Here is a 64,693-nt window from a genome sequence, read left to right as displayed (position 1 = left end):
GTCAAAGGTATGGATGTGATGGTTCCTTATTTGATTTATTTTATTGATCATAGTTAGACAAAATACTTACATTCTATTGTTTCCAGTAAACGCCAAGTAGATGTTATCATACAAACTAATAACTGCTATGCTAAGTCACTCCATCTGTCTTATTAAATGCACGAAGTAAATTGAATAACAATATTCGTTGTTAAAAGGATCAGTACCTGAACAGAAATGTATATGGCGTATCTCCCAATTTATGAATTTACATCGTTTTGATAATCTTGAATATGGCATTGAGATGAAATTAGAAATATTATACTAATTAATATAGACTTCCAGATGATAAGGTTTAGGGTTTTATTAACAAAACTTGACATTTATTACACGAAAAAATGTATAACGTGATTTAAAGCCATATAAATTTAAGATTGTTATCCTATAATAATCATCCATTTCCCTCTAAAAAACGTTTTGTATTCCAATATAACGATTGCATTGCCTACATCATATATATTATTGTTTCCTGCTACAGCCTGTATCTACAACACATTCGGACCAGACTGTTCCCAGACCTGTCATTGTGCTAACTCTGACTGTGACAGGAGGACGGGGTTTATGTAAGAGTACACGGATGTACTGAAGGATGGGAATGGCCAGACATGTAGGTCAGGTATCAATGCTGGTTCTTTATCTTATTTCATTAAGTTTGGGGTAGCTATTTACACTAATTGATTTCCAGTACAAAAACTTAATGTATACGGAAAGAGACGGACGGAAACAAACGTGTAGTTAAGACACTTCATAGAGCTTTTATAAAAAAAAAATAATTCTTGATTCGATCATTTGCAATGATGTATTAACGGTTTGCTAAAATGAAATGAAATTCCATTTTTTTGTTTGTTTATATTTATTTTTGCAAATAGATATGTTCAAACGCTATTAAATAGTTTCTTTTTTCATTGATATGATATTTATGTGTTATTTCATGCTATTTTTGCAGTGATTCATGGTAACATGTTGCACTAAAAATGCTATACGCTCTTGCTAGATTCATTACGATATAACGATATATTTACAGTTCGCGGCCTAAACAACAGAACCAGCTGCTTCATGTTAACTCTCAAATGATATAGGACTTATGATTGAAATCAGGATACATGTCTACCACATCTGTTGTTCGTACAATAAATTTACTATACAGTGATATCGGAAAAGCTAAACATGCGCTTTACTGCACTAGGACCACTATCATCCTTATCAGAAACAAATTCGTAAGCAGCATCTGACAGCACTGATTGTTCTGATTAATTGACTGAAGATTAACGGTATATCAATCGAACACTTACTTCCACCACTCGACAGATGCTTAGACAAATATAGTTTCATCACTGTAAGACAGACAATACAAGAAAATGTACAAGACGAATGACGATTAAAAGGGTTGTCTAGACTTAGAGCATTTCAATGGATATACGAATCTCCGGGCGCGGCGCCCCCCTATTCGCATATTGAGTCATATCCACGCGATGTCAACCCGTATCACCAATAACGTGCTAACTTTTCTTATAGTCAATCATTTTAGCCAACTCCGTAAGTGCTATAACTAATCGTGGTCCATCTTTCCTTAATTCTGACTGAATATCAAGAGTCGCCAAGTCATTTCACATGCTCCAGAATCAAACTGGAAATTCGTTTAATGCTGATGCAATACTTTGCCATTGCTCATCTGGGTCCTTTCCTCACTAGATCCCTTACACATTGTTCAGCATCCGTTCCGTGATCCTATACCTGCACTGGCAATACTCTTGATAGGCGATCGGCTCTACAGGAGGCTTCTGTCATCTGATCCTGTCATACTCGTGCAGCACTGCCATCGATCACCAGTTACCTTGCATACGGTCAGTCTGATGCAGTACTCCTTGTATGTCTCGTCCCGATTCCTTCACCGTATGCCTTAACCAAATCAATAAAAGTGGTGAGTATACAGATGAAATAAAAATTATCAGGAGTGACTATAGATATTTATAAGATTATAACTTTCATATTCGAGAGAACACTTTTCGGTGGTTTCAAGTAATTGTGTACTCATACAAATAAGATTATAGCAAAACCAACGAATAACGACAAAAAACTATGTTATAGTTTACATGTTGCACAACGAATAAAATGTCTTAATATTAAAAAAAGCATTCTTAACTGAAGTTTGGATCTGATACTCTAGTTTTCGCTCACAAATTATAAGACGCCGAGATATTACGCGATAATCTGGTAATATTGTTTAGATGGCATGTACGTCATGTGTATCAATTAGCAGTTTGAATATCAATATTGTGACTAGACATGATGAAAAGCCGTAATACTGGCATTGATTCAGAAGGACTTAAATAATAACTGCAGTTGCTGAATTATATATGAAAGATTCAAAATGGATAAGAAGCATCGAACTTATTAGACTAGATTTAGATCTTCATACTTAATTGATTTTATGATATTTTACCTTTGGATTCTTTATACTTAACAGAGGATCATTACGTTCTATTATCGATAAAGCACCGACAATCACAGGCTGTTAATTTTCCATCGTAACATTACTTGACAGATCATATACGTGACTTCAAAATATCAGACCCTTGCGTATTGATTTTGAAAAAAAATGCTTGCCTTGGGGGAATCTATGGATAGTTCGTTAGAAGTATTAGACATTTTTTTCAAGATTGTCTGAAACACATTAATAAAAAAATCATTGATATCAACTATTTATTATATCTTCTTCGACACTAGTGAAAAAAAATAGTCAGATCAAACCACAGTTTGTACAATTAAAATAATGGCTTTCACATTACCACAATGAAAATTAATAGAAAAGTAAATTACTGACACTCAGGGTTGAATTGAAACCTTTCTTAATACAGGGTTGTAGTCGACCAAACACATTCGGGACGGGACTTTGCCCAAGAACTTGCCATTGTGCTAACTCTGACGTGCGGACAGGTAATGACTGGAATATGCTACAGTACCCGGCATTGATGGCTGATTAGGATGGAAATGGCAAATATCATGTAGCCCTAGGATAACCCTTATTAGTGTTTAGTGTTTGATTATAGTTCTAGTTTTAGTTAAAATATCTTTGTTGTTTTGGTTTGTATGTTTTTTTTAGAACATTCAAAGAACAATTGATTTACTTTAATTAACCAATGATCTAGTCATTTGTTTTTTTTTTAATATGATGTCTTCTTGTACTTGTAGAAATGACCGAACATTTTCTGTTTTTTGGTTCCAACAGCACTGTACAGAAGAGTGTCATTTCAGAGTCATGGCTGTAACCATAGAACTGTGGAACAATGTGCACAACGTGGGACTGTGAAGGAGGACTGGTTAGGACAAAGCTTCGGATAACCAATGATGTTTTGGTAAAATTATTTTAGTCATATGTTGTAAAATGGACGAAACATTTTGACATACTATTTTTCAGTTAAGAAATTGAGATCTATACACATATTGATAAATTTCTTTAACGGGTATTCACTTGACTTCAGATGGACATAATCATAAATTTGGTGAAACACAGAAGTTATGTTTTTATCTGTTAATTAAGTAAAATTCTTTTAATTATTTTTTGTTAACTGCAGAGATATCATTCTTGTACATTTAATAACACTTCCTTATTGGGTCTGACCGTAGTGTGGTAATCTGTCATTAATTGTAAATAACATTAACACTTTTCAATATTATTTTTACTGTATACATTTAAAACCAATTCTGGAAATTTACTGTTCTGTAAATGCTTTAATTCATCTCACTTACAGTATATGCATTTTTTCGGTAGACATTCTGTTTTAGTTACTCAATTGAAATTTTAGTACCCAGTATTTGCATAATACATTTAGCATGTTGCTGATAGTTTGGACTTGGGCAGACTAGGATGCCTGTTGTGATATAAGTGTCAACAAAATTTTAGTTTAAAAATATAGTTTTGCCGTTGAAAATTGCAGACTGGTTTTATTACTCAATAACAGTCTGTACCAACCAGAACATTCGGACGAGACTGTAACCAGACCTGTCATTGTGCTAACTCTGACTGTGACAGGAGGACTGGGATATGTTACTACATTCGGGCTGTGACGCGGGATGGATTGGAAAGACATGCAGTCAAGGTATGAAATTACCTTATAAAGTCTGATATTCTAGACTTAGGTTATGTCAGGATTCGAAGATAGATCTCATAGTTCATTTTGCTTGTAGCGGATGTGTTACACTTGAATAGGTCAAAACGAGTTGTTAAGGAAGATTTCGAGCTTAGATATAGGTTAAGAAAAATAGTATATACCAAAATTAAGTTCCATCATGGATACAACAGAGCGACAATTAACGGTGATTACTTGATGAAAATTGTTGCCAATTTAGTAACCTGGTTGAAGCATTTAATTTTTCGTATTCATATAATACATGACTTTGGATAAATAGGATACTTTTGAACTATTGTCTAATGAAATGGTGGTAAATAAAGTTATTCAACAAATGTCCTGTTAGATATGCAATTTATTTGCCATAAGTGAGGTATCATCATCTCCCAGAAATTTAAAAACTTTGAATTTGCAAATGAAAATGTTCTATGTAACGTATTGGGGCCACTTTCTAAGAAGTATATGGCTTTGTTTACATTTTGACGTAACATTACATGTAATTCATGTTTATGTCCCTCTAAGAATATATTCCCGTATGGGGCATCTCAAAGCGCCCTATGCGAATATATTCTTAGGGAAAATCTGCTCATCATATACAAAGCCATGTGGTTAACATAAAAGTGAAATCAATCCATATATGTGAAGCCTAATACGCTTCCGTAGATATCTTGAGATTCCATATATAGTGTGTTTCTTAACGATATAAATGCGTGTAATGCCTTGTTTTAATGCATTATCAGCACAGAAACAGACAGAAGCCACGACAAAGACATGTCATTGTGAAGAAGTAAGTACAACAATTCTAGCTTATGTTGTGGTCCACATTTTATTCGATTCAGTATTCATTTTCAAAATCGAATTCGAAATTAATAATTCATATTTAGTAATATTTATTCACAGGTAGAAATTTTCCACAATGTACAACCCGGATACGCGTGTTCCGGCAGCATTCTTTGTTGCCATACACCTGTTAATATAGTAATTCATTATGTATTTGCCTGGGTAATTTGACTCATATCAAGATTTTAAGTACCTGGTTCAATTCCACAAACCATAGGTTCTTCATTATAAATTTACACATTAACATTCAAATGAATCTGACTCGTAATTATTATTAATTACAATTTAGTTGACTTGAACTCGATTTTCATCATTTTTTATTCGAAGTATTTCATGTCGTTATAGACTTAAATCATAGTACTGATTTAATTCAAGTTTAAAGTTTTGTGTATTTTCCATCTTCATACAACTAAATTGAATATATTTTAGAACATGCGTAGGCGAATTAATTCGAACACCATCGCCTTCATGAATTACATACTTATCGTAAGTATATATATCATGATATATAAGGTTACACAAATTTAGTGTATATATCCATACATATTTGATGTGAAATATCAACAAACGATTTGAATTTCTTAATTTTAACTGATTATATGTTGAAATATGTTTATATTTGACATGGACATAGGTTTTCTTTACAGATATAACCCGACCACGACGGCAATTATGAAGGATTGGATTCAACAAAAATAGACACTACACGTAATGTTTTTGATACATTGGGAGGACAGGGTGATTAAGATATGACAGTGACTTCAATAATTACATCCATCTTATTTTTTACTTGCATAAACATGTAATATGTGATAACAAATATGTCAACATATACAGCCGCCATCAGAGGCATTGAAACAAAAATATCTGCAAGGTTTTCATTGTATGTATGTATGCGATGTGTACTTTTTATGCATGTAACACAAAGAGTAACAACGGAAATGCTTAGCTAAGTAGTTGCTGCTGAGTAGTTAATATGTTTCGGAAGTTTAACTGCAATTAGCTGTCATTCAATTCCCGTACGTTAAGTGATCGTTTCAAAATTATTGAATCTATCTCCTTCCATGAATTACACATTCTTAGATAGCCTCAATTGCTAGAATGATTTAACAAATATTTTAACTATTTATTACAACATTGTCATCAATAACTTAAAATCGTTGAAAATATTCATCTCTTTTCAATGACAAAACCTTGTATGAAACACTTTGTTTCAATTTCATATACACATAGTATAACGCATTATAAAGTATACTTTAGATTATTATAATGAGATTATATTAAAACACGTTTTTGAACATGGTTTAAAACGAACTTTATAGTTATAAACGTAGTATTAATTATTGTTCCTATTCGTTCCCTTTAGTAATCTGTTATATGTATATAACGAACTATATTTATATGAAGTGATGTTCGTTATGACTGATCGACTTTAAGGCATAATGTCATATTCTTTATAATAACCTATCATGGTTTGGATGATTCACTATTCTTATATAAAGAATATTTAACCGTGTTTTAAAGAATCAATTTGCAGGTTGTACCCGATTTAAAAGCCTATTTGTTTTTGTTAAGAAGGTTCTCATTTGATACAAAACGTCCAAACCACCTGCCAGGATAATTATTGATATCATAATAGAAATAATAGCGAGAAAGAGAATAATCAAGAAAGAGGTTTATGTATTGTAATGTTTTTAAGATATGACAGTGATAGAGTTATTTAGATTATTTAGGATTATTTAGACAATTGTTATAACATGTCAATGTTAATAAAAAAAGTTTCAAAATGTGTTTTTTCCTTTTTGACTTGTATTTGGCGATATTGAAGGTTGTGTTTTTGAAATACAGGAGGAATACTTGAATACACAATATGATACATTGGTAGTTACAGGTACATTCTTAAGGATATCACATACTTATAAGGTTTTAATGTGTCGTGCAACATTCAGTTAACAAATTACAAACATCCATATACCGTTTCAGATGTTACGTTGATTGGTAGCTAGTCATTTTGCATGGTTGCGAGTCAGTTTTGCCAACGACATTCAATAAGCTTGTAAGCGCGGCTCTAATTGGCTGCTACCGCTTCAATGTAGGGTCGGAGCGAAACAGTCTAAAGTTGTCGGCAATTTCCCATGATAGAAATAATTGTACTCGAAGATGATCGGCATTGTACGGATTCATAATTTAAAAACATATTTTAATTACCTCAGAATATATACTCTGATATCAAGCGCTACTTAGTGAAGTAACGTATGGAAAGAACTATGTTGCAGCAAAAAGTCACTTGACGTATTACGGAAAAGATATCGCCTGCTTTTCTGACTATACAAAACTAGTTTCCCGCAAGGTGTTGGAAAAACAATCGGGAACAATTACGACCGACCATCGTGTCTTGTAAAATATAATGAATAAAAAACCGGATTTGGCACATAGGAATGTAACTGGATTTTAGTAGGGGATTATATTCGTAGCTGTAAGCGTAGATTTTTTAAAACTCTGTCACAGTGTTTAATTAAGATAGATGCATTTGAATCTAGTGTTGATAATTTCCCGGCTGAATTCAACCGACATTTTCAAAACTGCCGCCGCGCATATACACCAACTTTGAGAACATTACCTATATGAGGGAGATTAAATATGAAATCAAATTGAATTCAATATAATTATTTAGGTACGATGCATTCAAACGTTCCTATTAACAGTCTAGAATAACATATAATCCTACTAACACCAAGGTATGTGTTGGTGGAGGAATATGTTTAAAGCATAAGTTCAGGGGGGGAAAACACCGGCCAGCGTCATTACAGCTGGAAAACAGATGTCAATGTTAATAAAAAGAAAGTTTTAAGTGGTGGTTTTCTCTTTTTCACTTGTATTGGCGATATTGAGATGTTGTGTGAACATACTGCAGGAATAATTCAATACACAATACCAGATACATTAGTAGCATACTTCTAGTATCTTTCATACTTAACAGGTTGCTTGGCAGTGTCAACATACAGTGGAACAAATTTCAAACATTCATGAACATTAACGCACGCAACAAAGATAATCATTGAAATTAAGGGACAAAGATAATCATTGAAATTAAGGGAGACAACCCCAATAATATTATGATTATAACTTTATACACATGTTCTAAAGAAATAAACGGAGTAGCAGACAATAAAGCATATTTTTTTATAAAGCGTAAATCATTAAACTATAGTAGTTATAAACAAAAAGTGATTTATATTTCCTATTGATGAATTTTACCTGCAAATATGTAGTGTATTTAGTATATTTGTACCCCTTTCTACAAACAGATACAGACCATCAAAGAGGTTGGAATATACCTGTTCAATTGACAAACATTTGTAAAATTCAAGTAATATTTTATGGGCCTATATATCATGCTATGGTGTCATTTAAATGAAGTAACATTATGGTTCAAATGGCTAAGCTAGCCAGATATCTTCAGTCTAGAGATATCATCATATCAGAGTCGACGACAAAACGATTGATGAATTGTAACAATCATACAGTAACCATAATGGTTTTCTTTAGCAATTTGTCTACAAACAAATTGATACAAGATATACAGAATATACAGAATATGTAGTATCTATCTAATAACACATGTTTTTACACCTCGACATGGAAACAAATCGGCGTTAGAAACCTCATCAACGATAATATATTCCACATTTGTAATATGTCATAGCGTAACAAAAAAACATCAAACACAAAAATCAGTGGATATTTAGTATAAAAGAAGTGTGACTGGGCTTATTTAACGTCCCCTGTTCAAGAGAGACTATTGATGGGTTAATAGTCCTTCTCAGGTAGTAAGTATGGTCGTGTAAAAAGCAGTTGATCCTCTGTCCTTGGACATAGCCAATGCTGACAACGTCGATGGAAGTTTGGTTTTCTCCTTTTTAACAAATATCAGAACAGGTTTGAAATTGTATCTACGATATATCAGAGTAGTTTGCTGTGAACATAAAAACGGTTATTTGGAAACAGAAATTGGAAGATGAGAAATATTTGAAGTTGTTCTAAACGTAGTTTTTATTTAATTTTATTGTAATCATGTCACGAATTATGGGTGTCGGCCGCTAGCAGCGAATGAATCCCACAACTCATACCAAACAAATAAACAATTTATTCATATATATATATATTATCTACAGAGATAAGCTTTTAGAACTTAGCAGTCTTCCCTGTCACCTTATACTCACAAACGACCAGCGTCTTTTTATGATCTCAATTTTGCTATTGATATAATTATTCACCGTAATTTTCATTTTGTTTAAGTCAATACCCCAAAGAGTAGTGTGATAATTTTATATCAAGGATTATCTCCCTTTAGTTAGGGTACTAGCTAAATACGAAAAGAAACTGAACACATAACAAAAAATATGTAAAATCCATGTATTACGAGCAATGCTTCCATATATCTTCAAAAAGATAATTTTTTTTTTAAAAAGTACCATTCCCTTAATATGATAAATTATAACAGGATTAACTATTTTTCATAACGAATACAGACACTTTACCGAATAAACCCCCTTAAACCTCTGGGAATTTTTCTGTTTATCTTGAGTGTTTATCGCCTTTCACGTGGGGCTCAAAAACACAAGAAACAAAGAACATAAAAATGAACTTATCAGCCATTATCAAAAGTTCTTATCGTGTGAGTAATTTGAATATTTTCCGGTTAACCGTCATAGTATTGCTATGTTTTTTTTCAAATACCTAATATTTCTCAAGTGATACGGTCATAAAACACGATAATAATGACACTGAATTATTTTACTTAATAATTGCTACAATTGTCTATAAAGTAATAAAACAGATTAAATTGGCAATTAAATTTACGCAAAAAATAATTTTAATTGCTTTGCACCTTAGCTCAGTGTTGAGAGAAATTATTGGATACTAACTACGCTTTTTTTTTATTTTACATCGATTGCGAAACAAATTATACAACTTAAACAAATCACTTTCGATTGCCCGAATGTAAGCGCAAGAGTTGGAGGAATAACGAGTGCCTTGGAAAACCCACGTGATCGGGTTGGTGACCTCTGACCTTCTATGTATATCAATATACTACCTGTTGTCTTCAATCTAACTGACAAATTTGTCATACTGCAAGATCAAACCAAAGCAAGGTTTTATATGGATCATGTGTAACACATAGGTCATGTTTGTTTGTTTTATAATTATAAAGTGGGTGTTATCTCCCTTAAGCTTGTATGATAGTGACTTACATGTATATACAGGTAATATAATCCCACAATTAATCATGCAAACCCACCGTTCGACAATAAGAGATTACATCATTGACAAATGTTTGTAATGAAATTGGACAATTATCATCCATATATTATATAGGTGTATCATGCAGATTATTAAACTGAACACATTTCCAATATTTAAACGTAAACGATTTTTGTCAGAACCGCGTTTAATGTACTTGGTTTGTATATGATGCTTTTTACCCATACTATCATATATTGTGTTAGTGGAAAACTGTAAATTTACACTTAAATCATTTAAGTGTATCTATACTAAGATATATCTATTTATTATCAATCACTCATGACATAGACTGGTTAATCTGATAACGTCAGAACAACTCTGGAGAATTACACGATTTCCCGGTGTATACGGCTATTAGGTGAGATAATAAATTTCGCTGTTAGCAGTTCACCATCTCTTTAAAGTGATACGTGAATTCAAAAACAAACACCGCAATATTGACTCTATTTTTTGTTACTAAATTAATCTCTAATACAATATTCCGCGATATACTACAGTATATTAATTAAAGATATAACGTATAAGTTGATATCAAAACCAATATAAATACGGTACCGGTATATCTGCTGGAATTCATCAATATAATAACTCATAAAAGAAATACCAAACAAGTACAAAGTATACTAGTCATTGTAATGGACAATTTGACTTTTCAGATGTTCACGTCCATTTTGAATTTGACCAAAAGGCTGTTTTTTAAGAAGACTAGTATAAAAATATGAAAAGGTCACAAACCATATAAACAAAGTGTAGTCCTTCGTTTCCATTTTACTATACCGTGCCATGCCACAGTGATCTCATTTGGAATAAAAGTAGAGTTGGTACTGAAATGTCGATATAAAAAGTATTTATAAAATAAAAATCAAACAAATGCAATCTAAAGAAATCATTCCTAGAGACTAAGGTACACAAAGAAGGGATTAGACATATACCAAACTGGTTGCAGATTGCGTAGCAGCAATTATGAAGACAAGAACAAAACAAATATACATTGACATATGCATGTAATACGGTTTCATTTCAATATGCTCTAGCTTTAGCCTCATTCAAGATGTATGTATACACTTGTAGACAGGATGTTTATAGAGTCATACCAATGTTGAGATGTTCAATGCATGAGTAATACGAGTAATGACATTGGGTGGCTTTAATGAGAAAAGGGATCGTTTCATCTTACATACCATGCATTTCATAGCAATAAAAATGGAGACGAATACACATATGTAACTACCATATTATATATTAACACATATAGTCTTAAAATAATAGAATTCAAATATATAATGCAGCGTTTCTATACTGTATATCATACAGAAAGCGGCACGCTGTAAACATTTCATTTAAAGAGTTTGTATTGTACGTGTTAGATTTCCGATTTCTGATAACCTTTATGGTTCTGTATACGTGTTGGTATCAGGATAATTTGTCAACATTGGAAAATCAAAAGGATAAAAAAGTGAAGGCACTTTCACAAGACCACGTTTAAGACATCTTTCCGATGTTCCTATTTTAATATCATACCCCCCCTACAAAACTCCCAGTCAAATGTCACACATTTATGGACGTTACGCCCATAAATCAAAGAGCTGCTTCGAAAAAGAATCGTGATATCTTACTTTCTTCCATAGCGTGCTGTTGACACTGAAATATATATAGATAATTGTGTATAGCATATAAAGTCTTACAATTCGACAATGGAATGCAGGAGTCGTTTTATCTACGACAGAAATGCAATTTACCTAGGCGTGCATGCTCATTCTAGTGTTCTATTTACGATTAGGGATAACAGCTATTGCTCTGTGTACGTGTTAGTATCAGGAATTTTATTCACTTGATCAACATCTACAAATCAATAAAAAAGGATCAACGAGGCCTTGTTGTTCAGTTACCATATTTAAGGTATGTCCCCAAGATGAGACATTTTTATATTACTGTTCAAAAGATAATATGATAGGCATGATTTCAAAAGATTAATTTAGATAACGAAACTGGCATGCAGAACAGAATCGCCTCATTTGTAAAAACAATTGGTATTATGTAATTTCATAGAACAAGGATCGAAATAGAATTTTTGTTCCTGAAATATGAATTTATGTAAGTGAGCAGACAACTTGAAATTAATAAAAATGAAAATTAATTAATGTATAAGAAAATATACATGATTTAAATTTAAATAAATCAACTAATAAAATTAACCTTGAAACTCACTCACAAGATGGCGGAAATAGCAATAAAACGCTGCAAGATTCCTTTAAGGGATAGTAGATTTTAACTATATAACAGACAAATGATTTTGATTTTACTTTGAATTTATTTTGGCCTTTTACTTCGGATTATTAATATACTAGCTTTATACCGTTTTTCCTCATTATGAACTATATAACAAAACAACACTTGAAACTCAGACAAGACTATACCACTGCACGCAACTTAAATAGCTCGTGATTACGTAAACTCATTATGATTTATGCCAGACAATTTTTATTCCTCTCCCGTTATAAAACACCGAACAGTTTTCAGGGTAGCATTACAATAATATTTTCGTTTATTGTTTTCCCCAACAGTATATGTAACTATGACACCGTTCAATATATTTATAAAGTTGTCTAAACATAGAAGCTTTACTTATAAATTTACTCCATTTTCTATTACTAAAATCATCTCTAATGTAATATACTGCGATCTAATACAGTATACTAAAATAAAACGTATAAGTTGATATAAAAACCAGTATAAATCTGGTATCCAGTATAACATTCGACCACAGAGCTTTGTTTTTTAAGAAGACTGGTATAGATATATAAAAAGGTCAAAGACCATAATTATATAGTCCTTCCTCTCCATTGTACTATATTTGCTATGCCACAGTGATATAAATGGGAATAAAACGTAGAGTTGGTTCTAAAATGTCAATATGAAAAATGCATGTAAAATAAATACCAAACATCTACAAAGTATAAGAATTGATTCGAGGAAACTAAGGTGCACAAAGAAGGAGTAAGACATACATTAAACTGGATGCAAATTTCTTATCAGCAATTATGAAGTCAAGAACAAAACCTCAAATTCATTTACATATAATGCTGTTTCTTTTTAATATGCTCTAACGTAAGCCTCATGCTAGGTTTAAGAATACACCTGTAGACAGGATGTTTATAGAGTCATACCAATGTTGAGATGTTTAATGCATGAGTAATACGAAAAATAAATGACATTAGATGGCTTTAAGGAGTTGGACTTCAGAAGATAAAGGATCATGTTATCTTTAGTTAATACTATGCTTTTCATAGTGACAAAAATGGAGATGAATACACATATGGAATTACCAGATTATATCTTATCATATCAAGACTTAAAATATTAAAATTAAAAAAATATAATGCAGCATTTCTACATTGTATATTAGACAGAAAGCGCTACGCTGCAAACATTGCATATAAAGAGTTTGTATTGTACGTGTTTGATTTCCGACTTCTGATAACCTTTTTATGGTTCTGTATATGTGTTGGTATCAGGATGTTTTCTCAACATTTGAAAATCAATACAAGATCAAAAGGATCCTACTTGTAGGCACTTTCATAAGACCATGTTTAAGATATATTCCTGATGTTCTTTTTTATATTACCACCCCCCTTCCTCCACCTTCATCCCTACAAATCTTCAAGACAAACATAGATAATATGGACGTCGCGCCCATAAATCAAAGAGCTGCTTCCGATCGTGATATCTTACTTTCTTCCATACCGTGCCGGTGACGGCGATATAAATTGATATGGTAGTGTATATCACAGAAAGACCAATAGTTTGACAATGGAATGCAGGATTCGTTTTATCTGTGACAGAAATACAATTTACCTAACCATATATGCTCATTTTAGTGTTCTATTTACGATTAGTGATAACAGCTATGACTCTCTGTGCGTGTTAGTATCAGGAATTTTGTTCTCTTTATCAACATCTACAAATCAATGAAAAATATCAAAGGGTACATTATACAACAATTTTAAGGCATGTCTCCGAGGTTGAAACTTTTTAAATATGACTGTGCTAAAGATATTAGGCTAGGCATGATCTTAAAGTATCAGTTTAGATGTCTCAGTTGTAAAAACAATCGTTACGTAAATGGACAGAACATATAGTCTATGGATAGGAATCAAATGGTTGGTACTAATATATGAATTTATACAAGTCAGCAGACAACTTGAAAATAATAAAAACGAAAATAGATATACAAATAAGAAAATATACATGATTTAAAATTCAAATAAATCATTAGATGAAATGAACATTGGAAATAAAAAAAGGAAGTAGCGATGAAGCACTGCAATATTCCTTTACGTGAGCGTAGATTTCAATATAACAGCCAAAACTCACACTACCTGTGTTAATGAAACTTCTATAGTTTGTAATTACGTAAAAAGATTATAATTTATGTCACACAATTTTAAATTCCCTCCCGTTATAAAGCTCTAAACAGTTTTCAGACAAAACTATTTTCGTATAGTCTTTTCCCTACATTATATGTATATGCGACACTGTCTAATGGATATATAAAATAATCTAAGCACTGGAGCTATGATCACAGATAAACTTCAGTTGTCATTGTTTATATCCGCCATGACACTACTACTAAGATAACACTATCCACCCGTGTACACCCCACGAGATAACGGTCACAACATTGAGCTGTGACGATATGAAAAAATACAGAATTCCAGCGGGACCCGGGTATGATAACGGTTTCACTGATAACATGGCCTTCCTGGTCCCTATCTATATCTTGTAATGGAGGAATTTAACTTCCTGGTAATCATTACAAATAATATGGCCACATTTAGGACATCATGAGGTGATCAGCGATATTTTAGGAACGATTTAACATGGAAGTGATTGTTTATTTCAAGGGATTTCTTGTGGTTTGTTTCTTAATGTACACAGTGAACTGCTCAAGTAAGTATTATGTGTTCATATCAATTCCATGATTATCTTTAAAATCGTATGTTTACATGTTTTGTTATGTTCATATGTCATTTTCACCCCACCTATTCCTGTAAAATACTACTACAATAACCGCTACAACTAGTATCCAAACTACTTCTACCATCAAAACCACAATAAGTGGTATCTAAACTACTGCTACAATCATAACCGCTACAACTAGTATCCAAACTACTATTACCGTCATAACCGCTACAACTAGTATCCAAACTACTGCTACAATCATAACCGCTACAACTAGTATCCAAACTACAATTACCGTCATAACCGCTACAACTGGTATCCAAACTACTGCTAACAATCATAACCGCTACAACTAGTATCCAAACTACAATTACCGTCATTACCGCTACAACTAGTATCCAAACTACTGCTACAATCATAACCGCTACAACTGGTATCTAAACTACTAATACCATCATAACAACTACAACTGCCATCTAAACTAATACTGACATCATAACCACTCCAACTGCCATCTAAGCTTCTATTACCATCTTAATCACTATAACTGCCATCTAAACTACTATTACCATCAAAACCAATACAACTGGTATCTAAACTACTATTACCATGAAAACCACTACAACTGGTATCAAACTACTTACCATCATAACCACTACAACTAGTATCCAAACTACTACTACCATCATAACCACTACAACTGGTATCTAAACTATACTACCATCATAACCCTACAACTGGTATCAAACTACACTTTACCATCTAAACACTAAACAACTGCATCCAAACTACTACTACCATCATAACCTTACAAACTGGTATCTAAACTACCACTACCATCAAAACCACTACAACTGGTTTCCTAAACTACTACTACCATCATAACCACTACAACTGATCTAAACTACTACAACCATCAAAAACCACTAACAACTGGTATCCAAACTACCACTACCATCATAACCACTAAACTGATCTCCTTACTACTTCTATCATCAAAACCACTACAACTGGTATCCAAACTACCACTACCATCATCATCACTTGAAGTGGTATCCAAATTACAGAAATTCAACTTAAGTTGATGGCGATGATTAAAGTTATGAATGTCATAACTGGACGAAGAGTTTAGTTTTTCTTCTGTAATATATTGGAAACCACAGGTTGCGATGAACTGTGAAAATTATTCAAAGTTACATACAAGCATGAATTATACTTTAAAAACGTGAGTTACAAATGTAGAATCAATGTACTTAATTGTTGTTTTTTTGCTTTGAAGTTTGACCTTATGTATTTTATTATTTTTTTCTGTGAACAATTTCACACTTCCCTTCTTCATGGTATTAAAGATATGTCAATGTAATAAAATACATCAAACTTAATTTTTCAAAATTTGATATTGTGTCATCGAAAATGAAGAATGTTGATATGATATCTAACATTAATTTGATCAGGTACTACAACTTGAAGTACCAGGTAGTCTTTGATAACATATTTTTCTTTCTAACTGTATCAAACCATACCATCGCTATTTATTCAATATATCTACTTTTATATATTTAATTGGAGATAATGCATGTTAGGTTTTTAGATAAGGTGATTTGATATATATTAAATTTTACAGATTTAATATAGATTTTTTTTATAGATTTTAATATTTACTGTTTTAGTAGAAATATAACTACTTAACTTTATATATTTTTTCAGGAAATTTGGCTGTTAATAAAACAGCAACACAAAGCTCGACATATGGTGGCTACACCGCTGGGAAAGCTGTGGATGGTATCTTCGCGAGAGATATAGATACCGGACACTGTTCCCACACGGGTGATGGACACCGCAAGGCCTGGTGGAAGGTAGATTTAGGACAAGTGTACAGGATACAGATGATCAACATCACGTACAGACACGACTGTAAGTAGTTGTGCTGTGACCCTCATAAAAACTATACTTCAAGCATCGTTTGATGCGTTTTGTCTGGTACATTGTAGAATAAATATTTTGAATTCTGATTAACCTATAGGCCTGTACGTTTTCTCAAACAATAGATTGCTATTTCGCATTTTTACGAATACGTTTTTAATTTGTCAGTGAAACGGAATTTCTGTAACTCAAAACGACTCTCTATGAAAGATGAATGTAAACAAAACGGTGTGTCGATCATACCATAACATTTTTTACACAAACTCACCCATGTGTCGGGTTTTATGTAAATAACAATATTTTTATTTTTTATGTTTTGTTTCATAGAATGTACAGGATGTATCCATAACTGGTCTATAAGGGATCTTTAGCCGGTTTATATTAAGATCGTGGACCTCTGCCAGATTTACATGTGATAATTTTTTTTACTTATATACCTGTCTTGACAAACAAACAATATTGATGGTATTCAGAATTTTAAGATGGATGTATTCTTGATTAGATAAGCTCTTTCCAATTCCGAATGTTAAAAATTGTTTGAGTATATTGCTGTACATCCAATGGAAACAATTCACCTATTCACAAACTCATCGTTGGGATTGATCAACTTCCAAATGCTGCTCATTTTACACACACACCGAATAAATGTTCTGTATCGAATTTCTTGTAAAATCCTAAAATCTTAGCGCTTTTTCTCCCAAAATGGAAGATCGAAGAAAGTTATTACCCGCTGGCTGCCGTCCGCAAAGGGGCGATACCTGTCGCGGTTCATGAGTTGCATGTCTACATTAGCAGCAGCAACCGTTCAGTGTATTGTATATATGGTCAAACAAAGATGCATTGCAATTTTTGCAAATCTTAAATCATGAACAAGCAAAATTATGGAGAGATGAACACTAGTCAACTGAAGAATGAACCAAAGAAAAGAAACGCCAAATTATCGGGACAAAAAAAAAAGATTTAGTAGAGAGGTGAGCTTAGGCCTACACCGACAAATATAACTTGTACGCACGTACTTAGGTTTGATATTGGTAGAAATTTATTGATTTACTTTTGAGATGTTTTTATCCACAAGAAATGTTTGTGATACAGCAGCACTTTTCAGTCTCTCAGACATGGGCTTTTGTCCAGAAACATGTAAAAATAAGATAAGTATTAAGTAAAGTAATGGACGCAGCCAAAAATATTGCATCTATATCCATATTTAAAATACCTACATATATATGTATTATAGATGTATCTAAGATAGATGAATGTAAAAATTAAAAATGGTATACAGTTGGATTACATACACACATTTTTATTTATCTTCATGCATGTATACACATGTATTATTCTATAGATCTGCATGTTTTCAGACGTCCATATAAATATCTGGGGCGAGTGAGACATTGTACAGTACTGCATTAGTTGTTTGGAAAATAGGAGTACATGTAGATCAACATACATATAAATTTGTTTATACTAGGTACATGTAAAATTGTCACACTTTATTCTGGGGACTCATTTTAGTGTACTGTTGTTCTCCTGGCTTTGATGAAATTCTGTATACGAACAATAAACTATATATCAATGCTATTTATAAAATCTTCATCTTACCTAGGACCATTCCCCACTCGAGGATATTCGTACATGTAGCATAAAAACGCGTGCCGTGGCAAACATCGGCACACGCTGACATGCAAAACAGCGAGATACACAACGGAACTTCAGTGTAAGGTCTACATTATATACACTGTGTATTTTTTATATTTATCGTTAGGCATTGCAGTTACATAACATAACATTAAGCATTATACATTTGACTCATGTCAATCTGTTGATTTAGAAGTATTTTTTCGTAAAGATACATAAATAATGTACCTTGAATCGTCTCGGCAACATAATCGTCTGGGGTAAAATGTGGTTTACAAACAACGGCAGAATGTGATGGTTCCCACAACTTTTTCGTCACCTCATCCAAACGTTTGATATAGCTACGATCTATTTTTCATAGACAAGTTTCTGTCAGGAGAAGCATAACTGATGTTTGTTTCACTCTGTCCATTTCTTCGATTTTTTTGTTTCTTTTTCATATATGCCAGAAGACAATAACTCGCACATTCAAAAATCCCTTTTAGTTGTTAGACTCAATGCATAGCTTAATCATGCAATCATCAGTATAGACGATGTCCTTGTAGAACAAGGCTACGCTCATTCTCGAAAGAAATGATTAATTCGTTATAACACTGGAGAGGAGAAACTGTTGCCAGACAGGGGCTCGAACCCGGGACATCTAGGATATTTTTATCTTCCAGTTTGCTACCGTGGGGAAATTTGAGTTTTAGTAATTAGTATGCATTAGTCGTTCAAATTGATTTGACTAAGACATTTCAAAGTTATCAGTTATGACCGTTGTTATTTCCTCTACAGATACGTATCGCCTGGGTGGTTACAGTCTGTACGTCACAAACGACACCGACATGACACAGACTGATGGTTCTATCATTGACAACAAAGGTCATCTGTGTTACTATGACAAAGGTCCAGGGTACCCAACGTTTAACCAGACCCGACAGTGCCATGTGAAAGGGCGTTACGTGGTGTTCTATAACATAAGACAGAACACAGATACATATATTCAACTGTGTGAGGTTCAGGTCTACTAACGGTTAGTATATTGGTTATGCACATGTAATTGTTTCATTTTATCTCACACATATTTAAAACCACTAATTTACACTCAAGGTTGAATGATTGTATTTCTTATTAAACCGTACTAACATATTGTTTAAGTTCTGCGATTAAATATAACTTTAATATTTCAATCAATCAGTCAATCAACAGGTACCATATACGATTTTATGCTTAATGGTTAACTGTTGTGAATAATAAAAACACTATTCGAGACCTTTTGCAAATTTACGGCAATAGTTACTCTTGTTAAGATTATAGACACGACAACATTGAAGTAATACTTATCAAGTCCGTTGTCTGAACAGTGTGATTGCTTGCACTTGAATGTGTAGTATTTTCATTACATTGAAACTTCAAAGATTCACAGCGGCTATCATTTTGAGAAAACTAAAAATGTAGTCCCATCGCCAATTTAAGTAAAACTTTAAGATTTAAGTAAGACAAGTGATTTTTCGCCTTTACACAAACCAGAAGAAGCACACATGTTCATAATCGCTGTCAAGTTGGTATATTTCAAAATAACTTCGCTAAAGATTTCTATGAACAATAAAAGTGTAGTTTGGCCACATTTTGCATGTGACAACTTGCTACAAAGGATGAAAAGTAGGCTTTTCTAAAACATTTCTTAAACTTTGTACAGAGGTGAAATTTCACCTTTTTACTTCAATGTTACTACTTAATTCGCCGATGCAACAACATTTTAAACTATATCAAGTTAATTATTGCTGTAAATCTTTTTAAGGTTCACTGACACGAAAACGATAATAGTTACATGTAAGCTGTCGAATTATAACTATTGGTTTTTTATTTTTAGCGAAGTTAAAATGATTTGAAATTAACGCAAGAGTTTTTTTGATTGTTTTAACGGTCCAAAAAATCAAGCACACTGATCCTCTTTTTTGATGATTTTAGAAAAAGCAACTTTTTTACTTTTGAACTGCAATATTTTAGAAAATATAGCGTCAGAACTTATTCTGTGAAGCGTTGAATCGGTCAAAAATTGTAAAAACAAAATTAATGGAGTAGGGGGTAACATTTACAGTTGTTCTGAGCAAATTTATGTGTTAAATATGTGATTATATGATTTTCTTAAAAGAATTGGTTCTATCAATTTGCGAATATTCATACTTATTAGACAACTTATTTGCAAAATATTGCTAGGGTTGTCGTGTGTGTGTTCAAATCAGTGACTGGTGGTGTTTAAGCTAATCCCATAGAAACTGCCCAAAGCCCAATTTTCTTGAAACCTTGCATATTTAAATTACCACTATTTGTCCCTTTAAAATGACTCTTATTTTTCCTTTTGTGATTTAAAAAAACCCACAGGGCCTGGATTCTTCTAGTCATTTTCACCAAAACTACCTTCACAAACATACCAAAAAAGGTTAGCCTTTGTTAAATATTCCACTTTTTTATTTAAAAAATCCTATGAGCGACATTTCTTTTAGATTTTAAACGGAAAATTTAGTTTGAAATAATTTTTTTACGAAAAATAAAAACTTTTTGAAAAAAAAAACCCAACCGAAAACGAAAAATTGCTCTTTGTCATCTAATTTCACCCTGTTACTGGTTTGTCCACAATTTCACCCCAAATTAAAATACTCCCATGACATTTTCTGTCTATGCGTAAATTAGTGTAAAAACTAAAATGGGGAAAACAGTTTTTTGAATGATTTCAAAAAAGAGAGTGCTGGTAGCAACGGACCACTTCTATGCTAGTATACCTAGTTATACTTTTCCAGTTACTGATTCCAGAGTCCGATGGAAGTGAAAATCAGTGTACAGTAAAGATGCTAAACATCACGGTAACACCTTTTAAAATTTCGGTTGCCATGGTAACAAAACGTAGGCCACAAATTGGCTGAAATTTAAATGATGTCAGGACTAAGTGAAAATTCGTATATAGAGGTTATCAGGTATGGTATGCTGAATATAGCATGGTGTCAGTTTTTAAAAGACTGGTTGCCATGGAAACAAAATGGAGGTCTCTGATTAGTTGATTTTTAGATATTGTCAGATTTAAGTCAAAATCGGTATATAGGGGTTATAAAAAAAAGCTGAATGACATGAAATCACTTTTTAAAAGATTGGTTGCCATGGAAACAAAATGAAGGTCTCTCATAGGTTAAAAATTGTGGTTGTAATAAATCAAGATTTCCTATATGAATTTGATATGAATTTAATGAAGATCTTTTTATGTGTTGCAGGATGTCCAGTTGGTAAATTTGGATATGACTGTAGCGGTACCTGTCACTGTATGACTGGTGGCTGTGATCCAGATACTGGACAGTGTGATGTCAAGGAATGTCAGACAGGGTGGATGGGGCTGTCCTGTAGTCTTCGATGTCACTGTGACAGGGACGTGGCCTGTGATATAGATACGGGGGCGTGTCCGGGAGAACGATGTCAGTCTGGATGGTCGGGAAAAAGCTGCTTTGTGAATCAACGTGAGTAGAACTAAAATGATATGATAAGCAGTTATGAACTCTTATACACACTGTATTGTTATAGATGTTAAAAACTTGAAAGTAGTAATCGAACACAGGTTTAACAAGTCACAATACATGGTATATTACCTAGATACATGATAAGCATTAGTGAAATTAAGATATAAATAAAAACTGTAATATGTTGAATACCAAATGTATATTTAAAAGTCACTAGGTCATTTTGGTCTTATACCATAATTGAATACATATTTTCACAAACGTATTTCGTATTACAATCAGCTCATTCGACGGTTGAACTGGGTTTTGTATCTAAACAATTATGTTTACCAACATGCCGACGTTGTTGTTATTTGGATATTTGCGTGTAATCGAATTAGTTCTATTTGCTAAACTACATTAATTCATTTTAGTTCTATCAAATTATATTCCGTTATTGATTACGATGACGTATCTACAGAGGCTTGACTTCCCAGTGGTAGTTCTAATTTTGAGTGATTTTAGTTTGGGAAAATATCTTCTTATCTCTTAATTATCCGCTTTGTTTTTTTATCACAAAGACACTTACCTGTAATTAATCACGCATAGATAACTTTTATGTAGTTGTTATCTTGGCGAATCGAAAAGCAGACTCAACAGATGTTCAACATATAACAACAATCAAACGACGTTTCGGGTGCCATAAAGCAGTATAGAAGGTGTATTATAATAGCAAAAGGATGGTTAGGACCCGATGGAAGTTGTACTCATACAGATCCAGAAGGAAGTTATATCACCGCTTATGCCTGTTTGGGGAGTAGAGCACGGAGGCTTCCAAACAAGATAAAGAGAATTAATGCATCGTAAACACACAATTTGTGGAAAGATATGTAATGGTTTACTTATAGTGTTTGCCAATATACTAGTTGATTGTAGTAAGTATAGACAGCACAAATTAAAGCGTTTTATGATAGAGGCTGTCCAAATAAATGTGTCACATATACTGTGTAACATGATTTAATTACTGAAACCGTGAACTCAGTGTGTCCTCTGAAGATTAAAAACACAATGTCAAGAGAGAAATTAGCGGGAGAAAAATAAAGAAAAGGGGCTATGAGATCAAGTACGCCTATTAAGTAATGTGGGTTGTTTTGAGTTGGTACGATGGAACGAAACAGAAAGGAGGTGTTTAGGCCGGCTCATGGGGAGCATTGACCGATAAGGCGATTTATTTTAATTGCATTGTAATTTATGGAAGAATAGAAACATTAAGAAAGTAATCATATGGTGTCAACAAGAACTTTACAATAATGAAGAGATATGACTCTGCCATTTTAACCCTCGATAAGCTCGCAAGGGACTCTGACGATGATCTTAATCATGTGTCATATCATTTCCTTACCACCGGGATCTGGTAAACAAAAAATAATCTTATGAGTCATAACCACCAGAGACTCCTCCTTCAAATTGGAATTAAGTAAATGAAAAATGACCTTGTATAATTATTAATTTTTACAGGTTCCTAATTAAACAATGTTCTTAACAAATTTACAGAGGAGTTAATGCAAATGTCCATAGACAGTTTGTAATATGCAATTAAATTATAAATCTATGCATGCAGTATATTGTAATTATTTTAATTTTCACTGAAGTTGAACTCGATGTTTTATTTACTTATGAGCATGGCCAGCTTAACATTTCTCTTCGCACAAGAAAAGATAAAAGCAAACGTAGGTTCAGGACTACTAGGCCAATATCTAAAACAGTGGTTGATTAAAAAATTGCAAATATCACTGAGAGATTTCTACTTTTTAAGAACATTTAAGCTCTCATTTTGCAGTTTTTACGTTAGTTTTTTTTCACGTCGTCAACAAAGGTGTATATTTCAGACCAATTCTACACATATATTATGATGTGATTGAGTCTATGAGATTTTTTTCTGACCTTTTACTGCTTTATTAGCCCTTTTTTTCGATCGAGTAAATTAAAATTGCGTTACAGAAGAACAATAAAATGTACCATGTCCCTGTGTGACGTATGTCGCAATGTACATTATGCGTAAGAACGTATCTGGAACCAGCAAATGATGAAGGAGACTGAAGCGACGATAACAAATACTGTATAACAGTAAATGGATGGTGATTTACCTTTCATACATTGTTTTACTTGAATTAAATCTACAGGCTACATAAACAACCAAAACAATGCCAGTCCCTTCACGTTCACGTCAAGGTAACACCATTTTGAATCGAAGCGGGAGACAACCGTATCCGACAGTCTGGACGTTATCCTTCCGCAGCTTTGGCAGACGATTTTTGCAATAATTTCTAAATCTATTACCAATGTTTTATTTTTCATCTGGATTACACTGATACGATAATTGGTTCTAAATAAATATGAAATATGGTCATATTTGCACTATTTAATTTAGCTCTTGACAGCCGGAGAGTATATACATGCATAGTTAAATCCTTAAACTTCAAAAATATTGAAGAACTTCTTAAATCTAGAAATATATGAAGTCAGTAAATAAACAACTCCACAGAATAATCCAGAAATAGATCAACCTGGGCCCCCCTTATCGTAAGAATGTTTAATCATAAACATGCTTATACATTGTGATCCTCTAGAACGTTCTATAGCTTCATTTGTAAACCAGTATAGCACCTTCTTACAAGCACCGATCTCAATTGACAGCATATAGCCGTAGCAAATGTCTCCCTTATTTGATAGCTAATTTACATGTATATGGGCTTTGACACACAGAAAACCGTTTATGTTTATTATTCGAGCGCGGGTGTCATAAAATTATCGTACAAAAATGTATGTTACCGTGTATGTCTACTGGTAATTATCGCACCGATTCGCGTTAAATTAGGTCTACTACTTCTATGCTTGGTGAACCTCACTACTTTTGGTTGATCAGCATTGTTTTACCCAGGGAAAGGGGGCTGGGGCACATGTCTGTAAAATATGGACAATTTCTATTTCATTTATATCTAGCATTTCAGTTTGTGTTCAAATGTATAACTATATTACTAATAAGTCTCAACCAAGAACGTTTATTCAAAACAAAATCCCCGTAAATCTAGATTACAAATGTAAGTAATGTTAATATTGAAATAAAAATGTAATATTATCATAAAATAGGCCAAATATCAGGTAAATAAGGTATTTTTAATCGAGCAAAAATGTAAAGACTTTATGAAAGCATGACGGTGAGCAGACAACACGTTAACGTATTATTGAGAACGTTTGGATAGCATGTGTGGAAAAGGTGTTCCTATGTCAGAAGGAGCAAGGACAATGTTCGAACACTGTCATAAATGCTTCAGAATAGCCATGAAAATTCAACCAGACAATCATTTCCAGAGATAATAATTTCAAAACGCCCCGTACAATGCATAGTCAGATTTAAACTAAGTTTCTTGCACAGTTTAGATTATACAGTGATTTCTTAATGGAAATTTTGGGGAGAAAGTTATTTCCAGAAAGTAACCGGAGGTCAAACATGTTAGGATTACCGGCTCATTAGACCAAACCTGCATCCGTGCTACTACTTTCTTTGGACATTTATTAAAATGAGGTCATGGTCAGTGAAAAGGGTATACATGTATTTGTTTAAATGATGAGTCGTCTAAATGTACACTGCATATAAACATAAAAACTGATAAAGGAAAGAATGTATACATATCTTCTACCAATGCGAACGTTTTATAAATGTAGTGAAAGACTTCGCTGTGATAATGACACCCTATACCTTTTGGGACATCCTATATATAAAAAGTTTTGCTTGTTTGTGAAAATGGAAAAAAAAAAAAACAAATTAGACTCTTGTTTTGCTAATTACTGCCACACACATGTATAGTCAACAAGCTCTGTTTACATAAAAGACGACTCAACATTTATTGGCGGAAAATGTTTCATCCCTGATATGGCATTAAGTACTATAATTATTTACATTAATTAGAACAAAACATGATAGTAAAATGTATTTAGACTGTAAACATATACATGAATTTTCTCGACCGTTGCATCCTCTGCATAGCATCACAGAACATGCCTACCCGTTATACTGTTTTGTAGATTCATTGTTGCTTTAAAAACATTGAAAATATATTTTACACAATTAATGTAAAAAAATGTAGTCAGTTTTAAATGGAGCGCGTAAAGCCACAATATACCAATTATTTCTAAAAAAGTATGATTCAATTTTAACGATTAAAGGATTCCTTCTTAAAAGCAAATGTGTCCATCGTTTCATTACATACGTGTACAAAGCTCTGTTAGAGCAATACTTACTGTTAAATAGTGTATTAAGTACAGAGTAAATCCTGGCTTCGTCCTGTTTACAACATTATCAACTCATAAAGGCGCTTGTTATCACATTTCTGCCGTTCACCTATATCACCGCAGAGATAATATTAAACAATATACACCGTTTTGGTAGTAAGTGAAAGTGTATAAGCGATCAGATTGATTTAGATTTATTTTTAACAATATATATATATGATATGAAAAATAGTTCATTTTGCAAACAAGATTTCGAAGCGTCGTTTAAAAAAAAAAAACAAACAAAAAACAAAATGATGGCGTCGAAAAAGAAACGAGTGCACATAATTTTTAATTATAAAAAATACACGGTCATTCGATGCTAGTGCGTTGCTACGACCAAGTAGATTCTCTCTCCCACTGTTCTTAATGCTAACTGTCAGTGACAGTGTAAAATGTCAAATATCTGTCGACAAATCAGATTGCAGGAGTACAAACGAAATGTCGTGATATTAAACTATCAGGCCAAGAATAATGTACTGTAAATCAATATCTTTTCGCGTGCGTTTTACTTTCAAGAATTTCTCGATCCTAGTAAATTCCTTAGTGTTATAATCAATAATAAGTATCTACATTGTATATAGTCATTAAACATATCGCTAGATATTGATGACATTTACACTAGCGTGATATAGAACGACATCAAGTATTGTAATATTTCCCTTGCGTTTGAAAGGAAATTCCGGTATTAATAAAAAGGATTACAAGCATATTCAACTTTATTTTCCTTCAACAATATAACAGTATAAAATGATTAATATCTATATTAGAAAAAGTTGTATTTTATGCGTTTTAGGTTTAGATTAGTACAAATACGACGATTGTACTTTAATGAGACATAGTTAATTTTCGGTTTAAAGAAAAAAAAAAACATACGATTTTGTTATTTGGATCTTGAAGTATTTTCTGTGTATAAAAAGAGTACAATGACAAATTTTAATTGATAAAGGCTAAACTGGACTCACTTTATTGATATGATGAATACACTCGACTCAAATTTTGAACATAATGTTCTCTAATTCCATGATCCCTCCAAAAGGAAATTACATCATCGCTATTGGTCAAAAGTTGTCAAAACTAGGCAATATAATACATATCAACAAGACTTATATTCGTGAAAGTTTGAATTGTAGGATACTCAAACAAATACTTATATTCATTTAAATCCAAATATCATGTTGTGTAAAACTATATTGTTATTACCTTTATATTTTAGAATTTTTGACTCTTTTCAGTTACTTTCAGAATGTCCGGATTTTATCTTTACGTATCAAACAGTTCGATTTATAACACCAACATCCCGATAGTGATGAATAATAGTCACCTGTGTTACCATGACCACGGACCTGGCCTACCATCCTATATCCAGTCACTGCCCTGTCCTGTATCTGGTCGATATGTTATATTCTACAACAAACGGCCTGCTGACTATGAACCTCAGAATGTTCGGTATTACAACACAACAACTGCAGTCATAGAATTGTGTGAAGTACAAGTGATCGGAGGTATGTGTTTAGCGATAAATTTTATCAAACTGATTCGGTTTAATAGCAGAACAATAAGATTGTTCATTTACAAAGATTTCTAATTTTGGAAAAGGTCACAGTGATTAAATTGAATAATTAAAAAAATAGCTTGAAAAAAAAGTTTTGACCCATTTTATCACACGGAAATGTAGGAGTTTATCTGATATCAAAAATATTTATGCACAGTAGATGTAAACAAATTTAAGCAAAATAGATGTAAACAAACATGTAGACGAACGTGTTGTGTTAGTGTTCTTTTGGACTGAAGAAGGCCCTATTGTTTCTTAATATATATCCCATAGGGATGATTTTTAATTTTAATTTGCATTTATTTTGGGCTATTATTTCGGATTATTAATATACAAGCTTTATACTGTTTTTACCTCATTATGGAAAATATTCATCAAAGCATACGTGATTTATCATAGACCGATATCTAAAACAATCCTCGTCAACACAAGATTGAGAAATAATTACCAAAATGCTTGATAATGTAATTGATTTCCTGTGATGTAGTGACATATGCTGGGATACGAATTTGCTGATATGGCTTCTTGTACCGGTCATTTTATGACGGAATATTCATATGTACTTGTTACATTTTATATCATCTTGCTTAAACATAATAAATTCCTCAGTTATCATTAATGGCACTCTGATCGTTGAAATCTACCCCAACAAAAACTAAAAGAGGAGGCGCAACATTGTATCCTTACACGCATATCTAACCATCAATTTGCATGTATGCTCAAGATTATCTGACCGTTATTCTGTTAAGAATCATAAACAAGGGGGGGTAATTCATCACGATGATTAAAATAAATTAACCAAGGATATATCAATCCATGGAAGGAAACTCCTACAAGACTTTATATACATAATTTGTACTCACCGAATAATTCTTGCCTCTGATTTAATGATTTATATAAAATGCATCAATCTAATTACTTTTGAACGGTATCTGCAAAACCCAAAGCGGATTAGGAAACGATTTTATTTTAATGTAGATTTCCATTGTGTTATGTTCCAATGTTGTAATGTGCAAATTCATTTTTTGATTTTTCATTTTTTAAAATAATAATTGTCTTTACATCTCATGTGCTATTTTCTGACAAAGAGCAATATACAGATTTGTACCAATATACCAAATGTTTATGAGTTTATTCAGAACAAAAACAGAGTAAAAATACAGAACGAACTGTTACGTTCACATATTAAGTAATTGCTTGAAACGATCTACCGTTTGAAGATGCTCCATCGCCGACAGAGCATAAACAATATATATCACCTGGACAACAATATATGTTAAATCGTATATATATGCAGAGTAAAGTAGAAACATTTTTGTGTCTCAGACAAAAATCGTCTGCTCCTCTTTTAAGTAGCTGATATACGTTATCATTCGTCTTCGCTGTATCATATTTTTGGTATTATCGTCTTCATATCGTCTGGATATATACAATATTTCCGTAGATGTATAACAGTACAATCCTACAGTAGTTATATATTCATCACCAAATGAAATTCATTTGATTTTCAGTAGGGAATATGTATATAATAATGTTGTAAAAATGCATCCCGATGCTAAGATGAATTCAGGGATTGTGTTGCTCGGATTTACTGTGAATCAACAAGACTTTATTATAGAATCATGCATTGGTAATCATCATTTATCGGGTTTTCGTGAATAGATAAGTTAAGTTATTTGGATATATATTTTATATCAACGTTTGTCCAACAAAAGTCTTGTCCTCCTGTATTTTCTTTGAATGTTTGTCTTACATTGATTTCAATAAATAAGTCGTTGGTACCATCATTTTGTGAGAAATGCAATTGATACTATCTACTTACATGTTTCAGTTTTATTCTATTCTCAGAGATTATTTAGGCCTGCTTATTTGCTGGTGGATATTCACAATAACTCAAATTTATCGTATGGTATTACAGGATGTCCGCCTGGAAGGAAAGGAAATTCATGTAACCAAGGTAACAGTGATTTTCTCATCGTTTGATAAAATTGCAAAGGTTTTGATTCTTCTTTTTTGAGCCATATAGGTATCTAGCTCATTTAGAAAATGACATTTTGTAATACATAACACATGAAAAGGTTAATCACTAGCTCAGAACTGAAATCTGACGTATTTTTTTAGTGAAATTATTTTTATCTAACATAACACATTAATAATAATAGTGAAATCAATTATTATCTGAGGCCTTTCATAGAGGTATTCACAGGTTCAGCAGGTGTTAACGTTATCTTGCCGTCATTCAGGGCAGACGAGATCATACTAAGTAGTAATAATCGAATAATCACTCCTGATCGTTCCTGAATGAAACCACCATACGTGCTTTCACTTTGAAATTAGGGCAATGCCTGTATGTTACATACCTAATATTAAAATTGTTTGGTTAAAAATGTACCATATTTAAAACTTGTGACCCTTGACTTAATTTGTTGGATAAAGGATGTGATATATTATGACAATTGTGTTTGATTCAGGTGGTAATTCTTGTTTTGTTGTGAATGTGTTTTGTTTATTTTTCAAACACATTTTACACGAGTTATTTATTGTTGAAAACAAGTTAGAGTAAATTTTCATATAGCCCGGCGGATTGTTGACACAATTGTGCTATTTTGGTTACAAGCATGAAACTTGGCATATATGTTAATAAACATATTCTGAATGAATTCTGATAAGGAGCCACTTGAAAAAAACCATCTGGACAAGTATGGCGGCCATTTTTCAAAATGGCCGTTACAAATACTTAAAATATCAATTTCCTTCAAATATATGATCCTTTTTATTGTCATTTTCTCTAGGAATACCAAACAATGGTAGAATAACGTATTAGTTTACATCGATAATATGTTATCAAGTAACAATTTGCGTTATTGTCATCAAAACAACAAATTGCTGAGTCAGCAAAACGCAATATAGAATCACATTTCAATTTATGAATTGATAGAGACTGATTGTATACTGTATTCACAAGAATTATATCTTTAATTTTGATTTGAATATTCGTCAAATATAATGGATCCATATAGATCAAACAATTCCAAATAGAATCTTATTCAAAATGTTCGATAAATTACTTTGACATTTTTAAGTTTTGGCGGAAACTCAATTTGGCGTCCATTTTGACTATTGAACAACCGGTAGTGCGAATCAATTTTAGAAAAATTCTTGCCTATTGTGGAATGGTACTAGGACCATGTTGAAAACAATAAGCGACCAAAGAATTGAAAAAAATAGGTTATGTAGAAAATTAGACACTATTTTGGGAAATGCAATTAATTTTACCTTTTTGGCGACCATTTTGAATTCTGGTGGTATTGGAATTCAATCATTTGGGATCTATCGTACCACACGCATCATTTCCTGCATTTTGGAACCTCTTTTGTAGCATTTAACTGATATTTTACAATCCTTTATCGATTTTTTTCTATTTTAGCGAAAATTCTGAATGGCGGCCATCTTGAATGGCGCCTTGAGCTAAAAATAGACATGATTTCAGGTGGCTCCTAATCTTGATTTACCTATAAAATATTTATCTAGAAGCATACCAAGTGTCATGCTTGTAACCAAAATAGCACATTTCTTATGTATTTGTGCACAAATCCGCTGAGCTAATATAATTAAAATTAAGTACTGTTATTTTTAGGTAATTATTACTTGTGACTACCTTCACAGGCCATTTAAAAGGTACATATTCTTACCAAAATGGCATTTAATTTTTTGAGATGTTACTGTAAAGAGACTTTATAGTCCCAACATTATTAGTTTCAGAATCCATTAATACTGCATTTGGCATCCCTTCATTAGCAATGCTAAATAGATAAATTAGATGTAAAATCACATAATGCGGGTAACATATGTTCCTCGATTAACTAATAACCGCACAGTAGTAGACTATTACAACGCCGTTAAAACAGCAGAATGGACCTTGATTATTTACACAGATTTACAGAATGCGCGACTGTGTATTGATGTTCTACGATAGATGTTCTGACTTTATACATGTGTTGTCAATAGACGTTTAAAGTTTTGTTTTTTGATTATTGTGTGTCTTTCATAAATGCTTGATTCAGGCGTTTTCACCATCAGTGTGGGAAAAAAGGTATATGGCATTACTAAATGATTTTCATAATATCAGTTTGTGATGCCAGTACGTTTGGACTTAACTGTGCCCAAGACCTGTCACTGTGCCACGCTTGACTGTAACAAAACAACGGGTGTGTGTGCATCTACGGGGTGCTCCGCTGGCTGGAAAGGCACAGCATGTGACCAAGGTAATATTTTTACAATATTTTAGTAACCATAATCCACTACATTTGAAAAAAAAAAACAGGTTAACAAATCATTAATACAGACATTTAAATAACATTTGCTGTTGATTTTAAAGCGTTTAATTGATATTTATATTTTCAATTCCATTGATTTGAAATATTAAGATAAACAACAAAAGCACCTATAAAATTCAAATTACTGGTCTTCCGATTCACAAATATGCCACTATTTTCTGACTGGTTGATAATAATCTTGGTGTGCATTGTTTGTCATTGTTTGTCTCGTACAAACGTGAAATGATTATAACATTGTTCTTATAGTCCTTTTTGATGCAATTCATACTTTTGAAAATCCCCAAAATAATTCATACTTATAAGAATGAGTAAATACAAATCTGTTTGCGCTCAAGTTATATTATCCACAAGCATTTTTATTTTTGTATTTTACATTGTTGAACGCGTTTTTTGTGTTTGTAAAGATAATTTGTTTCAGTGCTACTTATCGTTACAGATATGTTAAGAGTGAACAGTTGACCCTTATGGTTTAGCAGTAAATCCATTAATGTTAGGTAGTTATCTTCAATTAGAGACTGATGGCTATCCAGTGCAGACAATTGGAAAAGAATTGTATAGCTGTCCAGACATTCTTTTTAAGACCGGCAGTGTATGTCAGATAAGGTTAAATGATGAGCTTCAAGTTACGAAATGCGTTCATATTATAATGACTTAAGGAATGCTTTGTATTGTAAAATCTGCTGTGAGTTAACTTTGATTACAATTCAGGTTGAGTGTTAGGCTCCAAACTAGGCACGTTTATTAGATTTAATACAGAATAGAACAAGAATACTGGAGTTTGTCATTTTGTGTTTGTATCCGGAATTTAGAGTGTCACAATTAATTTATGTGCGGAAGTATGGATGTCTAATGGTGCTCTTTTCCAAGGGTTATGTGATTATTAAATTGTTTTTCAGTGGGTATTAATAGTAGAGCGACATAGGGAAAACATCATGCATTTTTTGATACAAGCATGAAACTTCATGAAATTTGGCTTGCGAGTAGCCTAGACTACCAAAACAATATCAAAACCGGGAGCTATTGCAAAATGTACCTGCTTCCGGTTTTTTTTTTCAAGATGGCCGCCATTTACGTGGACAAAACTTGACAAAATGAAATAGCATGCTGCACATCTCAATAAAAACATGACACTTAGCAGATTGGTAGACAAGACTACCAATAAAATATTAAAAGCGGAGCCATTGAAAAATGTACCAACTTCCGGTAATTCCAAAATGGCCTTCGATTGAACATGCAGAACTATGAGAAGTAATGAAAAAATACGCTGAACGTTTCATGCATGAAACATGGCATGTTTATTGCCAAGACTACCAAAATAAAACTAAACTCGGAGCCATTTCAAAATATGCCTACTTCCTGTTTATTAAGGTGGCCGCCAGTGTTGTAAGCTAAACTTAGAGAAATAACGAAATGACAGACTGCACATTTTGATAAAAAACATAAAAAATTAGCACGTGAGTAGACAAACATTCAAAATCAGATTTAAATCCGAAATTACTGAAAAAACTACCTACTTCCGGTAATTTCAAGATGGTGGCTTTGTTAACAGTTGAACGGTACAGTAGTCATTACAAAAACGAATATGACATGTATAACACGGTATCTTCATAAAAATCACTATGTATAATTTAATATTAGACCCAACTTACACATATTTGGGTAAAATATATTATTTTTTTTATTCCATTTCCGGTATTTTTAAAATGGCGACTATATAAAAGTCGCAAAATGTTTGAAAATGTTTAAGTATTGATACGTTTACATTATTTGATTTTTTATACGCATTTCAAGTAACAATAGTAAATTACATATAATTGAGAACAAATAATAAATAATATATAATAGATAACAGACATCCCTTTCCGGCCGCTTCCTAATAGCATTTGGTGGTAATTCGAAAGGTCATAGTATATTGAAATGATACATGCACAGAATGTATTTCATTGAAGAGGTTGGACAAAACTTTAACAACTTTGAAATGAGTATGACGGTTATTAACAAATTTTCGTTTTCAATATTTGCACTAACTATCTTACAGGAAACTATTCTGTCTTTGCATATGACAGAGTTAGCTCCCTTGCGGGTAGGTGTCAGTTGTTACGTCATTATTTTGTGAGCGCAGTTCACATCGTTTTCTCCGAAAAACTATGACGTAACGCTCGCAAACATTTGACAATTACAATAAATGCCTGACCGGACGGACAGATAATTTGTAATATGCAAACACAGAATACTTACCCAAATCAAACAATGATAATGACAACATTTAATATACGAAGTACCATTAGTAGCTTAAGTATATTTGGTAAATCAATGTGTTTGGTTTCATAACACTTTAATTATGTAGTCCTACCTTGTTAAGCTAAGTCAGTTAGCCACTAAGTCATTAATATTGCAAAAGCGGATGTGCGTTGTTGTTTTGTAAAATTAAAGACAGATTGTTGTTATTCTGGATTTTCTTACTTCTATCAACATAATTTATACATGTAGCTTCGTGACGAATTGCGAATCAAAATTATTCCAAAGTACTTCCCTGAATATAACTTTTATATACTTGATATATGCATATGTTTGTCATATATGTGTACAATATGCTTAAAGTTCCAATCAAGGTATCAATCATCTTTCAAAACAATATTCTCAAAAACAAAATATTTACATGCAGTTAAATTTCAATCCACGTTTTACTGACAATAATGGCAGCCATGCATATTGAGAAATACCGGAAATATGTACTTTTTTCAATAGCTCCCTGTTTAAATCTTATTTTGATTGTCTATGATACTCTTGTGCCAATTTTTTTATGCTTTGGCAAAAACTGCAGACTGCTATTTCATTATTATAACCTTCTCCGCGTATTGTATACGAAAATGCCAGCTAGTTTTACCTTTGAAAATGAACGCTATTTTGAATAATACCACTAGAAGGTTATTTTTTCAGTCTCAGATAATCACATGCCATTTTGTATGCTTTTATGAAAACTGTATTCTGTTATTTCATACCATCACCGGGTACTATCTTCGAAAATGCCAGCTAGTTTTGCACTTCTTTTATAAATAATAAATCTTATTTTGATTGTCTTGGCTACTCAAATGTCATTTTTCATGTTTTTTTCAAAACGTACACGCGTGTTAGGTCATTAGTTTTCTTAGTTTCATCACGAAAATGGCGGCCATCTCGAAAAATACCGGAAGTAGGCACTTTTTGCGATGGCTCCCGCCCTTATTCTCTTTAGAATAGTCATAACTCCTTGCATGCCAAGTTTCGTGCTTGTATCATGACATGACATAACAGACATAAAAACAATAAGCATCAAATCAGTAGTCTATACACGTACACCATTCAATGTGCATACTTCTTCACAAAAGATATTCTGTCTTTTATATACCTCCCTTGAGGTTTGGTATCCATTGCGACGTCATTATTTTGTAGGCGCAGTTGTCGTCGTCTTTTTCTCCGAATAGTATGAAATTACGCTCGCAAACACATGCCGTTACAATCAATACCTACCCGCAAGGGCAGATATCTCTGCAAATACAGAATAGATGGCAACATACTGATTTTATTTTTCAGCAAGGTCAATATACAGGTAGAGAATAAATCTGCAATACCGGATACTAGGAATAATGTTATAATGAAGAACTCGATTCGACGTTTCGTTGCAATTCATTGTTTCACTCTCTGATAAATATGTGAATAATTTATTGGAAGCGACATAATATTTTTTTTGTTTTTTTTTGCATACCACTATGAGAAAAAATCCAAGCAATGCGCCAAACTCCAACGTTATCGTATCGTCACAATAGAGACATTGACGTTACATATTGATTCGGAAACAGAATCCCTTGAAAATCGCTAGAATAGTACATGTAAACATATTTCATTTTATCAAATAGATCATGAAATCAAAAAAAAAGCATTGATGTCACTATTTTTTGTAAATCCGCTACGTTGATTTACACAATTTGCCAACAATTGTTTTATAAATCCCAATTGATTAAAAAAGTGATAGCAATGCTTAACTGATTGTAAGTTTGGTTATAGAAAATGCACTTTCATAACAATATCATTGGATATATTACAGCCTGCACTAACCACACATTCGGACGAGACTGTACCCAGACCTGTCATTGTGCTAACTCTGACTGTGACGGGAGCAGTGGGATATGTAATGTACCTGGATGTATGGAAGGATGGAGGGGAGAAAAATGTAATCAAGGTAAGGTGGTACCCATATTCCTATTAAAACTGTAAACTTGTAAACATTATGGTTAACACTAGAATATTGGGTGAGCAAGTAAAGTGCATAGATCACCTTGATTTCTTTTATTGTTTTGCCTTGCTCCTTATTTGTTGAACTGGTAGGTTTGTTCAAATATGTAGTAAAAGTACACACATTTTCACACGAAAAACTGTTCTTTAATGCAAGATCATAAATACATTACCGTAAAATGTACATCACAATAAAAAGGAATTGAAACACGGACTACTTTCTTCTATTTACTTTCTTTCTTATGAATTTTCATCATCAAAAAACTAAAGGTTACACCAATCTTACTATTACCTATTTTATTTATAGTCTGTACCAGTCATACATTCGGACGAGACTGTACCCGGACCTGTCATTGTGCTAACTCGGACTGTGATAAGGGCAGTGGGTTATGTTATATTGACGGTTGTACTGCGGGATGGATTGGAAGCAAGTGTAGTCAAGGTAACACAAATCCAAGAATCTTACTATGTATATTAACTCTGTGACGGAAGGACTGGGGTATGTAAAGTTTCCGAATGTATGGAGGATGGAGGATCAGGGTAACGCTTTATTTGTAATATTAGAAATGTTAAGGTCTTATTCAAATATATATTAATCGTGAGAATTTAAAGGGTTACGGTATATTGAAAATGATATATGATTTCATTGCAAAGATACATCAATAATAGTTTTACTTGCAGGGTGCCAAACTGGATTTTTTGGACCAGGATGTTCAGAATACTGTCATTGTAGTGTTCCCGGCTGTATTCATATAAATGGAACATGTGCCATTGTGGGATGTGCAGCGGGCTGGTCAGGAAAAGCATGTAACCAAGGTAGGTTCTATATTTATATCATATAGATAAAGAATAGGTATAGGCACCAAAATAACATCGCAAACAAGTCAACATATAGCTTTAACTATCTATGTGCATAAATAGACCCATTTGAAATTATATTTCGTTGACAGCCTGTGCCAACCACACATTCGGACGAGACTGTAACCAGACCTGTCATTGTGCTAACTCTGACTGTGACAGGAGGACTGGAGTATGCCATAATGTCGGATGTACGGAAGGATGGAAAGGAAGCACGTGTAGTCAGGGTAAAAATGATTCATGAATCAATATCTGCTTTTATTTTTACTAATCCCAATTATTTCACCATCATTCTTCACTTAAATATGTCTGGTTATTATGATCTCAGTGTTTTAAAACTCTGAATATCATATGATATATAGCCCGCGCAAGGCAGCAAATGTTATGCATATATAGTAGAAAATCCAATGGTTCCTTGCAAAGGTATTTAAATGAGAAAAAATGAAAGAAAACCAAACATTTTGTCGCAAGGCCTTTCAGCCTTCACAGACGTCTTCAGGCGGAATGGTTGTTTAATTGCGTTGCCGTCTCATATTGCATATGTCTCATATTGCATATGTATATATAGTTAGTAATTTAGCACTAAAGGTATTACATTTATTTAGAGGATATGACAGAAACAAGCAGAACCGTCGATCTACTTGTAAAAACTGCGCAATACAGAGATACAAAAAATAAACAAAAACGGAAACTATACCAGCTTCGGTATATCAAAGGGACAAACAAGTAGTCAATGTACCACCATGTAGAACTTGTGGCCTCATTGAACGAACATATATGTTTTGTTCCGTTTACAGCCTGTACCTACCATGCATTCGGACGAGACTGTACCCAGACCTGTCAGTGTGCTAACTCTGACTGTGACAGGAGGACTGGGGTATGTAAAGTACCCGGTTGTATGGAAGGATGGAAGGGGAGCACGTGTAGTCAAGGTAACCATACACGTAGTTTAAATGTAAATATGTTTATATTGTTATATCAATACGGTGGACAAGTGCAAAAAACATGTGGACATTTAATAAGATCGTTGCAATGGTAAATGTTTTATTTTTAAATTGGTATGCAGAAGTAATGGCAACGAAATGACAATATAACTTGTCAAAACTGCTCCTTGTCCTATTCTGATCCCCGTGTGTTCCGACGTAAACTTACAGATATCTTCTTAATCAATAGAAGTTAAAACTTTCGTAATACGTAAACCTGGGTGTACTGGTTTAACATTCTGGCCCCGATGACATACGGTTGATAAAAGGTACAATGTGTATGAATGACATCTCAAAATTTATTATATATCGTCGCACATATATTACAAAGATATCAATATAGATTCTCATCTTGAAAACTACTAACTTTTATCTGAATATATAACAGTTTCAAATTCCTTTCAAAGTCTGTACCAACCACACATTTGGAAGAGACTGTAGCCATACTTGTCATTGTGCTAATGATGACTGTGACGGGAGGACCGGGTCATGCCAAAATGTCGGATGTGAGGCGGGATGGATGGGACGCAATTGTAGTCAAGGTAACAATAATCCAAGCATTCGGGTATATAAATAACTAAACTGTTCACTTATCCATTGATATATGCATTGTAAATATCTATTTATGCACGCGTACTATAAATTCAATTTCTAAGTGCCTTAAATACGGGGGTTTTGAGATCCCAAAACGATAAGTCCCATCTGCCGATGATTTTGACGTTACGAAATGCACGTCAAATGATGAAGTCATAATCATCGGAACCTGTGACTTTTCGACGGTAAATTGTACTTTACCCACGTCATTTTGCGATCTAGAAACCGCCGTAAAACATCAATAAGATCAATGAATATTAGTTAATATTAATGGTGTTCTTACATATTGTTAATAAAAATGGCTTTATTAGTTTATGCATGTGAAAATGATATTCTTGCAGAGCATAGTTCGTTTCATCTTCCATCTTTAAGTAATCAAGTAAATGATAATCATCTAGAGATCAGATAAACAAGCTTTGGCGTTCTTATGCATTACGAAGAAAATTATCATTCGTTTTATGCCTTAATCATTGAACAAAAATAAGTCTTTCTAAGACTAATCCCCTTTAATATTTGTTCATTCCCCATTTTCATGAATCTGTGGTATAAGACATTGTTTATCGGATTTTTACTTTAATGCCTTTACATGGTGTAGCATGTAACAACATAACATTCGGACGAGACTGTACCCAGACATGTCATTGCGCTAACTCTGACTGTGACAGGAGGACTGGGGTATGTAAACTACCCGGATGTACGGAAGGATGGAAGGGACAAACATGTAGTCAAGGTACATATACATAAATGGGTTTAATTTAAAATACCATTAACATAGTATATAATAGTTCTGTTATGGTTAATGATGCAGGAAGACATTTTAAGATAATGCATAACTTTTCCTTATCTGAATATTGTCCATAAATAATACATTTTTCATTAACTATATTTGTCTTTATATACAGTTTAAATTGCCGTTTCGTCTAATTTTCATTTTGATATGTATACCATATTATTGTTCTTAATCCATATACTTATATAAACTAAAATAGAAAAATGGACTAAAAAATCTATGGGATAATAAAAGTGTTAGCAACATCGATTATATTGTCAATTATAAAACTGTGCTTTAAAATACAGCCTGTAACAACCACACATTCGGACGAGACTGTAACCAGACCTGTCATTGTAAATCTGAGTGTGACGGCAACAGTGGGAAATGTAAACGTACCCGGATGTACAGAAGGATGGCAAGGAAACGCATGTACTCAGGGTAATGATGCATGAACTTTTATCTGTTTTTTCATTGATCATGGTTAATTACTTCTATTTATTCCAGTATACTAGTAAGGATAACTATCATCAATTTTGCGATATTAATTTTTTTACCATCTTCTAGTTTTAAGTTTGGGGTTTGGAAAAAACACAATACGACGGTTACGTTGCCCACATTACATAATAACTTTATACTTTCATACAGCCTGTACAAACAACACATACGGACCAGACTGTAACCGGACCTGTCATTGTGCTAAATCTGATTGTGACAGAGGTACAGGGATATGTAAAATACACGGATGTACAGCAGGATGGAGGGGACAAACCTGTAGTGAAGGTAACGATGCATTTGTCTTTATCTGATAATTGTACTGACAATAATTTAATTGACATATATGGAAGAATGAAAGAGGACAAACGTGTAGTAAATGACAAACCCAATATAGATTTTTACACGATTCAAATTTACTGCCTGTGCTGATATATTCATTTTTTTTGGCTACTTAATCAGTTTACTTGACCACGTTTTCTTAAAGAGATTGAACACTCCACATTTTAGCAGACGGCAAAACATTTCACGGGCGCCATTAATATTTTTCCCAACACTTCATTTCCCACCGATACCCCATCCCTGTTTGTTTTTAATATACAGCATTGGTTATAAAGATGCCCACTGTTGCTTTATAGTTTTAATGCGTATTATTATGATATGTCTAATATACATAATATTGTTCACTATGAGTAGTCAAATGCACATTGTTATGTTTTTTTCTTGTTGGTAATTCTTTATTAAAATTGTCATTTGTGTCGGCGATTTTAAAGTCGCTATTTTACTCAAAAAATAGTTTTTGATTTCTTTTTTATTGGAAACTTTGAATACGAGATTTCCGGGTTACCGGTTTCCGGACGGTTTTTGTGTTTAGTTATGACGTACGTCACGTGATTTTGCAAAAAAGTCCTGGTACCCTACTTCCGGTCCTACTTGTTTACATTGGCAACTCCTGTCAAAATGCCGTCTGCGAACCGCTGGTGTGTTGCCGAAGGGTGTAATTCCGCAGATTGTAAAAGATGGAAGTATGGTTTTATGAGTGGCATTTAATTTTTTCCCATTTCCATCTCAAAAGAAAGCGCCGAAAGCCCGAAAACGATGATTGGAGCTGTTGCGAAGAGAGGACTATGACCCAAATAAACGTCACAGATTGTGTTCTCGTCATTTTGTTGACGGCAAACCCACAGATAACCAACCTTATCCCGAACTATTTGCTTATAATAATTATAAACAGTCATGCAATCCAAGATCAGCACGTTTACTCAGTAAGCTTAGTAGGTGTAGGGATGAAGAGAAATCGACAAAGCATACAGCGACAAATACATGTACAGATCATACCGAGGAGATGCCAATGGCCATGATGCTTGTTGACTTTCCAGATACTGATGAGGTATACAGGGCCAATTTGTTCTAATCACAATCAATATCGACCATGTGTTTACTTGCATGATAAGTTTATTTTAACATTCAAGGGAAATAAAAAGATGTATTTGTTCAATGTTGTCCTGAGTACCCGTTAATTTATAGTGAACAAATAAACATGTTCACATTTTTAGTCATAATACAATTAATGCTGCCATCACCAAATAATCTTTTACTATAATGTATTGTACTATGCACATTAAACACTAAGTATAGTATCCATATTTGACTTAAAATATGATAAATCCACAGTGAAAGCATCATTAACCAAAAGCAATATCCAACTTTACTGACATCACCATTATGTCAACATTATTTTTCAGGTTGGTCACAAGATATTTATCCCTGTAATAAATGAAGAAATAGTTGAGAATTCACAGATTCCACAGAAAGATGGTAATAATAAAACTTGAAAGTCATCACTCATATATTGATTTTATTATAATGATAGGAGATGGCTTTTTAAGTTGGAATAACTTATGACTGATCCTTTTGTGACTGTTTATACAACAAATATGTTTAAAGTTAACATTCTCAATAGAACACAGCCTATATAAGATAAAATAATTTAGTAAATGCATACCATCAATATGTACCCAAGCATTTAGAAAAAATTATTTCCCTTTAAAAAAACCTAGTACATGTATACACAAATGGATGTGGAGGTGACAAAAAATGTGACTAAATATTAGATGATACATTGTCAGTTTAAATGTTTTCACATCATGTTCTTTTCTTACAATATTTGTGTATATATTACATGTATGCAAACACATGTTTGATAATAAAAAAAATATTGCATGTGTTATTATCCTAAAATTGGAATCATATCAGTTCAGGTGTAAAGATGGACCATGTATATCAGAAGTCTAGAGATGATGTGCATAATGTCTGTGTCCAAACTACCATTACTATGGAAGACATGGAAATGGCTGAGAAAAAACTAAAGTTCTTAAAGGATAGCGAGGAAGAAAACATGAGGCCATCTGTGGTTAACAAGATAACTCAGTTTGATGAAACTGTGAGAAAGTACACTGGGCTGACATCATTGCTAATGCTCAACACACTGTTTGGTAAAGATTGAGTGTATTCATAGCTGAATAATAATTTACATATACCAGGTATATGGAGTTTGACCTAATCTTTCAAATCAAAGTTCATGGCAAATATATATTTAAAAGAGGATAAATAGCAGTTGATAATAAATACAAAATAGTTCAATATTTCAGCGAAATGCAGCAACACTATATTAAGGATGAAGCACCGTTGATAAAATATACATACAAGCATGTATAATAAACAGACTTTTGTGATGAACATTATGATTTTGCATTAATTAAATTACCTGCAAATCAGTTGTAACTATTTCAATGTTATGTTAATTTTGTAGAAATTCTGAAGAAAGCATCTCCAGTTCTCAATTACTGGTCTGGACAGGGAAGCTGTAATCTGCCCCCTTATCATGAAGACCCTGGGAAAAAAAGACTGGCCCTCCAAGAAATCTTACTATGTTTCATGAATTTCTTCTGACATTAGTCAGGCTGAGGTTGGCTTTGCTTACCTTTGTCATTGCTGATATGTTCAATGTGTCCAACAGTAGAGTTTCACAAATTTTTACTACAAGGATAAATTTAATGTATGCTATATTTTGTCCACTTTTAAAGTGGCCATCATCAAACATAATCAAGAAATATATGCCCAGATCATTTAAGGAAACCTTACCCAATACAACTATCATAATTGACTGCACAGATTTTTTCATAGAAAAACCAAAATCACCTACTGCACAGTCACAGACATACAGCACATACAAACACAGAAATACTTATAAAGCTCTGCTAGGAATTAGTCCATCAGGTGCATTTATCTATGTGTCAGATTTGTGGGGCGGAAACACATCTGATAGATACATAACAATGCATAGTGGCTTCCTTGATCATTTAAGGCCTGGGGATGAGGTCATGGCTGATCGAGGCTTTTTGATTAGAGATCTTTTACTTGAAAGACATGCCACAATAAACATTCCTCCATTCACCAGAAAATGTAATTGGGGAAAAGGGAACGTCTAAATGCAAGTGATGTTTCCAAAACTTAAAAAAATTGCCCGTCTAAGAATACATGTAGAGAGGGCTATAGAGAGAGACTAAAACATTTCCATATGCTTTCTGATACTATGCCATTAAAAGTGAAACCTCTGGCCAACCAAATGTTGAAAGTGTGTGCATTCTTTTGCAATTTACAGAAACCACTAGTGAAAAAGTAGGTACCAGTGTATATCAATATCTAAACAAGTACAGTGTATAATATGTACAACTGTACATACCTAGTGGATATAGTACAGTATAACTTGTCTAAACTGAACCCTGTATGAACCGGAAACTTGTCTATATCGATTAATTTGTTTGGTCCAGGCAAATTTCTTAATAAACTATAGTACCCAAAATCTGCAAAATCCGGAAATTGTATACTCTGAAAACCGGAACTGTCTAGGAACTGTTACAATACCTTTCTTTGTAAAATAATCTTGGGCAAACCGGCAACGATGTTTTCACAACATGGGACTGATCATGAGGCACCTAAGGGGATTTACCTGTACCGGTAGTGACAACTTTTCACTTTTTATTCGATGGTTTTGTTACATGTACATTGTATTTGTGAATACTTTTCACGGTCAATTCTAACAATAAAACATACACATAAATGTTTGTGCCGTAATACAAAAATTCTTCTGATGATTTTCATGTGAACGTATTGTGATAAGGTTATATCCTCAAAAACCGGACACCTGTATAAACCAAACAAATCGACTGGTCCCGTTCACATCCGGTTTAGACAAGTTATACTGTATATATATATAAATAAAAATGTTCTACTGTCAAAAGATACACTTAACTGTGCAATAAAAGACATTCCATCATTCTCAGCAGATGCAAAATCCAACATGGTTGGGGGTCTAAGAGGGGCTTCATCCTCACCCTCATCACTTGGAGGATCAAGAGTTTGCAAAAGTAATCCATCCGTGCCTTTACACATTTCATACAGCTCCTTCTCTACCTCTCTCTGTGAAGTACAGCTCAGGTGAGGAGTATAGTTGTTCCGTGTTGGAACGTATGGAGCAGATGTAGATGGATCACTTCGTATATCAATATGCTCAATTTCCATTGGCTCTGAGGTTTTCCTTGGTTTGTCCCAAACACATTCCACATCTATACATACCTCGGTTGAACGGTCCTTGTGTCGAGTACCGAAGCTAGATAGGGAAAACAGTAGTGCGACGCAGTGTTTACAGGTGCCATTGTCACTGAAAAAACTATTTGTCGGTAAAACCTCTCTTAATTCGACATTAAGACTAAATTCACTCATTGACCAATTAATTTAATGTATCAAAATAATCTTGAGCAATAATTAGGCCCATGATATATGTTGTGTGTACCATTTTGCATTTATTCTTGTATTATTTTAGAACTGTAATTTTGTGTTGCACACAATGTCCCGTATTGGTTTTGTCTCATAAATTTACAATACAGATCTACATGTAGCAGTTTTTTGTTTTACTTTATTTTTTTATTGTTTTACCTAATAATATAGGCAGGTGTAGCGGACTATACATTACTTGTATATGTATATATTTCCATTCGACATTCAGTTTCCCGTTTAATCTATGTTAAACCAGATGGGCAATATCTGGCTATGAACTCCCATCTGTTCAAGCGTATGAATATTTGACGTTTCCGCCGCGTCACTGACAATGTATACACTGTATACTTACGCCTATACATAACGGTCAAATATTTTTTAAAAGTGGTTTTACAGTTGTGCGGTCTATGAAATCTAACGGTAATATCGTGTTGACAAAATAGCATGTATTAAAGAATACTATCGCTTAAATTTCATTTGTTCGCTTGTTTCAAAAAACCGTTTTGTGTTGAACTATATTCAGAAGCTGATGCTATAGCTGTTCCGTTTATTGAACTTGGTGACGTCAACACTAGCGCAAGCGGGAAATTCAAAACATATACATGTATAGTTTTGAATTTGAATGATCGTAATGGAAATATAAGTAATAAACTGTTACCAGATTGGACATACAGTTGATATGAAGCCCATCCGTCCGAAAGATAAATATTCATGGCGCCCTAACGGGCGCCATTCTATTTATCTTCCTTCCGGATGGGCTTCATATCAACTGTATGTCCAATCTGGTAACAGTTTATTGCTTAAGTAGCATCCAACACAATGAGAATATTAATATGCTACATGTAAATCCATGATGTTCTAGCTACACAAGTACTGCATCACAGTATTGTTAAAATATTTCCATGTTGTCCTAGTCATTACATAAATATATCTATTGTTAGTAGTATGCTTTACATGTACTACCTGTACTAGTTATTTACAGATATTTATTTCAATAGTAACACTTGTTGAAACTAAACTTATTTGATTAAATTGTTGTTACATTTTTACAAAATCAGTATTTTGTTGTATATCATCCGCCTATCCGGTCCTACATTTTTCATAGAATATATACGTATATTATGCATGTACAATATATAAGTACTTACACAACACATGTACAACCACCAGACATGATTTCTGCAGTTCTGGCATTCATCAAGATCCAAACCTTGTAAGGGGCTGCAGTCTGTCGTGTTTCCGGTACACAGGTAGCAGATACATACATGCAGTCATGATCAGATGAGGAGTCCACGATCGCTAGCTCGGCATCACCGATATGGTTAGCTGTATACAGCTGGTAGCCATCATACATTTTAAGCCTATCATTTGTCCATTCACATTTTCTCATGAAATGTATTAAAATGTCACAATGTTCAATATCTGGCAGTGAACGCAAGTCTTTGGACCACTTACTAACAGCTGTCACAGAGGGTAGCACCACGGCGTCCTTGCCAACCGTTCGCCTAGCCTCATCCATCATGTCATAATCGTCCGTGGACGTTAGAACCTCCAAGTTCATCTCCTCTGCAAGCGTGGCAAGTCTTATAAGATCCATTCTCCGCCCTAACGAAAACGAAATGCCTCTCTGCTGAAGGTATCCTTTCAGTGCTGGAACTTGTCAAGTAGAAAGTCGTTTGTTGTTGACACATATTCGCCATATTGGATTTAACCGGAAGTGGGCTACCCGGACTTTTTTAGTTAGTGGCGTTTCTAAACGACGAATATCGTCCGGAAACCGGTAATCCGAAAATGGGCTATTGAATTATAATAATTAATAATATCTTTTTCTCATAACGATGAACCAGTTATTCGCTATATCATTATGTTAATTCTTTGAGTGAACAGAGCTTGCTGCTTGACGGTGTGTTATATACAGCACAACCAAGGGATGATTATGCCTATAATAAGAATTGGAAATAACTTGTTATTCAATATATCTTTTTCTTTGCTATATGATGTTCAGTATTTGCGTGGATTTATTGTAAGCCTCCTTTTCGATTCTCTAAAAAGCTAGGCTTAAGCCCCATTTTTGGCTGAATCGTGCACTTTGTGATACAATTCTGTTTGGTACACCATCACTATGAACTTATACAAGGTAATTGAGAACGGACCCCAAGCGGATCTTGCTGCTGACGGCCATGGCGGCCATTTTTGAAAAATAGCCGCCATGAAAATATTTTAAGCCTAATATCTTAAAAACTAAATGACGTAGGATCCTGATTCTTGTTCCTATATATACCTATATTTTCAAGGTTACTGAATGCAAATATAAACATTGGTAAAAGCCGACGGCCATGTTGTTTTTCAAAATGGCCGGCATTGAAATGTTTAAACACATTACATGATAAAATTGAAATATATTTAGTGGTTATGCAATTCTATTACACCGCTAAAAGTCAATGATATGAATTATTAAGCATATACCATTATAATACTAAAATATTGATATGATTGCTTGCTTATATTACATTTATACATAATTATCGATGACTATATTCATTATACTCTCCAATGTACGTAAATATTTCAAACACGAATATGTAAGTTTGAGTGTATTATGTTTATACTGTACTATCAATTACCCTGTCCGCCATGTATGTTTTGTATAGATTGACCTCTTGTGGCAAACAAAGGTGTGCCTAGATTGTATTAATAAAATCTTAAATCTGGTAGGTAAATCCTGTTTAGTCACATTGGAATTTTTATAATGCAGAATGTGTGGGCAAAACATTCGGACGAGACTGTACACAGACCTGTCATTGTGATACATCTGACTGTGACAGGAAGACTGGGATATGTAAGGTACCTGGATGTGAAGTAGGATGGGAAGGACAATCATGTAGTCAAGGTAACGCCATACGATTTAATTTTATCTTAATAAATCAAATGTCATGGCGATTTTTATACCGATGATGCGTTCATAATAATGGCCCATTTTTTAAAAGAACACTACTAATGTATATTATTATGTATTTTATTGCGATTATCAATATGACGTACTTGCAGAATGCCCAGCAGGATATTTTGGTCCTAACTGTACAAAAGAGTGTCATTGTCTGAGTCCAGGGTGTAACCATATAAATGGAACATGTCACAACGTGGGATGTAAAGCGGGCTGGTCAGGACAAGCTTGTGACCAAGGTAGGTTCTATACAGTTCTGTATCATTACATGAGAGATGTTATGAAAATATAGGCCTGTTTTCAGACGGATACGGTGATTTGTCAACTCGAGTATTGATATTACCCGAGGCCACAGGCAAAGGATTCTATCACTATCGAGACTTTCTGCCATCTTGGATAACAAAATAGCGATTCTTCTATATACAATTTCACACTTCTATAATATTTCTAAGTATCAACAATATGGATAAAAACCTTTAAATTTTGGAGCTTACACTCTACTACAGAACGTGAGATATAGCTAAAACAAGGTGACTTTAGCGGCCAGTTTGAAAACCAATATGGCGACCGCCAAGGAGTCGTGATTTGTTGGGGTCCATTTTTTTCCTGAAACCTTATGTCTTAAAGACGTCATATACGTCATATGAATTGAGAATATCTTCGTGGTTCCCATTTTCATATACAACAGAAGTAGCCGATATTGTAACGCTGTTGCCGAGAACACAACGTGATTACTTGTCGTCTTTCCGAAATCTCAGGAAAACGGGTCATGACCTTTCCTTCTCCCGTTCGGCAACACACGTAACATATATGGCGACGAGACTAAAATGACGTCATACTTAAAACCATCTAATTTCAACATTTACTAAGAAATCATTGCAAATATACTTGGTATATCTTAATCTTAACTAGATGACTGATATTAATATTTGGACTCGATTGTGTTACTAGTTACATATACCGGGGCTTTAAATAGTTTCTAATGGACTATTGAGGTACAATATGTGTTGACCTGATATGATTAATATAAATATTTCTTTATGTCTGTAAAGCGTCTCATTGATGAAACTACACAGAGGTGACACTAGAAAATACCTGTTAATGTAGGGTGATTTTTTTTCTTACGTGCTCACGTAAAACATATTACGATATGACGTAATAGCTTTTACGTGACCACATAAAAGAAATAAAAAAAACAACATATTTTTTCGCACTATATTAAATACATTTTTTTCGTCTTACATCGATAAAAGTATGTTTATCCTACATTAGGTAATATATCTATCCCACATTTGAAATAATATTTTTCGTGTCACCTCTGTGCCAAAGTACTGTGCCGCCGTAGAAATCAGTAGCCAGTAATTCATTTTCGAAATGATTATTTCTTTTGTCAGTAAGTAGACGATATACTCTGTTTATAAAACAGCTTGTACTAACCACACATTCGGACGAGACTGTAACCAGACCTGTAATTGTGCTAACTCTGACTGTAACGGGAGGACTGGGGTATGTAAGGTACCCGGATGTGAGGTGGAATGGAAGGGACAGACATGTACTCAAGGTAAGATGCCATATAAAAAGCTTCATGACAGAGAGAAATAGCAGACGGATTCAGTGTTTAATATATCAGGTTTATTAAGAAATAAAATGTTTAATTCGTGTAAATATTTTTATGTATTCATAACATGTTATTTTTGCCATCCCAGCATCAAATAATTCGGTAGATGTGTGTGCTTCACAATAATTGCTGCAATTGTCACACTATAAAATGATACACCATTACATTATACAGTATTTCACTCTGTAAATGGGTGATATTTAGACATCATCAACCATGTTTCTATCATAAAGACTTAAAGAAAAACTTTTTTTATGTCATGTTATGAACTTGTGTATTTAATCATAAAATGGCAACAAATTAAATATGTTCAATATTTATATAATAACCAGAAACCGATATTTTGCTTTCGATGTTATGCTGTTCGCCTGTGCCAATACATAATCGACTGAAAAGTGATGCACTTTTCGGTAATTATCATTTCAATAAAAGCTCGCATTGAGACCCAGACGTCTGATGAATCATCCAATGGAAATAGTGCCCAGATTGGAGGAATTGTGGGAGCAGTTGTTGCTGTTTTGTTGGTTATAGTGATCTCGTTCATCGTGGTACGGTTAGTGAATATTTTATACTTCTTTTAATCCAGCTGTACTGAACTAGGTCATGGTGATACGGTTAGTGAATATTTTACATTGATTTTGAAGACAGCTGTGCTGAACTGTTTCATCGTGATACGGTTAGTGAATATCACTTCTACTGCATCATTGCATTACTTTATCTGCGATAAAATATAATACAGAAAAAGTACATTCAAACCTCGATGATTCGAACTCCGATGAATCGAATTTCTCGATGTATCGAAATTTTTTCATGGATCATTTGTTATAGAATCATAGGTAACTGACACTCGATGATTCAAATAAAAAAATACATGTTCAGATCAGGTGTTCGCCGATGCCCCGCGGCATGCTGTCACATCTAGCTGTCTCGAGACGGCCCTACGCCGGGCAATAGGGATTATGACAGCTTGTGTTGCTTGTTTGATATCATCAAGATAATTAATACCACTGATCAGGTCGATACCCGGTGCTTTGTTTTTACAAGCTGTGTTATTAAATCATTAGTACGGCAAAGATACAGTTAGTCGTTTTTGATGTTCGTCGCCGCCATTGGTAGCGGTTTGTAGAATTTACGGAATACTAAATAGCGAGCCACATAATTAGTAACTCATACTCAAAACTGTTACATTCCAAAACTTCGGCATAAATACCGGAGCAAATCGATCATTCTAAATCGAAGTATTTTGTAGATGTTGTAGCGCTTTCGGTTCTTCCTTTTTAGTTTCGTTTTTACAACGTGTTTTCGTTTTTATATTCATTCCGTAATATTACCTATCGCATCAATAGTCACCACATGTACACATGTACATGGGTTAGGCTTAGTACACGTAAGTCTTGTTTATAATATACATTAACATACATGTATATCCTTACATATAAATCAGATCACCATTTATGTATTGATTCTAAAATCACGAAAACTTTTTGTTTAAAAACAAGTATGTTTTATATTTAGTAAGCGCAGAGCAAGAGGACAAGGATCAGCAAGTAGTAAATATGCGGCACCAAATAAAAGCAGCAACGGTAAGATGTAATTACTTTTATTAATAGTAATAGTGAGCTAAAACTCTTCTGTGGAAGCAGACTGCATAACGAAGTAAACATTATTAATTTATGGCGAGCATGTTGATTAGATCAAAAATGTGTGATTTCCTCTTCCGCTATTGTGTACTATATAACTTATTTAAAACGTTTTATTAATTTAGGAATATAGACTTTTAACATTAAAATAGTTTCGTGTTGTTTCGGGATAAATTGTATATTAGAGGGTTTGGATAAGTCTATTTTTACAACACTGGAATCAAGAATTATTTGTATGGATGGCATGTCTGATATCATTTTGTTATGAACATCTGATCATTTAAAATTTGAGCATGCTCCAGAATTCTTTCTTAACAGGAACTGAGAATGTCTACATAAACGTTGGTAACGTGGAATCCACAAAAGACGATATACCGCCGGAAGTGAAGATTACGGAGACGGATGTAGATGAGGACGAGGTTATTTATGTCAATGGTCCAAACGATACGGACGTAAGAGGGGAGACAAAACTCCTGATGTCTGAGCTCAAGGAAATCGTAACGGCGAAAAAAGAAAATGAGATGTACGAAGTGGAGTTTAAGGTAAGATGTGCTCCCTTTCAAAGGATAAATTCGTCTATCGTGCTATGCTTTCCTGTATACTAATTATTGTTCAACATACGTTACAAAATATTTGATTTTTTCAGAGTCTTCCACACGGCTTGAAGTATCCATATAAAGCCTCAAATTTACCTAAAAATATTCCGCTGAACAGATTCAAAACTACATTTCCCTGTGAGTACACGTGTCTTAGATTCCCGTTTTTTTGCCATCAATTATTTGGTTTAATTTGAAGAGAGATATATAGGGTTGTCAATGAAGGACGTCGTATTTCTTTTTATATGATTCATCAAATGTTTGAATGTCAATTTTAACAGAATATTAATACTGTTTCAGCCAATGAAAACTTATAATTAATACATTTCCTTTTGATACATTTGCATTTTATTAAAATATTATGACCTCCAGATGACCATTCGAGGGTTGTCCTGAAGAAAGAGAAAGCGGGCAGCACTGACTACATCAATGCGAATTTTATAGATGTATGTATGAGTACATTTGTAATAAAATTAAAAAAATACAAACATACACATTGAACCAAAACCTATTAAGATTTTACAAATTATCAAAATAAAAACAGTTCCAAAGAAATCCAAATAAAAAACAAACAAACGCAGACTAGTATGTAATTATATGAAAAATGGTTGCAGGACCAGGTGCTCCAGAAGAAGGCAGTATATTAAACTATATCAGATCCTGCTTATTCTATATTTTTAAATGTATATCGACACAAAACGTTGTTAAGAGAATTGAAATAAAATACGGAATTACCAGACTAATAATACTAAGACCATAATGCCAATTTCTATGTATGTCTTCAAACTGTTTTTTTTTCAATTCGCGTGGATTTACTGCATTTGACAAATTAGCGCAATCTGTAACAATCAGCGTTATAATGGAAAAGAGAAAACATGAATATCTTATAGTGGATACTTAATAACATATCACAATAACTGTGCGCTCTAAAAATTATATACATTGCATTTGATTTTGACTTCAACGATTAATGTAGATAAAGTGAAGGCCATGATGCATGTAAAATGTCTGTTTTAGGGTGTTCGAAATGAAAAGGCATACATTGCTACACAAGGTTAGTAGATTTTATATTCTCCTGCAATTTATTTTTTAAATATTTTTTTTTTATTTGCAATACATGATTTCAAGATACTGTATATTTAATGCAAAATATATAATTGTCGGAAAATAGGCACTATTTTACTTAATTTTGTATAATAATTTCTATGTTGATGACGTGTCGAAAAACTTTGGAATGATTTCCGTTCATATTTTTATATCAGGCCCCAAAACGAACACACTTGAAGATTTCTGGAGAATGATCTGGCAAAACAAATGTGGGAAAATTGTCATGTTAGCCAACCTGATGGAACTTGGGAAGGTAATCAACAGATATATCAGATCATTTATTTAGGAATTATTGAGTCACACCTGAGAGAGCTGATTTTGGGTTGAGATTAGATAATCTGTTACGCTATGTAATGATATATAAACTATATGTGAGTGATTTTTGTAATGATACTATTGCACAACCAATGAACATTTTATGTGTCACATATCGATGACTGGTAGACAAGTACGACATGTACCCTGTCATCTTCATCAGACAAAGTCTGAATTTTTACTGTTTGTGTAACAGTATCAATACATTAACCAAACTGACGAAATTGTTAAATAATAATATTTTTGAGGGATGATTCTTCATTGCCAACAAAACGTAGCATGTCCACAATAAAACAATTTATTGTTTATAAACAAAATCCAAAGTCAAAGTAAAACAAGACGTGATAACCTGGTGGTCTGTTAGAACATTTCAATTACGTTGATATTCATATTTTGGACCATAAAACGTTGTCGTCATGGTAATAAGCAGATGACCTTAATACAGACAAGTCTTAATATATATAAATGATGTTAATGCAGAGATGATCATAGTACAAAAATGGTCGTTAAAGAAGATTTTATTTTATATCAATGTTAATGATATAGAAATGTTATTATTGTTGATATTAATTGAATCTCTCCTTAGATAAAGTGCATAACTTACTGGGCAGCGAAGGAAAGTGACGAGGAACCGTTAGAGCTTAGTCAGTTTCAAGTCAAACTACAGGAGGAGACTGCATACGCGTTTTACACTATACGGACAATTTCATTGAAGAACAAACAGGTATTTTCATTTCAAAATATAATATAAAAATATAAAATTTTAATTAGGATCGGGCAACAGGCAAAGCCTTTATACGCCCTATCCACATGAGTACATTCATGCATATAAAAACGTAGGTTTAAAAGCATATTTGCACGGGATTGGGTCTATAAAAACATAATAATTCTTAGAATTTAGACAAATCGCGCATATTACTGAAAAACACACTTAATACGTAATTATGTACATATTCTATAGAATAAATCACCTATAACTTCCTATTGTATTAAACACTAAATAAAAAACAGGTATACCACATTACTCCATCTAACATGTCCACAAGTAAATATGAGACAGCATTATATCGCAAAGATGTGCCGTGTGCGTACGGTCAATATAAACATGAGGTAAAGAATATTTCTAATTAACATAAGATACGATATACTGTTACACAGACTAATAGTACAAGACGAATAACACAGTACCACTTCACAAAGTGGCCGGATCACGGAGTGCCGGAACCTTTCGAGCTCCTCCAGTTTTACAAACGGATAAAGAATGGGCGTACAGAACACAAAGGCCCATTGGTTGTACATTGCAGGTACTTGTGTAATTGTTCATATTAAATTTTTATAAGTCTAGTAGCCCAATCTCATTAATGGAGTTTTTTGTTTAATCTTTTATAATGAAGTACATTTTCGTTGACCGTTATATTGACGTTAACCTGTGGTTTTAATTAATAAAATTCGGATCCCTGTCTATTGCGGTGAAATGGTATTGGATTTTCCTTATTATTTATAGTTATTAAAACCTTTATAAACCCGAAACCTAGCTATAACGGCCATGTATGCTGGTCCCGGTGACTTCCGGTTTAGACATGTTGCATTATTTTATTACGTCATGACGATACCATGTGCACATTTGCTTTGTCTAGCGCTGGTATTGGACGAACCGGAAGCTATATCGGATTGGACGCTTTGTTGCTGGACGGGAAGAACAGTCAGGACATTGATGTGTTTGCTTACGTCGAAAAGATGAGGAAGGGTCGGATGAACATGATACAGACGGCGGTACTAAAACACCTTTGTTTTGAACCCATTGTTTCTCATTATTGTTTTGCTCAGTTTAAACAAATATAAGTTCTCATTTAAATACTGACATTTCTTAAAATCACCATGGGATATGCCATGTATGGCTTTGCACTTAGACTAAAGTTTCTCGAGAGATAGTATATAAATTCTTCACTAATCTAAAATGATGTATATTATTCATGGTAAAAGCATGGATTATTCTGTAACAGAAAGGAGTTTAATGTAAAATAGCTAAAAAAATATGATAGTTTCATACATATTTTGTAAAAACAGTATATTCAAACGTTGATGTTTTTTCTTAAACACTTTTGGTTGTATTACAGAAACAATACGAGATGCTTCATTTTGTTTTGCTGGAGGGACTGAAAGTGGTAACGACAAGTATGTCTAAAACAGACTTTTGTAGAACCATCACAGACATGATGGAGGACGATGTCCCGGCACATCAGTTCGCCGTAAGTAGTAGATAACAATGAACATATAATCCAACTGATATACAGTGACTTCGTTCGTGATATTTTTGCATATTGTTTGTCTCTAATGTAATATAATCGGGGACGTTTCTCATTGACTAGAAATTCAGTGTGACGTCATCTTGATGCCCGTGACGTCAGGAGATTTGAGGACGTCGTGACAAATTGGCGACCTCCGCTGAATTTTTCCAAGATATTTTGACGAAGTGAACACTCAATTAATAAAACCATCTGTCTATCACGCATTGTTCTTTTATACAACGATAATATTCGTGATAATTCTATTTCACTAAAAACAAAAATTGCCTGCAACGAAAATATCCTAAATCGATGTGATCGAAACAACAGAATGTTACAATTGTAGGTCCTCGATGCCGAACGACCTGAATACAAGCCCATCGAGTACGAGGCAGCACTGAAAAACAAGAGCAAGAATAGGAACCCATCTATTCTAGCAGGTATGTAATGACAAAAATATCAGAAACATATCATTCTAGTCGCATTCACAATTGCATTAACAATATTATTATAATGAGACTAGTTAACTCGTTATAACTATTTCGTTATAACTAGACGATAGTTATCTTGTTATAATGAAATAGCAATTATTGTTATAACGAGACAAGTTATATTCTTATACAGTAAATGTCTCGTTATAACTGGATTATACTTATCTTGTTATAATGAGATAGCTATATTGTTATAACGAGACAAGTTAGCTCAATATAAACTATTTCGTTATGATTAGATGATAAGCATATTGTTATAATGAGATAGTTATATTGTTATAATGAAACCCAATTAGCTCGTTATAACTATCTCGTTATAACTAGACTATACTTATCTTGTTATAATGATATAGTTATATTGTTATAAAGAGACTAATTTGCTTGTTTTAACTATCTCGGCATAACTAGATGAAATGTATATGGTTCCGTTCTACACAGTTTTAAGACTATATTAATTTTATATAGATAACTTCTTGACAAAGACATCAAAAACTGCCTTGCCATTCACAACAAACTGTTGTTTTTAGTTGAATTATCAAACAACAATATGTTAATTATAATGGGGAGTGTTGATAGACATGACCAAAGTCAAACTGATACGTCTTAATTAAAATTAATTAACATGATAAAGATAATTCAGATGACAAAGAGTGCTTCGTTTTACAGTTGACAATTATAAGGTCCGTTTGATGTCCACACAATCAGGGTACATTAATGCCGTCAACATACCGGTAAGTTTTCCTTTTCCGTTTTACATAAAATATGTAGACAGTTTCGTTTTGTAAACAACTATTAGACGGGTTTATTATATTTCATTATCAATATTTAGAAAATAAAATCAAAGTGTTAGTTATTGGTTGACTAGCATATAATTGTAACTCCATGTAAACGAATTCAGTGTTATTGTAAACTAGTTTGAGGTATAAAACATTATCTTTCAATGAAAAAAAACACAAACATCGCTTAACACCATCGATTCGTTTATGCTAAATTCATATAGATATAAAATAGTCTATTTTGTAGGATTTTGCCTATCATGTCTACTATGGTGGGTTGATGCACGAATTCCTCGCGTAATTTCGGTCAGGTTTATGATGTAAAGATGTTTGTTACGATACAGGGCTATAGGACAGCGTTTGGATACATCCTCACCCAGCATCCCCTAGACAACACGACAACCGACTTCCTGTCTCTGGTTACCCAGGAACGGGCTGACACAGTGGTATCCATTGGTCCTTTACAGGTATAATGTGACTCTTTTCCTTCGTATAGTTATCGTGGAAATCGCCGAAAAACAAAAATATAAACAAAATAAACAAAAAATCCTAAACACAACTTTTTAGTGGTACTGAAGTGTCACCATACATTGATTATCTTAGATAATACAAGTCGATAGAGAGACAATGGGCGTATAGTAGGAAATGCGCTACAATCGAAAAAGAATCGAACAAGAAATAGTATCATGCTAACAAGTATACGCTGGTACGCTCAGAGAACAGTGATGTTATATTTTTATTGCAATGTATTATTGTATGTTATTCTTTCTTGGTGCAGTTCCACTGAAATTACAAAAATCCAGAAAATTACATGATTGTGATAACATCAATATCAAGTAAGTCACTCATCCAACATATGTTTCATCTATGACATATTTTTTTTTCAGACCAGCCAAGTTGGCCAACAAACAAAGGATCTCGAGCAAAATTTGGCAATTTTGTGTCGTGTCAACAGTCAAATGTGACAATCGGTCAGTAGGATCAGAGCATGTCGAGGAGAGGCAGATAACAATTGAAAACAAAGTAAGGCTGTTTCTAAGAAATATAAAGTATATATAAAGTCATGTTTAGAAAGAATAAAATGTCATATCTGTTAGGTCTTAACGTAAGATAATATATTGTACTAATTTTAAATGGTAGAATTACAGCTCGATTTTATAATGAGTTATCAATATGCTGCAATAAATTTGATTCACTAACATTACGGCAAAAGTAAAATGAAAATATTTGTCACTCTAAAAAAGCGTTGTAAGTAAAACCCAACCAATTTCAATTTGAGTTTCAATATGTTATTCAAAACAGGAGCTCGGAATCAATACTAAACTTACCCTCTTGGAGACTCCATCCTGGTGCCAGTCACTGCCAGATTCTAGGTTCATGCTGGATATGATACAGCTGATCCAGAGACGACGAGGGATAGATTCGCCGTCTGTTATCATAACGTGCAAGTAAGTAATTAATACATGGCATGTATTAATAGAAAAATCTGTGTTGGAAGAAAATCATATTAACTACATGAAGTTTATTTTTTCATATTGATATAAAATAATTGGTTCGAGAGTATTCGCTTTCAGGTCGTGTAAATGATCTACCATCTCCGTCATAATGTTCATTATACAAGTTATTACACAATCTTAAAGTTTGTGTTTTGTAAGAGTGAAGTTAAAATTATCTTTATTCTGTTGCAACATAATTATTGGTCGTGAAATACTTATTAATTTGATTTTAGTTTTCTTATTTTAAAAAAAAAATCTAAAAAATCGTTTAATACCGTAAATGGGACTATTTAACTTAAACGTGATGCCTTTATGGGACTATTGATACTATTGGTGATGAAATGACGTTAGTCCTAAACAAACCTCGGGCGTTAAAAAGTTGACATCCCGCGCTAACGTCATTTCAGAGGGAAGGTTACAAAGATTAACATGTACGTACCGTTACCACTGTAGAGAGATACTAGTACCGCACACACGTTATGTGGAGCATGAATTAGTACTATTGCTAATTTGTGTAATTAAAAAATCATTATGATTGGTTTGTAACTTTTGATATTTGCAGTGACGGCGCAACAGAATGCGGACTCCTATGTGCCATGTGTAACGTGATGGAACGGTTAGAGATCGATGGTGATATAGACATTATGGCAGCTGTGAGACAGCTCCAGATCCGTAGGACCACAATGTCTCCCTAGCAAGGTACTGTAAATAAAACGTTTGTTAAAGCAGCTTTAAATATATATATACGAGTATAAAAAAAAATATATTTTTTCATATTTATGTTATTAAGACGAAGTCTATCAAAGGATAAACCGTCGGTATTTCGTCTATGACTTCATCAATCCGAAATATACTGATTGAATAATTAAGATGATAAAATCGATCTTTCGAATGTTACGTTATAACGATATAGCACAGATCCATATTACCTACTTCGATGGTGTGGACACTGAATTTGAATACAGTGGTTTCTATGCTATCAATGTTTAGTGTAATATTATTGGTATTTCCCCCATGTAAAATATTCTCGCCATTTCTCATTACAACATATGTTCACTTGCAGAGCCAGTATGTGTTTTGCTATCAACTCGTGAAAGAATATCTTGAAGCGGACACGGTCTACGCAAATGTGTGAGATCCTGGCATACAGGCAAACGACATTGTTTTCAGCCCAAACTGATATTTCAGCGTTCATATATATAAAGGATAATCAAAAGTGTAGAGACACATGGAACTATACACGGCGCTATTTTTAAGTGAGGTTTTGACCTTATCTCCCGGTTATTGTAAATTCTTATAATAGAACAGTATGTTTCTTTACTTAACTTACTTAAATATCACCACAATACATCATACAATGATCCTTGTATGAATCAAAATATTAAAGAAAATGACATGCCATTTTTTTTTCACGCATTCAATTCGATAGTTTTTTAAGGCCTCAATATTAAGAATGTATTTGTTATGAGATATTGTTGCAAAAGTATACATCTCTACGATTCTACGAAAAAAAAACCTACATGAATGTATACTGACTTACTTAACAATCAAAATACTGGCTCTGCTGAAGTCAAAATATGAAAGTCTTTTAATTCTATCTACAGCTTACCCTAGGGTAACATGAGGTTATAGTTGAATACAGTGGATTATGTGGTTACATTTGGTGATCGAACGCGCAGAACCATGACACATACACGTACATAATGCAAATGTACGCATTATAATTGGTGTTATATTACCGTAATTTCTTGCGTATTTCAGGTGGCTTATACGAATTTTCACATCAAATATGCATAATGCGGGCTATCTGTGGAAACTATTACAAAAGGAAAATATGCGGGCTATACGTTGTAATCTATTTTAAATATACAGAAAATAGCTCATGTAACCCTCTTACTATACCAAAGTGTTTTTCATATAAGTTATATATTTCTTACATTTGAAACCTTTTTCAAAACACAAAATATGCTATTGATAACTTTGCATGTTTTTGAAAAACCCATACCCTTTTCAAAATGAAATCATTATAACAGATAGACTAATGTACTATTATTTGTACATATTACATATGTAGTGTACCTCCAAGCTTTACATCGACGTATAACCCGCGGGCAATCTGTTGGTATGGGTTATCTTGATTTTATTTGACAAAATAATAGAAAATGCATGAGTTTGCTTCCCGTGGACTATACGCCGACGCAGTTAATACACAGGAACTGTAATACATAAGTGATTAAAGTGATTAAACGAACTAGATATTTTGAATCCATGTTTTAAAGCATTACATGCTTCAGCTTACTTAGATGGCTGATTACTTGTAAGAAGAGGCCCACATTTGATATGCGACATTGTGTATTTTAGTTATTTTAGGTGATACACCTTTAGACTATCCATGGCTGAATTGTCATTGTTATACATACATATCTTTATTGTACCATGTGGTTCCAATCTAGCTGTTCTGATCCTATGCTGACGTGATAATGTCGATATTATGCATAATTCATACAAGTTTTCTAAATTTTGATGTCTTTAACACTCTAATATTTAATGGTTTTATTCTGGTAAATGATAAAAACATGTATGAATTTGTGTGTATAAAAGAGAGGATGTACAAGAAGTACAGTGTGATAATTATGATTGCAATAACAATTATTTTGAAATAATTTTTTCATCTTAAATTTACATATTGCTTCATGTAGTAGACCACCATTTGCTTTCAGTCATTTAACATGTTTAACATATTATCTAAACAAAGCTTTTTTATGCGAAATGTATATTTTTCTGCTTCAGTATGTTATAGTTAATATTGTATCAATTTAGATAATATATAAGATAACCTTATGCTGTTGTAAGACGCCTGCGTCACATAACGCTTTAAATCTAGCAGTTGTTTCCCAGAATATTGCAGGGGTATGAAAATGCAAAGTGCTTAGTGAATGATATTACAGCTGACAATGCTCGAGGTATTCCAAGGTATTCCATACGAGTTCACTCGTATGAGGTTATCCTGAGTTTGCTTGCTTGATGTTCCATGTGGACGGCTATTTGTTACTGTTCTTTTCATTTTAAGGACACTTTATTTTGAGAAACATTTAGAAGATGGCTTAGAGGTGCTAGCAATTTCTTTAATCGGAGACAAACCCCATGCATGTTACGGTTAAGGACTTTGTATTCAATAATGTTAGATGTTACAAAGTGGACAACTACCAGCTGATAGGTCAGAATGTATCGACAGTGCGTGTCCTCCGTGTATCAGTCGATGTAAGTGTTTTATAGAGAAATCGGTGAGCGCGTCATAATGCTAGTAGTACAAGAAACAAAACCGTTATTCTCGACAGAAGAAGGTGTTATTATGAACGATTTCTTGAAATTAATCTATTTTTCAAAATTTGAAATCAGTGTGTGTGCTTGCATTGCCAGCTTTAACACAGCTCGATGCTAACAGAACACCAAAGGCACATGTCTGGTAAAATTCCACAAACTCGTCATACGATTATCATAATATGAACGGATAGAGATTGCAGTGATATATGTAATGCAATATCTATTTCATCTATTAGTCGATATACACTATATATATTGAATGCTTGAAGGAAAACAGAGATATTAATACAATATTGATTTCTCCGTGTGCAGTTTAAAATTACGTTCCCGAATGATGTTTCAAAAGAGAATCTATTATATAAATAACAATCATTTTGAAAGTATCTCAATTCGTATGCTAGGAGATTATAAACGGAATCATACCAGTGACTTCTAATCTAATCGAAAGCCTTTTTATCGAGCTGTTATGGAATTAAAAATGAAATGTGATAACATTGAAACACCTGATAATTCCTAAATTTAATTATTATTTTTTCGTAACATAATTTTAATGATTAATTTATATATTAATAATTTTAATAATATTTATAACGTACTCAATAAATATGTATATGTATGCAATTTCGTATTATTTAAAATAATTACGTTGATTTTTGCAGTATCAATCTTATTGATTACATTTATTAATGGTGCTAATACGTATTTTCATGCTGAACATAATTAATTATTTTGTGTATATCTACACTGTACGTGATCCCCATGAGATTTATAAAAAGGGCAAAATCATCATCAGGGTTTTTGTGGATGCAAATGAAACGTTTAATATACACACATTCATTGCCAGAGCCCTACGCTACACTAATAACTCATGGATCAACCCAGCCACAAAAATCGCGTTTTCAACATAATCAATCTATCTAAGCTGGTTTCGTCACACTTTATCCAGTCGTATATTTAAACCACTGATGGAATGTTGCATACGAATTATTGAAGAGGTGACAGAGAACATCCCAACAATGGGCGTCGAAATACTTTCTTAAACTTCTATTTAGTTTGTTGACACATACATTGCATTCTATACCACATAAGGTATATTTCTAACATTCCAAACACAACCACACAACTTGTTACGAGTGGTACATATTTATGACTTTTTTCTAGGTGAATTTGTTTGTCACCGAAATGGCATCATTCACGGACGCGGCCATTTTACGTATATCTATCCCTTCCATACCCGAAAGAGTATTATTTATGAAAAAGGTTGTATCGATTGATTTCTATTTATAGAGTTACATCATTTACGAGACTTGTTGGCTGAGCGTGATCAACGAGTGGATTAAGTGAAGCGTAGCATTGATGCAATCAAAGCGTTGGTCTCCAACGGTGATCAGGTACCGATATAACCAAATGCTGTCTATGCACGGATTGTTGATCATGATAAACTTTCTCTGTCAAAATATATAGTTTTCATGCTTTATATTAATAATATTTTTCCAATAAAATAGTTCAAATATATTTTGCGATTTATTACAATTCGTTTTATTGTTATTCAGCTTTGCTGGAAGCTTCACAATCCAATTTATTTCGGGAACATATAATAATCAAAATACGTTCATTGTTTAATTCAATTTACAAAAGAATATTATGTACCACTAAATCATATTATAAGACTTGACATCTCACAATAAATATTTGATGGACTTCGTGAGTTGACGCGGACACACATTAAAAATATTTAAGAGAGTTGTATAAAAATGGAAAATAGGTTTTTAAGTCTAATAAATAGCACACCTGATTGTGAAATATAAATGATATGCTCAATATTTCATTAGCTGTTATTTACTTAATATAGTTATTGATAAATATTGATATATTTCAATTTATAAATATTAAATGAAATTAAGTGAAAATTTAAACAATTTGAAGAGTAAAACTTGTATGTGCCAGCATTGACCCCAAGCGATCTCAATCAACATGCAGGTTAAAAAAAAATAGTGTGGATATAAGAATAACATCCTAATGTAAGTTCGCATAAAACGCCAAAAATCCGACCAATCTGATAAATTTTATCGTCCGCTTATCGAATAATTAATCCATTCAATAAAGGATTGCGATTATATCACCGCGTTAGCTATGAACAACACAAGTTTACCATTCTTACAAATCACTAATATTTCATTATATGATGTACATAAAAGTATAAGGTAGTAATATGTATTTAGGGAAAAAATTTGTAGCCATGGGCAAGGATTGGTCCCACAAGCGATCCCCCCTCCAAGTGCACGAGAAACCACCATATCGAGTGCGCGCCCGAGAACGCACCCGCTGCCGTACAGTAAATTTCTGAACACGCCTCAGGAAGACTGTAGTGTCAGCGGTTTGAGTCCGAAAAATAGCATATGCCCAAGTATACGCTAAAGGTGAATGTTTTGTAAACCTAATGAGGGTAATAACAATAATTCTCTTTTGCATTTCAATGCATTTTGTTTTTGTCTGTTGTTTTAACCTCATTGAAAAGAGATTCAAATAACTAATGACGAATACGAATTGTGTTGTTTAGAAACATTTTTGCTGCGTACAATCCAAAAATATGAAAAAATTGGCTGAAACATTTGACCATTTTTGAGCGTTAAAATCTTATTTTTTTCATATTCTCTGCGTACAAATCATTACATATACTGGATTATTAGGTCCTGGTAATGTATTTGTCTGTTCTATTGTGGTCATTTTGGATTACTCATTTATCTACTCAGTTGGAAAATGG

The 64,693-nt window shown here is 33.3% G+C and overlaps 2 protein-coding genes and 1 pseudogene across 2 annotated transcripts; 2 read left to right on the top strand and 1 right to left on the bottom strand.

The window, feature by feature from the left end:
- Window positions 1-13,843: 13,843 nt before the first annotated feature.
- Window positions 13,844-61,481, top strand: LOC138312345 (uncharacterized). The gene is made up of 35 exons (XM_069253255.1): window positions 13,844-15,266; window positions 16,986-17,192; window positions 19,614-19,840; window positions 21,620-21,722; window positions 22,085-22,324; window positions 32,333-32,455; window positions 36,612-36,746; window positions 37,107-37,241; window positions 37,481-37,615; window positions 39,048-39,182; window positions 39,830-39,964; window positions 40,312-40,444; window positions 40,578-40,786; window positions 48,093-48,227; window positions 48,386-48,520; window positions 49,708-49,842; window positions 50,332-50,452; window positions 51,415-51,482; window positions 51,858-52,081; window positions 52,186-52,273; window positions 52,508-52,581; window positions 53,153-53,189; window positions 53,398-53,495; window positions 54,144-54,281; window positions 54,716-54,861; window positions 55,195-55,330; window positions 55,675-55,806; window positions 56,189-56,282; window positions 57,000-57,064; window positions 57,454-57,576; window positions 57,826-57,836; window positions 57,997-58,132; window positions 58,412-58,557; window positions 59,168-59,299; window positions 59,596-61,481. Exons 1-35 carry the CDS (start codon window positions 15,197-15,199, stop codon window positions 59,738-59,740), a joined length of 4,506 nt encoding a protein of 1,501 aa, XP_069109356.1. The 5' UTR covers window positions 13,844-15,196; the 3' UTR covers window positions 59,741-61,481.
- Window positions 42,768-43,989, top strand: LOC138312344 (uncharacterized; annotated as a pseudogene).
- LOC138312346 (uncharacterized) lies at window positions 44,738-47,528 on the bottom strand. The gene is made up of 3 exons (XM_069253256.1): window positions 47,507-47,528; window positions 46,486-46,993; window positions 44,738-45,221 (listed from the first exon to the last, which is right to left on the bottom strand). Exons 1-3 carry the CDS (start codon window positions 47,526-47,528, stop codon window positions 44,738-44,740), a joined length of 1,014 nt encoding a protein of 337 aa, XP_069109357.1.
- Window positions 61,482-64,693: the final 3,212 nt, after the last annotated feature.

Source organism: Argopecten irradians, unplaced genomic scaffold (assembly GCF_041381155.1).
Source record: "Argopecten irradians isolate NY unplaced genomic scaffold, Ai_NY scaffold_0283, whole genome shotgun sequence".
Lineage (NCBI taxonomy): Eukaryota > Metazoa > Mollusca > Bivalvia > Pectinida > Pectinidae > Argopecten > Argopecten irradians.
This window is presented reverse-complemented; position numbering and strand designations above follow the sequence as displayed.

What these genes read in the sequence shown, in the direction of transcription:
- LOC138312345 (XM_069253255.1), top strand. Translation starts at nt 15,197, where the DNA reads ATGGAAGTGATTGTTTATTTCAAGGGATTTCTTGTGGTTTGTTTCTTA. An exon ending in TTCAACTGTGTGAGGTTCAG is followed by an intron (nt 19,841 to 21,619) that starts GTCTACTAACGG and finishes ATACTTTTCCAG; the next exon opens with TTACTGATTCCAGAGTCCGA. An exon ending in TGTACGAAGTGGAGTTTAAG is followed by an intron (nt 52,082 to 52,185) that starts GTAAGATGTGCT and finishes TGATTTTTTCAG; the next exon opens with AGTCTTCCACACGGCTTGAA.
- LOC138312346 (XM_069253256.1), bottom strand. Translation starts at nt 47,528, where the DNA reads ATGGCCGCCATGGCCGTCAGCA. An exon ending in GGCCGCCATGGCCGTCAGCA is followed by an intron (nt 46,994 to 47,506) that starts GCAAGATCCGCT and finishes CTACTTGACAAG; the next exon opens with TTCCAGCACTGAAAGGATAC. An exon ending in GGTGGTTGTACATGTGTTGT is followed by an intron (nt 45,222 to 46,485) that starts GTAAGTACTTAT and finishes TAGTTTTTTCAG; the next exon opens with TGACAATGGCACCTGTAAAC.